Source organism: Hypanus sabinus, chromosome 28, assembly GCF_030144855.1.
Source record: "Hypanus sabinus isolate sHypSab1 chromosome 28, sHypSab1.hap1, whole genome shotgun sequence".
Lineage (NCBI taxonomy): Eukaryota > Metazoa > Chordata > Chondrichthyes > Myliobatiformes > Dasyatidae > Hypanus > Hypanus sabinus.
In genome coordinates, this window is record NC_082733.1 from 10542812 (window position 1) to 10614900 (window position 72089).

Genomic DNA, 72089 nt, shown 5'->3' on the forward strand with positions numbered 1-72089 from the left:
CACACAAGCTGCTTTGGAGGTGGCCATCAATGGGCATTCCCTGTACAATTGGTGATTAATACCCCTAAAAGATCTCTTAAGACCCAACCCTTTGATTCAGTCTGAGCCAAATTCTGACAAATGGCTGTGACCCTGAGATACCAAGGGAGGGTAAAACTCCTAAGAGTACTACACCATCTTGGCCATGATCCTTCCTGGAGACCTTCTCGCCAGCAACAACTGTGTTTGCAGTTTCCCCTTACTTCCCTGCCTCCAAGCTTGCTTGCTGATCTGACCCCCAGCACTTATCCCCGTGTCCAGGGCCTCTCCATCCTGCTGAAGACTGGGACAGAACACTTTCAGCAGTCTGCTGGTGCACCGCCCCTTGAGGGCGGATGTTCGGGTGCACAGAGATTTCTACCTGTATTGTCTTCTTACTTGCAGTGAAACTGACAATGGCCTGAAGAAGCTTGGAAAGTCCTTACCCAAACAACTGGAAGTGAGGGAGGTGGGGCAACATCATCATTGTCATTCTAAAGGACTAGAGCGGATTCGTGCTCCACAGGTCCATTCTCTCCGTAACCTTTGACAGGCTGCTATCCAAATGACGATAGTGGAAATCAGGTTTTTCACAGTAGACGTCTGAGTCTCTGTGTCAGCCCTCGGATGTTGTAACGCTATTGCCTGCCCGCTCTGAGGAGAGCTGTGCCACGGACTGTTACACAATGTACAAAGGACCCTGTTTATAACAGCAAGTAAAACATGATTAGTTACAGAAAAGAACAGTATGTTGGTTATTGTCTGGTGAGAGGTTCTGAAGTGTTCAGCAAAACAGGTGGCTCCTCCACATGAGGAATGTGTCAGTTACCATAGCTTCAAGAGATTGTCATCAGCTTGATGGCACCTTCTGACTCACATAGACATGGAACAGTGCATTCCATGAGGTTGTGTGAACGAGTAAGACTCAAATTTAAGTGTCTAAACGAATCCCTTCTGTCCATGCAATGTCCATTTCCCCCCATTCTCTGCATATTCATGTGCTTATCTGGGAGCCACATCAATGCCTCTATCACATTTGTCACTGTAAGTGCACTATTCTCTGCACGCTTATCTCCTTTGAACCTGGCTTCTCTCATCACAAATGCATTCTCTCTAGCATTTGAGATTTTGACTCTGAGGAAAGTAGATACTGGCTATCTACTCCACCCATACCTCTCATCATCTGCAAACTTCTGACAGGGGTCTGCCATTGGGAGACTCAACTAATCACAGGGAAGCCCCTTGCTGTTATCGTCCTCTCTGATATGTGTCATGTCTTGTCTCACTAACACAACTGTGTCCTTGGCCCTGATGCCTTGACTGAGAAATATAATCCACCTAGCTGCAGCCAGTAGAGAATTCATTTTAAATTACTGGCTATTTCCATTAGTTTCCCACCCCTTGTTAACCGTGTTGGTTGTAGCTTTGATGTGGAGCAGCCCAAGGAGAAGATGGATGAGGAACTTCTGTCTCAGTGTAATATTCTGTAGATTTTTTTCAGAGTGTTTCCTATACCCTGCTCCAATTCAGTCCTATATATTGCAGAGTTGATAGTTAAAAATTCACTAATCCAAGGAAATTTCTATTGTGTCTTTGTAGACACAGGTCAAGGCTTGGAGTCAGCTGCATAAAGACATCTATTCCAACCCTTTATAAAACACTATTTTAAATCTACTGTCTTCTTACTCACCTTGTACTGAGAGATAGGGTTGGGGAAGGTGCAAGGGCAAGGTTGCATTAAAAAAAAACACAAGTCCCATATACACCCTAGCTGAATTCTCTGCATTCAACCAAGTAATTACCTCTTGTTTAGTGCCATTCAAGACAGATGTCTGGAATGGTGCAGTGAAAAATTCACAGGGGAAATACCAGAGTATTAAAATGTTATTCATTACTTTTCCATTTTCCTAGAATATTGCATTAACCAAAATAATATTGGAGAGGAGTAGGGGCTATTTGATTAAGTTGGACACAAATGAGGTCTCCATAATTCCATCTAATTCAAATGACAGAGAGTGCTGTGACACAGTCTCACCTCTGTTCTATGGGTCTGTTCCAGACCATGCTGGCCGGTGGCCCTGTACTGAGACCTCAGCGTTACACAAGGAGGGCACCAGCTTAGTAATGATGCACTGTCACCATTTGAAATGGATTTAATTATGGAAACATCCAGGAGAGCAGAGGGAGTCGTAAACACAAGAGACTCTGCAGATGCTGAAAATCCCGAGTAACACACATAAAATACCAGAGGAACTCAGTATGTCAGGCAGCATATATGGCGAGACTTGCTGAAGGATTTTGGCCTGAACTGTCGACTGTTTATTTCCTTTTCCATATATGCTGCCTGATCTGCTAAGTAGAGGGGGTTCTGCATGGTGTTCACTGATCTGCTGAAGAGTCCAAACCCTAGGAAAGAAAAAGCACTGGTTCTGCTTCTCTGGGGGCTCGATATTCCTAATTTATATCCCCACCATTCCATGACCTGCCAATGTCCCAGTGCAATGAGTAAAGTCACTAGCTGAATCCATTAGATGGGTGTCCCAGGATCATCCCAGGGAGTATCCTAGGTATGGCTAGAGGCTGTCACATCCAGCCAGTAAAGTTCCCATTCCTTACACCACACTCACTCCAGCCCATTCCCATTGGCATGCTGAATTCCCATCCCAGCAATGGAAGGAATTACAAGTGAGCATTCTTTCTGTTTATGGTACTGGGCAGTGTGGGGATTATGAATCTTGATTTAGGATGCTAAGCTGAGATGTTTCCCCCTGCGCCTGTGGGGCTGCAGGGTAACCTCGTGGGGTTATTCCCTGAGCCAGGGTTTGAGGGAACCACTAGTTCAAGGGATTGTCCCTGATGTGCAGACGTCGCAGGTTTGTAGAACGGACCATTTGCTCCGCACATTTGATTGAATCTTCAGGGCTGTTGAATGCTTATTCATTCAATGAGGGCACGTGGTACAGTCATCGGGAAGCAATGGACCTCACTTTGATCTCAGCTGAGGGACAGTCGGCTCTGCAGTGTGCAACTTCACCTGAGCGACACCCCTCCACAGCTCAGGTTTATCTGGCCCTTACATCCTTATCCAAACCATTCCTAGCCATGCTTTTTTGTTCTAAAGTGTTTTCTCAAGTCAGTGTAGAGCTTGAATTGGAATGTAACTTCAATACCTCAGCATATTTTCATCTGGGCTTTCCTGCAGCAAAGGACTGGTGATGGACTTTGCTTCAAGTTTGTGTGACAGATTAATTTCCTCCTATTATCAATTTGTCACCTATTATTCCGATGACTTACACAGATAACATACCATTTCAGAGTAGCTGTTGGAATAATTCTGAATAATTTTATACACTCTAATGCTCAAAGTGGTGTTACATTCATTTCTGTTTATTTTCTGATTACATACAAAATTATTCATTTCAGTTGTAATAGTTCACAGTTTTCACGCGGGATTGCGGGACTGAACACACTTTATAGTTCACAGCTAATGATCGATAATTATGGTGAAATGCATGTATTCCATATTAGCACATATTAAAGGGGCAATTCCACAAGCCCTGCACTGACAATGTGAGGTCCTCTTCTCCACGTCACGCTGATCTAATCATAAACGAGATCAGACTCAGCACCGACATGTTTAAGATGGGATGTCCAGACGATGAAGAATGACTTTAGTCCTTGGGTCAAAAGGTTACTGAATCTCTCCTGTCAAGTTTAGTTGAGTTGCAAACTGGTGAGTAAAGGGAGATTCCCAGCTTTAGGCAGCTTACCTATTATCACCAGGAGAGTGCAAGGCTAACCAAATGGACATTTCTTCAGATTTGTTTCTGTTGCCTGGGTTCCATGTTTCCATGGTCCTTCTGCTTTTATACTTCCTGTAGCAGCTTCTAGAAGTTCTAACACCCTCCACTACAATTTTACAAACAAATGGCAGTTGTCGTCTGGATCTGTCAGTGCAAGTTTGAGTGCTGGCATGGGCAACATGTGGGGAAGTTACAATACCCATCAGACTCTGCTGCTGTTTTTATCTTTAATGGCAGGAAGAGTGGATATATTCGGTTATAGCTACCTGGCCAGTTTCCCTCTGGAGCCAGGGACACAGAGTCATAGGGTCAAGTGGGTCATAGAGAAGTTAGGCAGATACACAGGCCATTCAGCCAACTGTATCTGTGATGACCATAAACCACCAATTTACACTAATCAACGCACCCCAGGTTTTGGTGGTCCCCAACACACTGGAAGTATCTTACAGTGGGCGACTCAACTCCTAACTTGCACGCCCTTGAGATAAAACCCACACAGTTGCAGGGAGAACGTGCAAACTCCATCCAGGCAGTGCCCGAGGTCAGGATTGAACCTGATTTGCTGAGGTTGCAAGGCAGCAGCTCTTCAAGCCCTGCTCCAGTCACCTCGGACCTAATTTCAACTGAAGATAGAAGCTGAGGCTGCTCAGACTGCCAGCCATCGATGGACCTGGTGTGGGAGTGGAGACACTAACCAGCTTAATTCAGGATCCCCAACGGGTAAAAGATGAGTTACTTATTTTGACATGCTTGTTTTTTAAGCTATTCATTAGGGTTTTAATACATTCTATTTCACAATTATTGACAGCAATTTTTGAGTCGTAAAGTTGTACAGTATGGAACCAGGCTCTGCAGCCCAACTCATCCATATTGATCAAGACACTCATTTAAGCTGCTCCCATTTGCCCACATTTTGGCCCATATCCCTCTAAGCCATACTATTTTTTTAAACATTTCTATCAATTGGTTTCAAAACTGTTACAAAGACCCTTACATGTTTGCAGGAGACAAGTATTTGTTCCAGCATCCTGCCTGAGGCTCTCGGGCCCTCTGGGAGGCTGAGAGTGAGAGTAGCTTTGCCAAAGAGACCCCACCCTCAGGTGTGGATGCCAGCTTGTTTGGTTCACTGCATCAAAACCGTACACACATGGGTAGGCATGGTACTGCAGGCGAGCAATAAACCCTCTGACTTCAGCCTGTGACATTTCCTAATGTAGTTTCCTTTCCCCCCTAATTCTCTTACTTCAGCCTTTTTCTCCATGTATTTGTTGATATCTATTGTCCTTAATTTATTGGTTTTTATTCCTTGCTATTTTCACTTCACCATTGCTTAAGTTTCATTGGACCCACCAGCTCTCAGGTTTGCTTCTCAGCCAGCCAGTTCTCAGTTTACACACTTAGTTATCTCAAATGCCATTACAGTGTGAAAAAACAGGTAACAAATCCACAAGAACATAAGACACAGGAGCAGATTTAGGCCATTCGGCCCATCAAGTCTGCTCCGCCATTTGATCATGGCTGATTATTTTCCCTCTCCACTCACTCGATCGCTTTCTGCCCGTAACCTTTGACACCCTTGCTAATCAAGAGCCCATTGATTTCAGGTTTAAGCATCACCAGCGACTTGACCTCCAGAGCTGTCTGCGACAATGAAATCCCACAGATTCACCAGCCTCTGGCTACAGGAGCTCTACCTCAGTGAGTTCAGGGTGCTGAATTTTAGGACCCTATAACAAACAATTCTGCTCCTTGGCAACCAGAGGAATTTACTGGTCAGGCAAACAGAAACACAATTTAATGGCTTTATTGCTGCATTTATTTCTATCTGTGTGACAGATCCACCATTCACCTTGTGCATGAACTGGCCCCATGAAACCTAACTCTATCTATTATAGCATAGGTGTGCCCATGATTGATGCACAGTTCTGGGAACTAAGTAAGCACAAGCTTCATGCCCCATCATCTTCCAAAGTGAGCTGCAGACTGACGGTACTTTGTTTCCCTCCAGGATGAGCCTGTGGAGGTCGATAGTTGGTCCACACTGAGCTTTGCAGGGCTGGTCCCACAAAAAGAGAAGGTAACTATGAAATATTGAGAATCTGCTTCAATTCCTGGCATTTCCCGAACAAGCAAAGTCAGCCATTTGTATTCTGCTTCAAATTCTGGTGTCAAAACATAACTGGCCTCAAACAGTGCTCTTCACTTCATTGCTGTTTTCCAGGAACCTGATTCACTTTCAGCATTTTCCTTTTAACATCGCAGGACATTTTGACACCCAGCCTGCAGACTGGGTAACTCCTCCTAGCATTGTGCCGCACACATTGTTTGATGGAGTCACCCGTTGAGATTTTTTTTCAGTAATTGAAGTAAAACACTGCACAGAGGAAGATTATGCAAACATTTTGACTTGTTGCTCACTGTGGTGAAGTTAAAACCTTAGAGTCTGATCCTGTGAGCCCATTTATAGGGCACGCCAGAGGATAAAACAGTGAACAATATCAGTCCCAAATGCACATACTGATCTGAGACTTCTGACATTTATTCAGACTCTTTGATACATGTATTATAAAAGCATTAGGATTTCATAGTGCAAATTGGGACGACAATGACCAAGACCACTGTGCAGACTGCTGCTGCGATTAAGGCAGCAATCTTACAAATCCTAGCCCTCCTGAATTCTGCCTCTTTTCGTTTCAGCAAGGAGTCATATCCTGGAGTGTAAATATCCTCCATCCAGTATTCTAAATTATTAGGATTCAAAGATTCTTGATTCTGTAAGGAGACAGAAAGTCTTCTTAATGTCATTTCCAGCTGACTGTATAAAACAGAGAAGATTGTCTTAAACAATGGTAACTTAGTCCCACTAAAATCCAAAAGAGGGTAAAACTTAACTGACTTAGTGGTCAGTTCAATTCTTTCTCTGGCCAGCAAATCAGCAACACATGAAACAGGGGTAGAAGGTAGCCCACTCTCATATTCAATAGGATCCCAGTCTTCTCCCTCACTCACTCTCCCTCTCCCAGACCTCTCTGACTTCATTAACATAAACAGATCAGTCCCTTCCTTCACTGAGGCGACATCACCAAGGATTTACAACCCTCAGCGTAAAGCAATATCTAAAAGCCAAAAATAACAAAGGCTGGAATATAAATGTGAAATTATAAGGACCGAGAGAAAGAGGAGGAGGCTACTGAACCCACTCAGCCTGATCAGCAACCCTCCACCCTCGGTCCTTCTCCAGCACGATCCCCATATCCCTCTATTCCCCGATGTCTATAGACTCCTGTTTCGAGTGAACTTTGTGACTGAGCATCCAAGGGTTGAAAATTCCAAAGGCTTGCCACCTTCTGAGTGGAAAAATACCCTTTCATCTTGGTCCCAGATTGCCTTTGTTCTGAGACTGTGATACCCGGTCCTGGTCTCACCACCCTCCCTGTATCCAACCTGTCAAACCCTGTGGTTAGATCATGTTGCATTCTGGATGAAATGGGCTTTTGTTGCTCAATATCTCTGCCGTCACTGGTCAAGCTTTTCTGGACTCTGTCTGCGGTAATGGGACAAAAATAGAATAAGCATCTGGCTGTGGTCTCACTGAGGCCCAGTGCAGCTGCTGTAAGAACTATAATCTGAAACAAAACAGAAAATGTTGGAACTCCTCCGCAGATCAGGGAGCATCTGTGGAGAGAGAGAAAGCGTTAATGTTCTAGGTCCATGGACAGTTCTGATTCTCTCCCTCCTCAACAGTTGATCTCTTCTTGGGAAACTAGGCCCCCCCACTTTAGCCTGAGGAAACTGTTCCTCAACATCATTCAGGTAATCCTCTCGGAGTCTTGCTCGCCTCAATGAGACCCCCTCATTCAGACTTGGTAAAGAGGTAGATGGCAAAATGCTGGTAATATCTGGAGTGCCCTCTTTGGAAAATGCGGTGGGATTAGATTACACAGCGTCGTCTAAAAGGAGACCGGCTTGAACAGGATTTTGCAGTAAATACAGGTGACCCCTGAATTACATCTGTTTAGGTAATGGGAACTCACCCTTCCAGAATTCACAAACCACTGCCTAATAACCACTCTCACAGAATTTATGTGAAAGAATAATTAGATTTTTTTTCAATATGCATTTCTGGGCACATGTGGAGATGATGTGGCGTTGCATTTCAGAAAATTGTGACGTGGCCTGCTTGTTAAAGAATGCAAGCCTCTCAACCCAGGCGTTGTCTGTACTGGAGAGAGAGATTACATGCAAACTGGGGCAAACAAAATGGACCAAAATGTCTTCCACATTCCATTTGATTTAGTGATTTGATTCAATAAGTTCCACTAATAGTGAGTTTCATTGTATCATTCATTTGGAGATCTAGTCAGCTGGAAATAATAAGTATGATTTTCATAAGGAAGATTTGTCAAGGAAGAGATAGCTAAAAAATAAGGAAGAGGTCAGGATGAACACATTCCTCAAATTCACCAGCAATTCTTCCTCTGGACACAGGGTTTGTGCTGAGATAGTTGGATCATGAATTCCATTTGGAATATAGAGTTGACATTCTCAATTCTTTTGAAAGTTGAGGCAGTGAGGGTGCAGAAGGGTTGGGGGGGGGGTTGTTGTATAAACTCATGCTTACTCCCAGAAAAAAGGAACAGCAACACTTGCCAGCAGGAACATGCTGTAATCATGGGAGAGGTGAATTGGTAACACACTCAATGCCATTGAACTCATGCCTCAGCGTGTAGGGCCATCAATCAGTGGCATATTTTCCACTTCTACTCCACCCATTGAGGACATCTAAAGCAGAAGTTGATAGGTCCAAGGGCATCAAAAGTTATGGGGAGAAGGCAGGAAAATGGGGTTGAGCGATCATAAATCAGTCATGATTGAATAGCAGAGTGACCTCGATGGGCCAAATGGCCTAATTCTACTCCTGTGTCTTATAGACTTATTGTTTTATTCCTGGTCCATACACCTGACATGGGTTGAGTATTGTTAGTCCTGGGAGTGGAACACTTTAAGACCAGTGTGTGTGACAAACTGTTTTCTGCTTTATGTATGTAATTGTTTCAGTGTGGAGGATTCCAAAAAAATGTGGGTATCTACATAGAAACTATCAGAAATAGCCTGCCTCTGTAGGAAAGGTCCACGTTATAATGCTCATGCTTCAGTCCTGATGAAGGGTCTGGGCCCGCAACGTTCATTTCCATAGATGCTGGCTGACCTGCTGAGTTCATCCAGCATTTTGTATGTGCTGCTCTGGATTTCCAGCACCTGCAGACTTTGTTGTGTCCATGTTATAATTGCTGCTTTGTATGAAGTACAGTGTTTTTTTAAATAATAAAGCATCTTTGATTTGTTAGCTTAAATTACCAGCTATTATGATGATGAAGAAGAAGAAGGAGAAGGAGGAGGAGGAGGAGGAGGAGGAGGGAGGGAGGGAGAGAGAGAGAGGGAGGGAGAGGGAGGGAGAGGGAGGGAGAGGGAGGGAGAGGGAGGGAGAGGGAGAGAGAGGGAGAGAGAGGGAGAGAGAGGGAGAGAGAGGGAGAGAGAGGGAGAGAGAGGGAGAGAGAGGGAGAGAGAGGGAGAGAGAGGGAGAGAGAGGGAGAGAGAGGGAGAGAGAGGGAGAGAGAGGGAGAGAGAGACTGAGACAAGGAGACGAAATGAAGTCAAAGAAATTGGGAGTTTAATTGCACTGTCCAATCTACAACCAGCTGGGATCCCTCCTAAATATGTGAACACACTGAGAGACTGAGAGACAGTGAGCTGTGTAATTCAATTGAACAAATAAGCCTGCCTGAGCTACTGGACTTCCAATTTGTCTACAGACTGGAGACAGTGAGGGCAAGTTTATGCTGTCTACACGGAGCTGACTACAGCCAATTAATCAGGACAGATGAAAGTTAATATGTATCTCATTTGTGTCAAGGGAAGAGAATTGTACAATAAAGCCCTCAAAAGAGACCCTGGAGAAGGCATCAGATCCATTCCGTATACACTGCAGCTGCTAGAACTGAAAGAGTTGATCATTACTTGTTCTTAACAAACAATGAGGAGCAGTAGAAATCCTTTGACATTTTCTGGTAGCTGACTGTTAGCAGATAATAGTTGGAAGCCAGCGCAGAGTACCCCTGTGGCCATTCCCCTCAATAATAAGTACAGTTGAGGGTGGGGGCTGACCTACCAAGGGTCTCTGGCATGGAATCTGGCTCTGTGGCTCAGAGGGGAAGGGGGAAGAAGAGAAGTGCCGTAGTGATAGGGGGAGAGGAACAGACAAGAGGTTCTGTGGACATGAAAGAAATACCCAGATGGTACTTTGCCTCCCAGGTGCCAGGGTCAGAAATGTCTTAGATTGGCTCCACGGCATTCTAAATGGGGAGGGTGAGCAGTCATAAGTCATGGTATATTCTGGTACCAATGACATAGGCAGGAAAAGGGAGAAGGTCCTGAAGAGAGAATATAGGGCGTTACATAGAAAGCTGAAAAGCAGGACCTCCTGGGCAGTAATCTCTGGATTGTTCCCTGTGCCACATGCCAGTGATGGTAAGAATAGGATGATTTGGCAGATAAATGCACGGCCAAGGAATTAGTGCAAGGGCTGGGTTTCAGAGTTCTGGATTATTGGGATCTTGTCTGGGGAAGGTACAACCCGTACAAAATGGCAGATTACACCTGAACTCGAAGGGGACCAATATTCTTATGGGCAGGTTTGCTAGAGTAGTTGGGGGGATTTAAAGTAATTTAGCAGGGGGTTGGGAACTGGAGTGATAGGGCTGAGGATGTGGCAGTTGGTGTACAAGTAGATGCAGTGCGTAGTGAGACTGTGAGAAGGGACTTTCAGACAACAGAGCAAAATTGCAGTCAGTGGGATGAAGAGTACCATTGGGGCAAGACCATAAAGGGCAATGAAGGGGTTAAATTTCACTGCACAGGGTATACAGAATAGGCCGATGATCTTGTGGTGCAGTTAGAGGTTGGCAGGTATGACGTTGTAGGCATCACTGAGTCGTGGCTGGGAACATAACATCCAAGGATACACATTGGATCAAGATGTGTATTGATTTTGATCAATACACATTACAGGTAGGCTGATGGAGTGGGGTGGCTCTTCTGGTAAAAAAAAAATGTAATTAAATCCTTAGAAAGAGGTGACATAGGACCGGAAGATGTAGAATCCTTGTGGGTAGAGTTAAAAATTTGCAAGGGTAAAAAGATCCTGTTTGGAATTATATACAGGCCTCCGAACAGTAGCCTGGATGTGGGCTGCAACTTACAATAGGAAATAGTAAAGGCACGAAAAAAAGGAAATCTTCTGATAGTAATGAGGGATTTCAGTATGCAGGTCAATTGGGTTGGTGCTGGATCCCAAGAGAGAATTTGTAGAACGCCTATAGATGGCTTTTTAGAACAGCTTCTGGATGAGCTCACTAGGGAAAAGACAATTTTTATTGGGTATAGTGTAATGAACCAGATTTGATTAGGGAGATTAAGGTAAAGGAACCCTCAGGAGTCAGATATCATAACGTGATAGAATTCATCCTGCAGTTTCAGAAGGAGAGGATAAAGTCAGCATTACAGTGGAGTAAAGGAAAATACTGAGAGACATACTGAGGAGCTGCTTGGCAGGGGATACTCACAGGATGATGGGAGAACAGCAGTGGCTGGAGTTTCACCAGGCAATTTGAAAAGGGTAGGATAGAAACCTCCCAACGATGAGTAAATGTTCTAAAGGGAGGATGAGGCAACCATAGTTGACAAGGGAAGGCAATGACAGCACAAAACAACAGAGACAGCATATAATATAGCAAAAATTAGTGGGAAGTTATAGAATTGAGAAACCTTGAAAAACCAACTAAAGGCAATAAAAAAGCCATAAGGAGAGAAAAGATGAAATAGGAAGGTAAGCTAGCCAATAATTTAGAAGAGGATACCACAAGTTCTCTCAAAAATATAAAAAAAGTATAAGAGAGACAAAATTGGATATTGGTCAGCTGGAGAATGACGCTGGAGAGGTAATAAAGGGCACAAAGAAAAGGATGAGGTACTTAATACATATTTTGTGTCAGTCCTCACTGTGGAAGACACTAGCACTGTACCAGAAATTTAAGAGCTTCAAGGGCAGAATGAGTGATACTGCTATTACTAAGGAGAAGGTGCTTGGGAAGCTGAAAGGTCTGAAGATAGTTTGAGCACCTGGACCAGATGGACTTCACCCCAGCATAACTAAAGAGACTGTGGAGACTTTAATAATGATCTTTCAAGAATCAGTAAATTCTGGAATGGTTCTGGGCTGGGTCAGATTGGTAGAGAACCCTGACCACTGGGTCTACAATAGATGTTGAATGTAATGTCAACTACTTCTATGCTTCAGCAAACATGGAGCTCAGCCTCTGTGTATGCAAGAACCATCTGTTCATTTTAGTTCTGTTACTATGCTTAATGTGGCCCTTGCTCTGCTGTGGCGGTGATGTTGTGGGTATTTTGAACAGAACAAATGTTGGTGCAGAGAAGAGCAAGCAAGAATGTAGCATTGCCCCAACACATGTCTTACTGCAATGCTGCACCTCACCTCTGACAAGCTTCCAAGGGGAGTTGTGTTGTAGTTGACAAACAGCAGTTTGATGTCCGTTTTACTGTTGTTGAGATGCTCCAAAGCAGAGCAGACAGCCAGTTGGAATGAATCCTCTTTAGACCTGTTGAAGGCAGTAACATATGCCTTTCTGTAATTTCACCAATGTGTTGGGTCCAGGATAGATTCTCAGAGATGTTGACACACATTAACTTGATAATGCTTGTTTTTTCCACTATGGTATCCTCAACTTCCCCTTTCTGAAGTCCACCATCAGTTCCATGGTCTTACTGACGGTGAGTGCAAGGTTGTTGCTGAAACACCACGCAACCGACTGATTTATCTCACCATCTGAAATTCTGCTAACAATACTGGCACTGTTGGCAAATTTCTAGACACACATTCGTGGGTGTAGAAAGAGCAGAGCAGTGTGCTAAGCGTGTATCCTTGAGGTGCACAAGTGTTGACTGTCAACGAGAGGGGGATGTTATTTCTAATCCTCCCAGACTTTGGTCTCCTGTTGAGGAAGTCAAGGATCCAGTTGCAGAGGGAGGTACAGAGGCCCAGGTTTTCGGAGTTATTCATTCGAACTGAGGGTATGGTTGTGTAGAACACTGAACTGTAGTCAATAAACAACAGCCTAGTGTCCAGCTGATCCAAAGCTGAGTACAGAGCCGGTGAGATTGCATCTGCTGTAGACCTATTGTGGCAACAGGCAAATTGCAGTGGGTCCAGGACCTTGCTTTGGCAGGAGTCGATTCTAATGATGGCCAACCTCTCAAAGCACTTCATCACAATAGAAGTGAATGTCACTGGCCGATAGTCGTTGAGGAGGGCCACCTTGCTTTTCCTGGGCTCTTCAAATTGTTGCCATTTTGAAGCAGAATGGGAACTTCTGACTGCAGCAGTGAGAGATTGAAAACATCCTTGATGTTGTAACGTGAGTATTATTAAAAGTAATTTAATACCAATCGGGAAGCTGTGGTAGCAAGAGGCGGGATCCGGGGTTGGCGGGGTCTTTACTCCCGCTCTTTTTACTCCCAGTGTGCATTGTATATAGATCCTCCACCCAGGCCGCACGAGGTACCTGGAAGCCTCTGTATTGTAAATATCATTTGCTGTCTCAGATAAAGATGCTCTTTTGGCCATAAAATTGTCGAGTGGTCTTTTTGTAAAGTAGAAGTTACCACATATTTTTGGCGACGAGGTAAACTGGTTTCGTGGACGGTCGGCCCCGTTTTCGATCAGGAGCTGTGAGCGGGTGAGGAGCCCTGTGTTCGGATGGCTGCATTCGGAACGGTCGATGTGTTCGACGAGCAAATCGAGGAGTGGCCGGAGTATGAGGAAAGGTTGGGCCACTTTTTCTGTGCTAATGGAATTACTGAGGAGGCTAAGAAGCGCTCTATTCTCCTGAGTGTGTGTGGGGCAAAGACGTACAAGTTGATAAGGAACTTAGCTACACCGCAGAAACCGGGAGAAATTCCATACGACGAGCTGGTCAAGTTCGTGGGGAACCACCACAATCCCGAAGCCTTCAGTGATAGTTCAACGGTTCAAGTTTCACAGCCGTGTCCGGAAGCCAGGTCAGTCAGGTGGTTTTGTGGCCGAGCCTCGGCAGTTATCGGAACATTGCAATTTTGAAGCCGTGTTGGATGACATGCTCCATGATAAATTAGTATGCAGCATTAATAATGACGCTGTACAACACCGCTTGTTGGGGGGAAACCCCACCGTTGACTTTCCAGACAGCCCTTGAGGTTGCCCAAGGCATGGAAATGGCTGCTTATAATGCCAAGGATACACAGAAAGGACATGGGGGGGGGGGGGTCACAGTTGATGGCAGTGCTCCAAGTCAGGAGGGAGACTGGTAGACAGGAAAAGCGGGTGTAATGTTTTCGGTTTGGAGGGACGCACTATGCAAATTCAAAGATACCGTCTGCCATGCTTGTAGCAAGAAGGGACATTTGGTTAAAAAGTGCAGGAGCGTAAAGGGTGAGGTTAAGCCTGGGCAGGGGAAAGCTCAACAGGCTCAGGCAGCCACACACCACCGAGGAGAAGCAGACGGAGAGACCGCGTGTGCCTACAACATGTTTGGGGTGGAAACGGATGAGGGACCACCTGAACCATATTATGCCACAGTCACTGTCAGGGGAAAGGACATTAAGGGTGAGATTGATTCAGGGGCTTCTGCATTGGTCATTAGTGAAGAGACCTACAACCTGCCTCCCATCAGACCGTCTAAGCTCCAACTCAGGACCTATACGGGGCAGCCCATACCTCATTTAGGGCTGTTATATGTGGTTATTTCAGCCGGGGGGCCAGAAGGCTGAAGCCAGGCTGGTGATAGCTAAGGGTAGTGTGCCCAGTCTTTTGGGCCACGATTAGCTTCGCAAAATCTGGCTCAACTGGCATGAATTTAAGTATGCACGCACGACGGAGGACATTCTGCAGCGTTATAGTGACGTTTTCAGGGACGAGCTGGGCACACTGAAGGGTGTAACCGTGAAACTCTATGTCGACCCTGAGGCCACACCATGTTTTTTTAAGCCCAGGTTGGTGCCCTATGTCATGAAAGGCAAAGTCGAGGCGGAGCTGGCACGATTACAGGGGCTGGGCATCATTGAGCATGTCCAGTTTTCAAGGTGGGTGGCTCCCATTGTTCCAGTTTTGAAGGTGGATGAAACAGTGAGGATATGTGGGGACTACAAGCTTACGGTGAATCGGGTCTCTAAGCTGGAGGAGTACCCATTGCCACGGGTGGATGACCTGTTTGCAACCCTGTCAGGGGGTAAACTGTTCACAAAGCTGGACATGAGCCACGCCTACCAACAGCTGCTGCTCGATGAGGATTCAAAGGAGTATGTCACAAATGCACAAGGGATTATTCAGATGCAATCGCCTGGTGTTTGGTGTGGCGCTTAGCTCCGCCATTTTCCAAAGGACAATGGACTCCTTGCTGCAGGGGATTCTGCATGTAGTAATGTATCTTGATGATATTTTGATCACAGGAGCCACGGAGGGGGAGCATCTGGCTAACTTAGAACAGGTGCTGAAGAGACTCTTAGATGCAGGGCTGTGGTTGAAATGCAGAAAATGTGTGTTCCTGGCTCCGAGTGTGACCTACCTGGGACACAAGATTACGGCTGAGGGGCTTTGCCCAGTGGAGGAAAAAGTGAGAGCTATTAAGGAGGCCGCAAGCCCCAGGAGTGTCACTGAACTCAGATCAGTTTTGGGCATGGTGAATTATTGTGGCAAGTTTCTTCCGGTCCTCTCAAAGGTTTTGGCCCCACTGTACAAGCTGCTTCACAATGACACTAAGTGGCAGTGGGGTGAAGAGCAGGAAGAAGCTTTTAAGGAAGTGAAAGAATTCCTGCACTCAGCGAAGCTGCTCGTTCACTGTGACCCAGACAAGGAGATCACCCTTTCGTGTGACGCTTCGCCCTATGGAGTCGGGGCAGTTCTCTCACATGTCATGGAGGACTGTTCAGAGAAGCCTATTGGTTTTGCTTCACGTACGCTGACGGCTGCTGAGAAGGGATATTCACAGCTAGACAAAGAAGGTCTGGCCATTGTTTTTGTGGTCAAACTTTTTCATCAGTACCTGTATGGATGTGCATTCATAATTTATACAGACCATAAACCACTGATGAGCCTTTTTAGGGAGATCAGATGCATCCCACCACTAGCATCAGCTAGGATACAGCGTTGGGCTCTCACATTGTCAGCCTACCAGTATACTATCGTTTACAGAGCAGGTGGGGATAATGCAAACACCAATGCGCTGAGTCGACTCCCTTTACCCGAGTCCTCTGTTACTACATATGTGCCTCCAGAGACTGTTTTCATTGGAGAGGTTGTCAGAGACACCTGTAAAGGCGACCCAGATTGAGCAATGGACAGAGGGGGTCCCAGTCCTATCTCAAGTCAAGACTTTTCTTATACAAGGTTGGCTCTGATGCACCAACAATAACTCGCTGAGACATGAGGCGAGGTATAGGCTTTTATTGACTGGAAGAAAGAACAAGCAGCAATTGACCACCATACTACATCCTGGAGACTGAGGCCGGGCTCAGGCCCCAATCGCCTTTATACCGGGGTCTGTGGGAGGAGCCATGGTCAGTGGGAGGAGCCACAGGAGCAGTCAGCAGTGGGGGGGGGGGGCATGTCCAGACAGCAGGTATATGTAGATCACTACAGGGAGACAGTGTGGGAGGAGCCGCAGGAGCAGTCAGCGGGGGGGGGGGGCATGTCCAGACAGGTATATGTAGTTCACCACAGGCACAGAGTTGTGGAAGGAGAGGAACTGAGACCTTATGCCAAATGCAAGACTGAACTGAGTCTGCAGGATGGCTGCATTTTCTGGGGGGCGAGGGTCATCGTGTCTCCCCCTGGCCGTTCACAGATTGTGGAGGAAATTCATGAGTCTCACCCAGGGGTGTCTCGAATGAAAAGCTTTGCAAGATCCTACGTCTGGTGACCAAGAATGGATCAGGAGCTGGAGAACAAGGTAAAATCATGCACGCAGTGTCAGACCAATCAGAACACGCCACCACCAGCTCCTTTGCACCCCTGGGAGTGGCCAGTCTACCCCTGGTCTAGGCTACATTTGAACTTTGCTGACCCCTTTATGGGGCAGATGTTTCTTGTAATGGTAGGTGCACATTCCAAATGGATCGAAGCTCACATCATGAGCAACACCACAGCCTCCTCAACCATAGACAAAGTCAGGCAAGTGTTTGCAGTCCACGGGTTGCCTGACACTCTGGTCACTGATAATGGCCCGACTTTCACCAGTGAGCTGTTTGGTGAGTTCATGCAGCAGAATGGCATTCGTCACATTCGGACGGCCCCTTTCCACCCAGCCTCAAACGGTTTGGCTGAGTGGGCTGTTCAGACAGTGAAGGAAGGCCTGAAGCGGATGACAGGGGACTCTCTTAGTACCCGGCTTTCACGTTTCCTGTTTAAATACCGCCTTACTCCACAGACTACGACCGCACGTACTCCAGCAGAGAGGCCTAAGTCGAGGTTGGACCTGCTGCGCCCGGACATGAAGGCAAAAATGGAGAGAAAGCAGGAAAAGCAGAAGGAGGGACATGATCAGCATGCGCGAGACAGACCATTAGAACCGGATGACAATGTCTATGTGAGAAATAATCAGCAATGGTTACCTGGTGTTATTCTTAAGCAGAGTGATCCAGTCTCCTATGTTGTTAAGCTGACTGATGGGCGTGTTTTCCGCAGACATCAGGACCATGTGCGCCTGCGTCATGATTCCGGCTCAGAGGTAGACAGTTCCATGGAGTTTCCAATGGGGAGACAGACTACTGGGGAAGCACGTCCACCAGTGACTTTGCCAGAGGGAGAGACACTGACAGAGGGGGCAGAGGATGAAGAGGATGGACATTCTCACGCGGACACACAGACCCCTCTCGTGTCCCCAACACCAGACCCACCCAAAACATCCTCACCAGTGGTGCCTGCTGGGTCACCGGGGGTAGTGTGTAGATCACAGCGCCCTCGCAAACCTCCTGACAGACTGAATCTTCGATTGGATAGTTCCTTTTGTTGTTAGATTGAATGTTGAATTTGCCATGTTTTTTAGATGTTTTGTATTGGTAACCTATTGCTAATGATACCACTGTTTTTATTTCCCAGTTCTTCTATATTAAGGGATTGTTGGATTTTAAAGGGGGAGAAGTGTTGTAACATGAGTATTATTAAAAGTTAGTTAATACTAATCGGGAAGCTGTGGTAGCCAGAGGCGGGGTCTTACTCCCGGTATGCATTGTATATAGTTCCTCCACCCATGCCGCACGAGGTACCTGGAAGCCTCTGTATTGTAAATATCATTTGCCGTCCCAGATAAAGATGCTCTTTTGGCCGTCACGCTGTCGAGTGGTCTTTCTGTAAAGTAGAAGTTACCACACTTGACAGTTGGTTGGCACAGATTTTCAGAGCCCCAGCAGGTATCCTGTCAGTGCCCGAACCTTGCAAGGGTTCATCCTCTTGAAAGATGTTCTGCTGTTGTCCTCCGAAGCAGAGATCACACGGTCACCTGATGATGCACCGGTGTAGTTTTATTCTCTCTCTCAAAGCATGCATAAAAGGTGTTGAGCTCATCTGGGAGTGAAGCATCACACTCATTCTGGGCAAAGCCTTCCTTACCATCAATGCCTCATGAAGGTGGTACCCATTACTCAGGACCCTTACCATTCAGTCCTCTTCTCACTAGGGAGGATGTACAGGAGCCCGAGAACCCATAACCAATGATTCAGGAACAGCTTCTTCCCCTCTGCCATCAGATTTCTGAACAGTCCAGGAACACTGCCTTGTTATTCCTATCTGTTAGCATTATTGGGTTATTTTGAAATCCAAGGTAACTTTTACATCTTTGTTCTGCTACTGCAAAACAATACATTTCACATGATCCAAGTTAGTGATAATAACTCTGATTTTGATTATTCCAATGTCAATAGAATATTTAATACCTTGGTGTGAAAAGCAGATCATTGCACCTCACCTCTGTAAGACTAAGGAATTTAGGGTGCACTATACCTCAGGAAAGGGGAGTCATGGAACACAAACTAATCCTGAGGGGTCAGTAGTGGAAAAGGTGAGCTTCAAGTTCCTGGCCATCAACTCCTCAGAGGCTCTATATTGATGCAATCATACAGGTTTTAGGAGATCTGGCACATCGCCAAAGACTCCAGCAATGTTTTACAGACGGAGAACATTCTGACTGGTTGCATCTCTGCCTGGTATGGGTGCTCCGCTGCACAGGATTGAGAGGGCTACAGAGAACTGTAGACTCAGCCAGTTACAACTACCCCCAATATCAAGGACTTCTTCAAAAGGTGATGCCTCAGAAGGTAGCACCCACCCTTTAGGATCCTCACCATCCAGGACATTACTACTATCAGGGTGAAGCCACATGAGCTTGAAGATGCACACTCAATGATTTAGGAACAGTGTCTTCCCTCCTGCCATCAGCTTTCTGAACAGTCCATCAACCCATGAGCAGCACCTCGCTAGTTTGCTCTCATTTTGCACTATTGTTTTATATTTCGGAGTGTCATTATGATAATGATTTCATGTACAGCATTGCACTGCTGCTGTAAAACGAGTTCCATGACAAACATCAGTGGTAATAAATCTGATTCTGGATTTCAGGGCCTTCGTCCGTGTTGGAACGAAAACTGAGTCGAGGTCTGGAGCCAAGTGATTCTGGCACAAAACCAAATTGAGAAGCAGGTGAGGAGGTTATTGGTGAGTCAGCGGTTCTAGAAACAGCTCCCATATTGCACACAGTCACAGCCAAGCACATCTACACACACACCATTATCTGCCAGTGTGGCCCTGGCAGTGGTGGAAAGGGGGTTTGGTTTGCTGATCCCAGTTCTCTCGACCTAAGGTGTTCAGTAACTATCATTATCTACCCGAGACTGTCCTGATTCCTTCTTAGATCAGCTGTTTTACAGAAGGGTTTGGAAAGCCTGAACTCTGTGGTATGTAGTGACCATTTAACACCTGCTGCTGATGTCTGTTGCCTGTTCTCTCCCCGTAATGAACTTCTCAACCAAGACCCACCAGGTAAGTGTTACCTAAGATGTGTCGAAATGTTTGGCCAGGGTAGCACCAGACGAGACTCAAAGCCACTGTAGTTGACTCCAATCTGAAATTTCCTGTGAGATAGATATGCAGGAAAAAGTTCCCTTATTCTAATTAGACTGAAATGGGTGGGAATTAGCTGAGGTCTTCAGGCAGTTTTCACCTGCATGTGTTAATATAATAAATTCTTAGAACATCAATCAACACTTTACTTTGAAATATAATGTACCACCTTTGAATATAAAATAGATTTCAATCTCCCCCCTCATTCTTCTAAATTCCAGTGAATACAGGCCCAGAACGATCCAATCACTCCTCATACATTAACCCTTTTATTCTTGGGATCATTCCCGTGGACCTCCTCTGGCCCCTTTCCAGTGCCAGAATATCTTTTCTGAGATAAGGGGCCTAAAACTGCTCACAATTTTTGTTAGGGAATGTTTTTAAAGTCACAGACGCAATGCCGATGGAAGGAGACACAGATCATTCATTGCATAAGGGTGCTCAGGGTCAACAGCCTCCTCCGAGTCTGATATTCCTAGACCTGATGGATCTCTTTCAACCCAATCCGACTCAGGTTCGGCAGGCTGACTTCTCTGAGCCTGAATTCAGGAGAATTTAAAAGAGGCTTAAGGGGCAGTAGCAGAAAGAAGGCACAAACACTGGAGCTCACCTAGATTTCCAGAGCTATTAACTTTACCTTTTCACTGGCGTTCCTATTGTACTCCTCAATGGCCCATGATGGCTGAGGCTGCTTCTGCTCCAGGACCTCGGTCAGCCGGAGATCTGTGTACAGCGGATTGTTCTTCATGTGGGATTTCATGGAGTTGGGATACACATGAGGGCTGAAGACTTGTTCAATTAAAAGGGAATCTTTCCCGGGCTTTGGTGGCCGATGCGATTGTGAAGTGACGCAGCGCCGATCTGCCTAGAAAAGAATTTAAAGGGTTGAAGTGTAATGTGAAGAAGAAAGTAACATCTCATTAAAAGTTGCAGTGACTCAGATAAAAACAAAACATAGCCACAAGTGAGATATCTGACAGCTCGAACGAGCTGAAGTGCATTCCATGGGGTCTGTGTTCCTCAACAGTGGGGTGAAAGCCCGGAAGAAAATTTGAACTAACTTCAGTTTCCCTGGCTGAAGGGTGAATGATTCTAAATCTATTACAGAAGTCTTAAAAGGATGTGTGGGGGTACAGACTGCAAAATTCATTCCGGACTACTTTACAAATTATCATTGACTCAAATCAGTCAATGGACAATCAATTTGAGTTCATCATTCACCCTACTGATGTAAAGCCGGTTGCAAGTTCAGGGCATGAAGGTGAGTAGTTGGTGATCAAATAACATCAGTGCGCTATTTGTACTGGAATGATGGGCAAAGACTATGTCCAAGAAGGAAGGGGATAGCCACCCATCCTTGACATTCCATGGCATTACTGTCTCTAAGTCCCCCATCTTTAGCATGATTGATGAGCAGCTCAGCTGAATTTGCCTCACTAACAGCATGGCTACAAGAATAGGTCAGAAGCTAGGTAGTAGCTCACCTGACACACTGAAGGGCTTTCAAGATAATCAACGTGGTACAAAGGATAATGGAATGGTTCCCACAAGCCTGGAGGTGTGCAGTTCCAACAATACTCAGGAAGCCTGACACTCTTCAGGATAAAACAGCCTACTTGACTGACATCCCTAAATATTCATCACCTCCACAAACTGGAGATAGAGGCAGCATTGTATAGCTTCCACGAAATGTGATACAGTTCATTCCTTTGACTGTTGCTAAACCCATGACCTCCACCACCAAGAAGGACAAGGACAACAGGAGTATGAATTCATCACCTGCAGGCTCCATTATGACCTGGAGATATAACATCATTCCTTCATCATCACTGGTTCTAAATATTGGAACTCCCAATCCCACAGCTTTGTGGGAGGTTCTTCACTAGGAGGACTGCAGAGGTTCATGAAGGTGACTTGGCACCACATCCTCAAGGATAGTTGGGGAAGGCCAATAAATGTTGGCCATTGCCCACCATGTTGAATGAAGACTTGTCCTTGACTTTGCCACTAATTTTAAAAATTGGCTGGATTATCAGATTAAGTACCAATTAAAATCGCAAGAGGTAATTAGTACTGATAAATTGCAACATTTTGACCACTCCATTGAGAATGCGATAATTGTTAACTCAAGTCAAGTCACTTTTATTGTCATTTCGACCATAACTGCTGGTACAGTACACAGTAAAAATGAGACAATGTTTTTCAGGACCATGGTGCTACATGAACAATACAAAAACTACACTGAACTACGTAAACCAACACAACAACTACACTAGACTACAGACCTACCCAGGACTACATAAAGTACACAGAACAGTGCAGGCATTACAGTAAATAATAAACAAGACCATAGGCACAGCAGAGGTCAGTAGGTTGGTAGTCTGATGGCTTGGGGGAAAATCTGTTACATAAATAAATAACTGAATGGCGGTGTCTGGGATTCCGTCCGTTTCTGTACTCCCGCCGAGTATTTCGTTGCCACGCATGTAGTCCAATTTAATGTCCATTGGAGAGCAGAATGGATGGGAGAGCCGGCCGGCTAGGACTTGCTTTTTTCCTGGCACGGACTCCTGTTTGCTCACTTCACTTCTGCTTCCTCGCACACCGCTTACGGTGCCTCCAACTCCAGCCACTGGCATCAGGCGACTCCGAGGACTGCAGGCCCGATTCCCTCAGCAAGCCGGGGTTGTGCAATCTAACCAGCAGACTTTCATGGAGGTTTGTTTTTGGGCGATCTCTGTATTGTAGCAGTATCTGGCGATGGTAGATAGTCGCTCTGTTATCCATTGCCCTAAACCCTAATTGTGCCTTAAAGTTAAATTAAGAAACTAAATTAAAGTAGCACCAGATTCGAAAGGCCGCTGCTGCCATTTGCCACGCTGCCTACAGGACGTACGCTATGTTAATCAAGCATTCTTGCTAAGGGAACAATTTACACTTGCATGCAAAGTTATTCTTACAAATTTTAAGCGTTTCTATTTTTAACATGTTCTTTTCTTACTTCTCCTCCCCTCTCAACCCATTTTTCCTCTTTTCTCTATTTCTTTCTTTGTCTGATTTGACTCCCATTTGCCATTGTACTTCATTGCATTGAATTTCTTTTCCACTGGAGGATGAGATAGGCTGCTGACACTGAGCTTCAGGGCTCTCTTGCTTGCAAACAGATCAACTCTGCGTCACCCTGCATCACTGCTCAGTTCGAGTGGTAATCCCTTTCATAAACACTGTTCCGGATGGAATCAGGAATGCTCAGCTCCCAGTCCAGTCCGAGGAGTGATACTATTGGTCTGCAGGTATGAATAATACTCTTGTGAACACCGTGATGATATGAAGAACAATCATTGCATCCACCAGTGTGCAGAAATTGGAGTGTAGGAGACTGCAGTCTTGTATGACCACAAGATATAGGAACGGAATTAGGCTATTTCGCCATTGAGCCTAACCTACCTTTCAATCAGGATGGATTTATTCTCAATCTCATTCTCCCCTTTTTCCCTGTAACCCTTGACTTCTTTACCTATCAAAAATTTACCAATCTGTGCCTTAAATAGATCCAATGATTTGACCTCTACAGCCCAATGAATTCCCCAGAATCGCTGCTCCCTACTTATTTTTATCTTTTTGCACTATTTATTTAATTTAACATATAAGATTTATAATTTATAAGAATTATATTGCTGCCACATAACAAATTTCATGACATATGCCAATCATATTAAACCTGATTCTGATTCTCTCCGAAGAATTTCCTCTTCATCTCAGTTTTAAAGGAACAGCCCTTTATTTTGAGATTGTATCATCTCACCTTAGACTCTTCTACTAATGGCAACATCCTCTCCATATCTATATCCAGGCTTTCAGTATCTAGTAGGCTTCAATTAGATTGGTTCATCTTCCTGAACTCCATCTCATATAGGCCGAGAGACATCATACATTCCTCATAAATTAAACTTTTCATTTCTGGGATTATTCTTGTGAGCCTCCTGTGGACTCTCTCCAGGACCATCATATCCTTCCTTAGATATCCCAATATAGTTTGAGCAATACCTTGTAAAGCCTCAGCAGTATACCTTTGATTTTATCTTCATGTTCTCTCAAAATGAATGCTATCCCTCTGTATCCCTTTTGCCAATCACCTTTCTGGCTCTCAGCTTCACCCCACCCCCTCTGGTCTTCTCTTATCATTTCGCATTTCCCCCTCCCATTCCTACTTTTAAATCTCTTACTATCTTTCCTTTCAGTTAGTCCTGACGAAGGGTCTCGGCCCGAAACGTCGACTGCGCTTCTCCCTATAGATGCTGACTGGCCTGTTGCGATCCACCAGCATTTTGTGTGAGTTGCTTGAATTTCCAGCATCTGCAGATTTCCTCGTGTTTGCTAACATTGTCTTCTTTATTGCTGACTCAATCTGCAAGTTGAACTAAGACCCCAAACCCCTTTGTACTTCCGGATTTCTAAGTTGTCTCCCACGTTACCACGTCTTTAACTTTCTAGCAAAGTGCATAAGTACACATGTCCCTACGCTGTATTCCATCTGCCACTTCTTTTCCTATCCCCAAGATCTACTGCAGGCTCCCTGCCTCCGAGACACAACCTGTTCTTCCACCTATCCTTCTATCATCCACAAACTTGGCCACAATGCCACCCGTCTTCATCCTAGATCATTAACATATAAAGTAAAAATTTGCAGTTCTAACGCTTACCCCTGCAGAAGTTCACAGCGATCAGGAGCCACCTAAGAAAGATCCCTTTATCTGTCACTCTGACTTTGACCAATCAGCCAATGGTACCTTGTGTCTAATACCACAGCTCTTACCTTGTTCAACAACTTTGTGTGTGGCTCCCTGTCAATGTACTTCTGAGTACATACTCTAAAATTTCATCCTTAGCAATGGACTTCAAATTCTGACCAACACTCAGGTCAAGTTAACTGTCCTGCCTTTTACCTTTCCTCTTAAACAGGAGAGTCACATTGGCAATTTTCAGATTGTCCAGAACCTTCCCTAATTCTGGTGATTCTTTAAAGACCACCATGAATGCCTTCACTGTATCTTTAGGTACTCCTGGAAGTCTGGGCTGTAGTCCATCCGGTCCAGGTGATTTATCCATCTTCAGGCCTTTCAGCTTCCCCAGCACCTTCATCTTAGTAATGGCCGCCACACCCACCTCTGCCCCCCTGACACTCTTCAATTTCTGGCATGTTGCTTGCATCTTCCACAGTGAAGACTGCCCCAAAGTACTTAAGTAGCTCCTTACAATTACAAATCTTTTAAAAAAAATTGGAATCATCAGTGCAGGGTAGCATAGTAGTTAGCACAATGCTTTACAGTACGGGTGACCCGGGTTCAATTCCCCTCACTGCCTGGAAGGAGTTTGTATGTTCTCCCTGTATTCACGTGGATTTCCTCCAGGTGCTCCGGTTTCCTCCCACAGTCCAAAGGTGTAACGGATCGTAGTTTAACTGGTCATTACAGATTGTCCGGTGTTTAGGCTAGGATTAAATGGGGCATTGCTGGGCAGCGCGGTTCAAAGTACAGGAAGGGCCTGTTTCACACGATATTTCTAAATAAAGCATAAATGATACAGCAGTGTGTTAGTTTGTGCTCTGCACCAACTGCATTACCATCTGTGTATGAATGTGGGAAGGCTCAGTTTCCCCACAGGAGGCTAACGACAAATGCCTGCAATACACCAGCCTTTCAGGAAGAGACTACTTAAACAAAAATATAAAACGCAGGGATGAGTCAGCAAGTCAAGCAGCATCTGTAGAGGGAGAAAGGCAATTAATGCTCTGGGTCAAAGGTCACAGAGTGAAGGTCGGCATGGTTTCAGAAAGCTCTGGTTTTTTTCCCGGATTTCCAGTTTGCAGATTTTCATTTGCAGGTTATTTCTGAACTTTGCATCCTTGAATGTTATGATCTAAGTTCCGAATCTGGGCTTTTATTTCCATGGCTGAAATTGTTTGGCGATGAAGAATAAACATGACTGTGGTGAGTTCAGTTATCTCAAAGGTTTCTCCTCCCATCTCCACGCACATGGAACAAAAACATCCAATGACTGGCTTGGTTACACGATCTGCTGCATTTCCATTGGCCAGCTACCGATTTCAGTGTACATCTGTTTAGGTAATAAGTAATAGACTGGTAATGGGAGTTTCTCTGAGTCCAGCATAGTCTTGATGGGCCAAATAGCCTCTTTCTATGTCAGAAGGAAATAGCAAATATGGGTGAAATCAATCCACTAAGGTTTAGTATTTTCTTTTATACAGTCTATTAAACTCACAGCATGAGCTCTACAAACAGGCTTTGTTAAGCATCTCAGGGAGATAGGAAATTACAATTAGCACATGATGCCACTTAAAATAAGGCAATACCAATCAATAAGAATAATTCTCATGAATGGAGCTCTCAGTTTGAAATTATATGCCACTGGTCTGAGGAGCAGTTCTTTAGAACTTGTGTAATACCATGGATTTCCACAGATGGCTTTGCCTACTCCCAAGCTGCACAACAGCCCATTACACGGTATGCTAATGAGCCAGTCCGCAGGCAGCTGGTCACAGCTTTGATGTTCAGCTACACAAAAAAGATTATTTCCAACGTAATTCTATTAGCCTTTAGGCTGATTTTTGTTTCCTGATTCGAACCAGTACCTAAAGGATTATGAATGAGTAAAGATCACACTTGAATAGTAATGTCTTAATCACAAACTATTTTGCCAGCTTATGTCACTTCAATAAATATTCTCAGTCTAAGAGAAAAAAGTGAGAATCATTTTGCAGTGACCATGGCAAACTAAATGATACAATAAAGGCAGTTACATTTCACAGAGTTTTCAGCCAATCAGCAGCTTTTTACCAGGACTAAGGAGATGAACTGGGTAATGATTAGAAAATGAAAGGAAAGGCTCTACACACGAACGAGGGGACAGCTTTGTGGGTACAGGGATGGGTCTACTGGTGAGAGATAGTGATAGGCTCCATCATGGGCACTAGTCTCTGTTGTATCCATGACATCTTCTAGGATTGATGCCTCAAAATGGTGGCATCCATCACTAAGGACCCTTATCTCCCACTTCTCATTGCTCCCATCAGGAAGGAGGTACAGGAGCCTAAAGGCACACACTCAATGATTCAGGAACAGCTTCTTCCCCTCTGCCATCTGATTTCTGAATGAATCCATGCACACTACTTCACTACTTTTTAAATTTCTAATTTTACATATACATATATATAAAAAGTGACCCTGATTCTGAGGAATGGATGAGGGGATATGGATGTACAGTTGAGCAATGAGGGAGCTCACTAGTGTAGAAATGAGTCTACCAATAATACGCATGGGTATCATTCTTAGTTATGGTCTGGACAGCAGAACTGAGGTTTCCAACACTAATCTGTTCTTCTGCGATGTGGTCAGGGACGTTGACAGGTGCTGGCTTTGTCCAGTGTGTCTCCCATATTCTGGACGAGTTTGTATAATTTCTCTCTTGCTGCCATGTGCAGCCATTACACAGCTCTGAACAACACAAGGAGCACAGGGCAAGCAGATGAACTTATTTGCACGATTCGTTAAGCCAGCTGGTGAATGGAGATCTCTTTGTCAAGAAAAGCCTCAGGATTTAACATCTCACTGGTCAACTGGAAGCACTGCAATCACAATTAGACAAAATGTAACCAGTGATTTATTAAGGAATCCTAATAATTAATTGTTTTCTCACTGCATGCCTCTAAATTAAATCACTCTCCTTCTTAAGCTTCATCAACTTTCACCACTTTTGAAGTTTTGATTATGTACACCTTCAGGGGATTCTGCGCCTCTAGATTTGTAAAAATGTAACAATTTCCTTTCTACTCCAATTCTTTCTTCTGATATGCAAACTTCTTAAACCAATATTTATTTATTGAAATACAGTACGGAATAAGCCCTTCCTGCCCTTTGAGCTGAGCCACCCAGCAACCCCCCCAATTTAATCTGAGCCTAATCACAGTACAATTTACAATGCCAAATTAACCCACCACCCACTACATCTCTGGACCGTGGGAGGAAACCGGAGCACCTAGAGGAAACTCAAGCGGTTACGGGGAGAACGTACAAACTCCTTACAGGCAGCGGTGGGAATTGAAAGTTACTATTTAGTACAATCTGATGCAGTAAGGGGGCAGTGGTTGGAAACACATCTTTTTGACTCAGGCAAGGAGTGTTGCAGATCCAAGCTAGTATCTGTTTTGGCAATTGTCCTTGAAGGTCATAATGGCTCTGAGAAGAAGAGTTCCAGGAATTCTGCTGGCCAGCTGTTGTAATAGCCTCATATTAAAAGGAAGATTAATATTCCACAAAGAGGTAAAGGTGTGTTTGAAGAAGGAATTTGGAATTATAAACTACAATTTTACAATCAAAGGCTTGGAAGATGGTGGAGTCTGATGAAGCATTTTAAAAACAGAGTCATCTTCAGTCAGTGACTTTACTTAGAGGCATACAAGGAGAAAACAAAGAATTTACTTGATTCCTTAATAAACCACTCATTACATTTTGTTCAATTCAAGTCATGGTACTTTAGGAAGATTTCCAAAGCAGAGGAGATTTTCTAGAACATTACTAGGATGAGGATGTTGACCTTATGGAGACACCAGATGAAGTGAGGCTATTTTTTTCTCAAAGCAAAGGTTAATGGAACATTTGGTGCAGAACTGTTTTCATTTGTTGGGGGCTCAATAAGTTCTGAGACAATATCAGCCAAGGAGTGAAAAAGATATTGTATTGCAGCGCAGATTGTTATTATCTGGAATGTGTTGACTAAGAGTGGAAGCTGCAGAATAGAGCAACTTTTGATATGTACAAGTAAAAGAAAGGATTGCCAGAGCAGTGAGACAATAGCTGGGCAGTGAGACAAGTTGGACAGTTCTTACACCAAGTCAGTGCAGGCACTTTGAAAATATATCACTTCACAATTTTTTGTATTCAATTTCATCTGCCACTTGTCATCATTCCAACAGTGTATTTTTGTCGTCTTCAGACCTACACTTGACTTTCTTACTGCTTTATGCATAATTAGTTTAGTTCCTTCAAGCTTTTAATGTTGATCGTGGGCCCTACCATTAATATTAATGAGAAAACAAAGATGTGAACAGCAGTCCCAGAAATATCTCCCTGCTGCCAGAAACCAGAACTGTTTACCACTCCTCTGCCTTCTGCAACACCTCATTCACACGGTCTCTTTCAATTCCCAGACTTCAGTTTTGCTGACTTCATGAAATGTCCGATTGAAGTTCATGCCCACAAAACCTCACTAACTTCATCAACCCTGTCCATTGATTCATCAAGTAACTCACTCAAGTTTGTCTGATGCAATTTTTGTTCAAAAAATCTCAGCTTCTTGTCAGTTATTAATCCACATTACTCCAAGTCACAATGAATTTACTTCCAGATGATGAGTGCCAAAGCTTTACCCATTGTTACTTAAAAATTAACTTTACCCTATTCATCTATTTTTGGACATAAGTGTAATATTTGCAAGATTACTCTAAAGAAGAGTGAAACTCTGCAGTTAGAAACTTTGCTGTTTACCTTTTCCTTCATTAATCCAACCCATGCTAACTTTGCTTTTTGAAGGGTTGCCCACCTTTTAAATTTTCTCTATTTATTGTTACCTTCCCAAAATTTCTTCTTTACTCTGACACACAGATAAAAAAATTATAAACAGATGTGGGCCATCTGCTCCTCAAGCCTGCCAGACATCCAATAGGATTGGGTCCGCTCCATTACAGTTACATTAACCAGTGGTGTGGAAAATGTGGAATACTGTTTCACAAAAAGCAGAATAAATCCAATAAAAGAGACACAGTAGATTGTGTTTGCTGGAATGTGGAACAGCAGACAATCCGCTAGAGGAATTCAGCGGATCGAGCGGCATCTGTGAGAGGAAAGGAATTGTTGATAGTTTAGGTTGAAACCCTGCATCAGGACTCAGTCCAATTTGGCTAGCTGCCAGCCAATCAGCCCACTCTCAGTTATCAATGTAATGGAAGGAAGCACCAGCAATGACACTTACTCAGCAATTGTCTGCTTACTGATGCACAGGCTGGGTTTCTCTAGGGTCACAGAACATCAGGCCTCACCACAGTCTTGCTCCCAAAAGAGATTAATTTCAGACATAAGGTGAGAAAACCTGCCCCTGACCTCAAGGTAACATCTGACTTCATGTGCATCAAAACATCTCGATGACTGGGGAAAATATTCTAATGGTTGGAGTCATCCCTCACACAAAGGAAGGCAGTTCAGCATGCTGGAGATCAATCATCCCACCCCAGGACATCTCTGTAAGAGATCCACACTAGCCCGATGCCAATCAGAGGTTTTGCAAATGCTCTTCCTTCCATCACCAGGCCAGAGGCGGGATGTTCATTGATGCTCAGTCCCATTCACAATTGTGCAGTGAGTGAAGCAGCCCGTGTCAGCGTGCAGCATGACCTAGAAACTCTCAGGCATGGTCCGAAAGTTTAAAGTAATTAATCAAAGTACACATACGTCACCTGGGATTCACCTTCTTGTGGCATTCATAGTAAATACAAGAAACACAAAAGAATCAGTGAAAGACTGCAAAAAATATAGAGAAAAATTAATAATAATAAATAAATAAGCAATAAATATTGAAAACATGAGATGAAGAGTCCTTGAAAATGATTCCATTGATTGTGGGAACAGTTTAGTGATGGGGTGAGTGAAGTTATCCCATCTTGTTCAAGAGCCTGACGGTTGAGGGTTAGTAACTGTTCCTGAGCCTGGTGATGTGGGTCCTGTGGCTCTTGTACCTTCTTCCTGTTGGCAACAGCAACAAGAAAGCATGGCCTGGGTGGTGGGGGTCCTTGATGATGAAAGCTGCTTTCCTGCAACAATGCTCCATGTAGATGTGCTCAATGATGGGGAGGGCTTTACTGGTGATGGACTGGGATGTATCCATTACTTTTTGTAGGCTTTTCCATACAAGGGCATTGGTGTTTCCATACCAGGCCATGATGCAACCAGTCAATGTACTCTCCACCACATGTCTATACAGATTAATCAAAGTTTTAGATGACATGGTGAAACTTCACAAACTTCTGAAAAGTTGAGGCACTGCCTTGCTTCATTGTAATGGCATTTACCTGCTGGAACCAGGACAGATCCTCTGAAATAATAACACCAAGGAACTTAAAGTTGCTGACCCTCTCCACCTCTGAATCCCACCCGCCCCCACACCCCCAGTGAAGACTGGCTCATGAACCTTCAGTTTCCTCCTCCTAAGGTCAATAATAATCTCCCTGGTCATCATCCTGACATTGACTGAGAAGCTGTTGTGGCACCACTCAGCCAGATTGCCAATCTCCCTCCTATATGCTGATTCCCTTTAGAATATGGATGAGCAAGAATTTCTTTAGCCAGAGGGTGGTGAATCTATGGAATTCATTGACACAGATGGATGTGGAGACCAAGTCATTTGTAATACTTAAAGTGGAGTTTGATAGGTTCTTGATTAGTAATGGTGGCAAATGTAATGGGGAGACGGTAGAAGAATGGGGTTGAGAGGGATAATAAATCAGCCATGATGGAATGACAGGGCAGAGTTGATGGGCCAAATACCTTAATGTCTTATTATGAGAGTAGGTGGAGCAGATAGTCACATATCTGAAACATAACTCTGTTTCTTTCTCTTCAGAGCTCCGAAAACATCCAACATTTTTTGTTTTGTTTCACAAGCCTCCATTCGCTGCTTTAAGTCTCATGTAACAAAGAACAACTTGAGCATCTCTCTCCGCTTGAGTGGGTTGACTTTGGAGACTTTTCTGTCCATTTTGAGAGCGCACAATGAAAATTGGTTCAGCTAAATGAACTAAAGTGGAGTGACATCACGTTCAGTGGGTGCATTCAAACTCATGAAGCAGTGCTTCAAAGGTGATAACTTAATTTAGTTTTAACTCTCATACAACATTATTTATTATTCATGTAAAGCTGCATGGTTATTTCAAGCTTCCCGTCGGCTAATCTACAGCCATCACCTAATTTGAATCTTGAGTATGGTTATGCACCGATGCCACCCACAGCAGGGACTTAATTGAGATTAACCTTGTACAACCAATGCAGCGTTGCGATTAACACACTCTAGAAACTGACACAAAGAATTTCAGAAAGATTACAGAGTAGGAGCAGATATTCAATAAAACCAGTCTGGATTGCAGTTAATTCTCATATTCCCATCCTTCTCTGAAGGAACATCATCCTATCCTTCTATGTAATCTATATTCAGTTGTTGACATGTCCTCTGCTTTGACACTGACTTTCATTATGCAGGTCTGTACAAAAGAGGCTCGAAGCTTAATTGCATTATGCTCTTTGCTTCTGCAAAGGATTTCTGCATTGAAACACATTCATTAAAGTTTCTAGCTCATTGCACCAGAAATCCAGCTGGACACTTCCAGCTCTGATATTGTTTCTGCACAGGTCCACATAATTCCCTGCTCAGTGGTTCTTCAGGAACTAGGTCTGAGTTGTCCTGTGAGCACACGTTGTTGATCACTCTGGGGACAATTACATCTTCCTATTGCAACAATAGAGGCAAATCCTGTTGGCTAAGTCTTCAGGTCATGGCTTGCCAACATCTCGTTCCATCAGCCCGCCACTGTATACCATACCGTGAGCTTCACCACCTGCTGTGAGCTTCCATATCTATACTGTTGCCTGACCCTACAATTGCTGCCCCTTCACCCAATAATACCTTCCAGTTCAGGCACCAATCTTTCAATTTGCTGCCTTTCTCCAAAAGTCATCAGAGTACCTCATGTCTGAAACACTCCCTGATCCCACTGTCGGCAAATAGAAAATCTGCAGATGAAGGAAATCTGAAATAAAACCAAACATGACAGAGACATGCAGTATGACAGCTGCAGACAGGAACCAAGTTACCATTTCAGATCAATGAGGGCAACATTGATCTGAAAATCTAATCTCTTTCTCGACAGATGCTGCTTGACCTGCTAAACTGAAATGATAGCGCTGTTCCTTTCTGTAAAGATGCTGTCTGACCTGAGTATTTCTGACATTTGCTATTTTTTTTGTAATTCAAATTTTTATTATTACCGTAAATTCCGGACTACAGAATGCACCTGATTAAAAGCCGCACGCTCTAATTTTAGAAAGGAAATCAATTTTGTACTTGTACAGGCCGCACCGGATTTTAAGCGGCAGATGTCCCACGTTGTAATATGAGATATTTACACAGAAAGATATTACACGTGAGGATTTTTTAACTTATAATTAAATCTGTATGGTAACATAAACAAATACATATTGCAAATGCTTTTTTTCGGACAGTGCCTGTAACACAGCTACTTTTAAATATACATACGTATCGGTAACACACAAATTACGTTGCGTATACTTTTTTACTGAACAGTGCACGAACAACATTCCAATATCTCCTAACGACTGGTTAAAAAAAAATACATATACTGCAGCCTACCAGGAAAAGTTATTGATCGCCTTCTTCATCTTCCTCCTGCGCACTAAAACCATCAAAGTCCTCTTCTTCAGTGTCCAAATTGGACAACCTCAGGATCTCGTCACTCACTTCAGTCTCTTCGTTGTCACTCTCACTTGAGCGCACACGGTCCTCTTCATCACGCAGCAGTCTAGCCTTTCAAAACCTGTTGGTGATGGTGGATGTTGTGACACGGCTCCACGCATTTAGGATCCACTGGCAGACTTGAGTTAAAGATGCTCTTCGCGTGCGGCCTGTTTTGGTAAAAGATTTCTCGCCGCTCGTCATCCAAGCCTCCCACTCAATGCGCAGCGCCACTTTAAATGCCCGGTTCACGCTGATGTCCAGTGACTGCAAATACTTCGTGGTGCCCCCAGGAATCACAGCTGGAATTGAGTTTGTACTCTTGATGGCAGCTTTCACTGAATCTGTTATATGGGCCCTCATGCTGTCCATGGCGAGCAATGCTTTTTTCCTGTGAAAAAATCCCCCTGGTCGCTTGGCGTAGCACTCTCTCAGCCAATCCTTCATTAGACTCTCCATCATCCAACCTTTTTTATTGACTTTCACCATGATTTCTTTTGGGAATTTTTCCTTTGGCATTGTCAGCCGCTTAAAAATCACCATCGGTGGAAGCTTTAGTTTGGATGCTGTGCAGCTCAGAACACAAGTAAAATGTGTTCTCTCATGGCCAATTGTTTTCAGTGTGATGGATGAGTCACCTTTTTTATTAACAGTCCGAGTGAGAGGCAGGTTAAACGTCAAAGGTACTTCATCCATATTTATGATATCATCTGGCCCGATGGAATTCTCCGCTATCTTTGTTTGAGTGAATGTGCGGAAGTTAGCAAGTTTTTCCTCGTGGTCGGGAGGGAGCTGCTGACACAGAGTCGTGCGTACCCTGACGGACAGGCCTTTTTGTCTCATAAATCTAAAACACCACGATGGCCCACCTCTAAAATCTTCAATTTTCAATTTGGTGGCGATTGCTTTAGCCTTCAGTCTGATCTGCACGGTGGAAACACCGCGGCCGCCTGCTCTCTATGTGTTAACCCAGTCTTCAAGAAAGTTTTCAAGTTCGGGCCATCTGCTATGATTACCTCCGAAAGCTTTTGTCGTCTTTTTGCATTGACTCAGTTCTTCACGCTGGCGTCTCCACCGTCTCACCATCGATTCATTTATGCCAAGATTACGTGCAGCAGCTCGATTTCCTTCTTCAACCGCCAGATTGATCGTCTTTAACTTAAAAGCTGCATCATATGCTTTTCTTCGAGTGTTTTCCATGTTGATGAGGGTGAGTACAAATGACTGATTTACAATAATTTAATTGTGAAAGTGCGCTTGATTTATCGTACAATTTCATTGGACCTCTGTGAACTACTCATCAATTTTATTGGTCTACTGTTACGAGGCAAAATGTTTTTGGCGGCATGAAAAAAAAACATGCATTAGCCGCACCGTAGTATAGGCCGCAGTGTTCAAAGCGTGGGAAAAAAGTAGCGGCTTATAGTCCGGAATTTACGGTATTTATTCTTATTTTACAAAACAGCACAGCATATCATAGAGCAGATACAGTACAGCATATTTGCACAGCCATCCCATGACAGGAAAACATGTAAAACTAAGAAACAGAAAAAAACTTCTAATTTAAGTTTAAATTAACATACCAAATTGATCCCAGGTGTCTTGCACTTTTCCCTCACTGTTAATTCTTCCCAACATGTGTTCATATGATGAAATCTCAACCATTTCCTCAGTCCATTCCCTCACAGTGGGATATCTGGGTTTTTACAAAATGTTCAAGCACTCTGTGGGTGAACCATGTAACAATCTCAAAGCAGTATGGCAGAAGGATCTTGGAAGCGATATTGAAGATAATGACTGGTTAAATATTTTATCAAATGTGGGTAGATATATTAGGGAAGCGAGAGGGAAATTTATTCAGTATAAGATAGCACACAGATATTATTGGACACCAACTAGACTCTACAAAATGGGGATTGTTGATAATAATTTATGCTGGAAGTGTAAAAATGAGGTGGGCACATACTTTCACATGATTTGGGAGTGTTCCATGGTTCGTACATTTTGGTGTAAAGTTCTTGATTTGTTGAGGAATTGGTCGGGTTCTACACTGTCCTTGTGCCCATGGCTCTGTCTCCTGGGTGATAGGACAATGATACCTAATGTAAACAATGACAGATTTACTATTTTCAAGGTGGGTCTCATCACATTTGCTGTTTTGATTATTAGCTCAACACAGCATTGTGGGCCAAAGGGCCCGTTTCTTTGCTGAACTGTTCTATGTTGTATAATCCACCTGCAGGTGCTGAGCTCCCTCCACCACCATCCCATTCTGTAACACTGGATTCATCACTCCCCCCACCGTGACCATCCATCCATGCTGGCGACTGGGCCTGTGACTCAGGCTTACTCTGGTACCCCTTCAGGAATAACTGAAGTTTGCAGTTAGGTCAGTGAGGTGCCGTTAACACAACAAACATGCACTCTGTGTGTGTGCCGGGTCCCTGGGCCCCTGTATCTTGTGCTGTTTCATATAAGGTATAGGAGCAGAATTAGACCATTTGGCCCATCGAGTCTGCTGCACCTTTTCATCAAATTCACCACTCTCTGGCTAAACAATTCCTCCTCATTTCTAAATGGACATCCCTCTATTCTGAGGCTGTGTCCATAGGAAACATCCTCTCTACATCCTCTATCGAGGTCTTTTAACATTCGATAGGTTTCAGTGAGATCACCCCTCATTCTTCCAAATTCCAGTGAGTACAGGCCCAGAGCCGTCAAATGCTCCTCATATGACGAGCCTTTCAATCCGGGAATCATTTTTGTGAACCTCCTTTGAACACTCTGCAATGCCAGCACATACCTTCTTAGATAAGGGGTCCAAAACTGCTCACAATATTCCAAGTGAGACATAAAGCCTCAACATTACAGCCTTGCTTTTATATTCTAATCCTCTTGAAATTTGTCTTCCTCACCACTGACTCAACCTGCAAGTTAACCAGTAGGGAATCCCCCACGGTGACTCCCAGGTCTCTTTGCTCTTCAGATTTTTTAAATTTTCTCTTAATTTAGAAAATAGTCTATGCTATTATTTTTCCACCAAAGTGCATGACCACACAGTTCCAAAGACTGTATTCCATCTGCCTGTTCTTTACCCATTGTCCTTATCTGCCTGTCCTTCTGCAGCCTCTCCGCTTCCTCAAAACTACCTGGTCCTCCACCTATCTTCGTATCATAGAAACATAGAAGACCTACAGCACAATACAGGCCTTTCGGCCCACAAAGCCGTGCCGAACATGTCCTTACCTTAGAAATTACCTAGGGTTACCCATAGCCCTCTGTTTCTGAGCACCATGTACCTGTCCAGGAGTCTCTTAAAAGACCCTATCGTATCCTCCTCCACCACCATCGCCGGCAGCCCATTCCACGAACTCACCACTTTCTGCGTAAAAAATTTACCCCTGACATCTCCTCTGTACCTACATCCAAGCACCTTAAAACTGTACCCTCTTGTGCTGGCCATTTCATTCCTGGGAAAAAAGCCTCTGACTATCCACATGATGAATGCCCCTCATCATCTTGTACACCTCTATCAGGTCACCTCTCAACCTCAGTCACTCCAAGGAATAAAGGCTGAGTTCACTCAACCTATTCTCATAAGGCATGCTCCCAAATCCAGGCAACATGCTTGTAAATCTCCTCTGCACCCTTTCTATAGTTTTCACATCCTTCCTGTAGTGAGGCGACCAGAACTGAGCACAGTACTCCAAGTGGGGTCTGACCAGGGTCCTATATAGCTGCAACATTACCTCTCGGCTCTAAACTCAGTCCCACGATTGATGAAGGCCAATGCACCTTATCATCCACAAACATGGCCACGAAGCCATTAATTCTGTCATCCAAATCATATATCTCTACCCCCATCTTCTAGATCCATCAGACATTGAAACCAGTTTATTTTAACCTGCTTGTTCTACCCTTCATAATCCTAATCTCCCTGTACCAAGCTGTGCCACGCTGACCCCCGTCCTACCAAAGAGACCTTTAGAAATTGCAGAACAATGCGTGCAGTACCGAGCACATTTGCATTCATCACTGCAGTACTGTGCTTCCAGCTGCCTGCACAAGAGGTTTAGTGTTAAGCCGAGAATCTGTTGTTTTCACTTAAACTGGGATGAGACTGATAAAATTAAAGTGACAACACTTGTAATAGTAATTTTGTATTAGAGCACATTTAGTTTATGTTCCACTTTGTGTGCACAGCCAAGGCCACTCAGAATCACTAGGCCTGTTGGTGTTTGGGATCAGCACAAGGCTCGTCCCACCCTGTCCTACATCTCATTAATTCTTTCTCCCTTTAATGTTGGTAAATGTATAAACGAACGTTGCAACCACATTAGTCTCTCTGCCTCAGACCGGGCTTGAAGTCCCAGCTACGTCTGCATGACAGTGAAATCCAGAGGGGTGTGTCTGGTCTGAGTTAATTCACAGCCGACCTCGACTCCATTAATTCATCATTTAACACGGCATAATTTCAACTCTGTGACAAGATATTTGGAATAAATTACCATGTAGCGTTCGCTGTTGAGTATCACATTGTTGAGGGCGATTGTCATGCTGAGACGAGCTTCAGCGTCTCAGGGGAAATGTTCCCGGAGATTTACGCGCTTTCAGGCACAAACTTTGAACACATCAGTCTCAGCAGTCTACAGTGCCACTCTTCTCCAAGCAGATCTTTACCAGTAACAACTTCACATTTATCCTTCACAACACATCCCATTTGAATCAGACTGGAGCCAAGTCACTGCAGGTCCTAAGGGCTGGAAAACTTCTGCAGCCAACCTACTCTCGGTAAGGACTCCTCACCATCTGCGTTCCGCTCACTTCAGTAAGTAGGCAGAGTATAGATGGTGAGGCAGCGTGGTTTGTGTTTTGCTTTCCGGTAAAATGGTGGTGCACTCGGATGCTGCGGCCTCTCCGGGTCCAACCAAAGCCGTTACTGTCTTGTTTAAACGTCTCTTTTAGGATCACAAGACACCGCTGACTATTAAGAACTTCAAGCGCTGCAGGTCGACCCCATCAGCGAATTGCTCAATAGCGGAGGAGCTGAATGTGTTGCTGCCTGCTGCAGAAAAGTGTTGGAGTTGGCGGTGTCCCAGCTAACAGCGAGTGGTTGCCTTGGATGTGTTTCGTGTGATCGCAAGACCCTGTTGATTATCGGTAACAGAATGCTACAAGCCCCGTTCAATGGGGAGCTGTGTGGCCTCAGTTACAGCGTGGACTAGACCTCGTGCTGGAGGGTCACCTGCTGTGGCTGCTCCAGAAGAGGAGATGCCAGAGGTTTGTGGTGCATCATCTATGCTGGGCTGGGGGCTTGCCCTTCCCGTCAGTGTTTGCTCGGTGGAAAACAAGTTGAACTGCATTTGCCTGCAGATCGCCACCATCATGTTTGTCAAAAACATCCATGAACCATCAGTCTACAGGATGTGACACACAGGGACTTATTTTGTCCTTGTGACTGTGTGTTTACTGCTATCTTATACACGCTCTATGTGACTGTTGGTACTCTGTTTTACACCCGAGCCCTGGGGAATACAGTTTTGTTTGGCTGTATTCATGTGTGGTTGGAAGACAATTAAACTTGAACTTGAACTGAAATCCAGAGTCCATTGCCAGACGAACAAACACCGAGTTAACATCCAACCACAATAACAAAGAATATTGTCCTTACAGACCTCTGATGTCTCTCACTCCTCGTCCAACATCCTGAGTTCAACTAGTCACATCCCTTATCCTTTCCTGTGCCCAAACCTCAAACTTAACCTGACACCCACTCCAAGTTCACTTCATTCAGAAACCAACAGGCAGGAAACCTGGCTGGAAGCAGCACCTTTATCCATGGTAAGTGGAGAGGACTGAGGGTGGTTAATAGCTAAATGGTGGCAACAAGGTTCAGAACACCCTACCCTCTTTGCATCTCTGCTCCAGAGAGAGTTTGTCAGTTGTACAGAAAGAAAGTCCATATTGATATCTTTAACCCATCTACCATAATCTTGTCAGGCTTGAATCCGTTTAGGCCTTGCCTATCCAAGTGTCTGTTCTAAATGCCTCTTAAATGTTGAAATAATATCTAATTCCACCACTTCCACTGGCAGTGGGTTCCAGATACCAAGCACATTCTATTAACATATCTTTCCCCTCATATTCCCTCTAAACCTCCTTCCCTCATCTAAAATTTATGCCCTCCTCTTTTGATAACCTGTTCAGAAGAAAAGGATTCTGACAATCTACCCTAGCTGTGACTCTTATTACTTTATGGACCTCTAACAGGTTACCACTTGGGCTCTTGGTTAGTCACACACACACATGCATTCACACACTTATATGCACACTCACACCCACACATGCGCTCACACAATTACATGCACACTCACACCCGCACATGCATTCACACACTTACATGCACACTCACACCCACACATGCACTCAAACCTGTACACACAGCTACACACACTTACACCCACACTCACATTCACATTTAGATTCAAGCCCAGGTTCACACTCACACACACATTTACATCCATACACACACTACCACTCACAACCAGATTCACACATCCTCACATCCTCCCACATTCATACTCACACTCACAACCAAACTCACATCCACACCCACTCACACACATTCAACCACACTCACTCTCACCTATACTCACACTTACATCCACAGTCACATACACTGTATTCACACCCACACCACATACTTATACAGTTGCACACACTTTCACACCAGAACACATACCTACACTCACATTCATACCAACATCCACACTCCCACTCACACCCAGAAAGAAACACACCCCTACCATCACACCCACACATATTGATAACCACAATCATACTCACACCTGCACCTATTGACACAATCCACTTACATGCACTCACACAACTATCCTCACACTCTCACCCACATCCACACGACACACACATTCACACCTACAAACACCCACCCACACACATTCACATCCACAAACATACCCACACACAGTTACACACAACCATACACATTCATACCGACAAACAAACCCATGCCCACACTCACAGTCCCACTGTCAGACCCACTCACACCCACATTCATGCACATTCTCACATTTCCACCCACACTTACATAAAGGCACACATTTACACTCACATGTACACCCACACTCATGCTCAATTCAACACTCACACCCACACACACACATGCACATCCCACTCGTAAAAACACTTGCACCCAAACTTCCATCTACACCCATAATAACACCCACACTCAGACTCATATCCAGACTCATGGCAACACACCAAATCACACTCACTCACAACAATGCTCACACACATTCCACACTCATACTCCAGCTTAAACCCACCCTCACTCTCACTTCCACACTCACATTCGCATCTACATCTACACCCACACACCACACCCAAATTCACACTCACTCGTACACACATCACACTCACACTTGCCACCACGCTCATATTCACCCTCACACTACACGTACACACCACTCTCACACCCACACAATCATTCACATATACACTCTCACATACCTACACACGCATTCATATTCACACTAACAATCAAACTCATGCACCAATACAAACACCCTCATACCTATACCCCAACTTAAAACCACACTCACGCACACCACAACCACATTCATTCTGGCACTCACACACCCACGCTCACATTCACACACACACTTAAAAACAGTACACCCACATTCATATTCACTCACACACTACACTCACATTCACACTCAAACTCGCACACATCACACCCACACATCACACTCACACACCACACACACATTCACCCTCACACTCACAGACATCACACTCACAAACTCATGCACAAACCCAACACCCTCACACCCAGACTCACACCCATACCCCAATTTAGAACCATGCTCACATACACAATGCTCACACACACCCACTCACATACATCATAACCACCCCCCTACACAAACATTCACACGCACATGCACACACCCACTCACATACATCATAACCACCCCCTACACAAACATTCACACGCACACGCACACACACACTCACATACATCATAACCACCCCCTACACAAACATTCACACGCACACGCACACACACACTCACATACATCATAACCACCCCCTACACAAACATTCACACGCACATGCACACACCCACTCACATACATCATAACCACCCCCTACACAAACATTCACACGCACACGCACACACACACTCACATACATCATAACCACCCCCTACACAAACATTCACACGCACACGCACACACACACTCACATACATCATAACCACCCCCTACACAAACATTCACACGCACACGCACACACCCACTCATATACATCATAACCACCCCTCTACACAAACATTCACACGCACACGCACACACCCACTCACATACATCATAACCACCCCCCTACACAAACATTCACATGCACACGCACACACCCACTCACATACATCATAACCACCCCCCTACACAAACATTCACACGCACACGCACGCACACACTCACATACCTACATGCACATTCACACTCACATTCACAACCAAACTCATGCACAGACACAAACACCCTCACATCCATACCAACACACACCCACACTTACACCCATACCCCAATTTAGAACCACACTCACCCTCACCCACAGTCAGGCCCACATTCTCATCTCCAATCATTCATACTCACAGTCAGACCCACACCCAACCCACTCGGACCTTCACTCACACTCACATCCCCATTCATGGACCCATACCTACAGTCTAACCCACACCCAGCCCACTCGGACCCTCACTCACACCCACACTCATGCTCACAAACACACACGTTCACACCCACTCTAACACACACCCTTCCCCACTCACACCCAACCATACCTCCACTCACACCTACTAAAAGAAAATTGTATTGACGAATAGGTGCAGAGAAATGAATGAAATCGGAAGTGGATAAATGCCCATGCCCTGAGAACTTGCACCCCGAGGGTTTGAGAGAGGTGGTGATGGAGATAATGGATGTACTGGCTGTCATCTTTCAAAACTCCATAGATACTTGACCAGGCTCCATAAACTGGAAATAAATATGACTGTTTTATTAAGAAAGGGTTGTGTGGGTAGGGGTATGGAGGTGGTGGATAGACAGAAATCAGGACAGTGCACTGCATGAGTAAAAGGGAAATATTGGAACCTATTATAAGGAATTGTCAGGCAGGTATTTAAACAAAAACAGTGGGATTTGGCAGAGTCTACATGGATTTGTGAAAAGTATATCATGCATGAGTAATCTTCTATAGCTTTTTGAAAGTATAACTAATAGGGCAGGTAGAAAACTCAATGGATGCGATGCTCTAGTACTTGCAAAAACCCTTTGATAAGCTGCCATTACAGCTGAAGGTAATTTAAATTTCTTGCCAGCATGGTTGAATTGACAACATTATTGAATAACTTTGCTTAAATTGGTGGATGTTGTGTACTTGGATTTTCAGAAGTCCTTTGACGAGATGCCAGATATGAAGCTGCTTAACAAGTTAGGAGCCCATGGTATTACATGAAAGATACTAGCATGGATAGAGCATTGGCTGATTGGCAGGAGGCAAAGAGTGGGAATAAAGGGAGCCTTTTCTGGTTGGTTACGGGTGACTAGTGTTCCACAGCGGTTTGGGTTGGGACTGCTTCTTTTTACATTATATGTCAATGATTTGCATGGTGGAATTGATGCCAATTGTGGCCAAATTTGCTGACGATACAAAGATAGTTGCAGGAGAAGGTGGTGTTGAGGAAACAAGAGAGGCTAGAGAAGAATTTAGACAGATCAAACAGTGGCAGATGGAATACAATGGGGGAAGTGTATGGTCATGCAATTTTGTAGAAAAAGTAAAAGTATAAAATATTTTTAAATGGATGAAAATTCAAACATCTGAGTTGCCAGGGTACTTGGGCGTCCTTGTGCAGGATTCCCTAAAAGTTAATATTCAGGTTGAGTCTGGTGAGGAAGGAAAATGCAATGTTAGCATTCATTTCAAGAGGACTAGAATATGAAAGTAAGGAAGTAATGTTGAAACTTTATAAAGCAATGGTCAGGCTTCACTTGGACTATTGTGAGCAGTTTTGGGTCCATTATTTAAGAAAGGATATGTTGACATTGGTAAGGGTTCAAAAGAGGTACACAAAAATGATTCTAGGAGTAGAAGGCTTATCATATGAGCAGTGTTTGATGCCTCTGGCCCTATACTCACTGGAATTTAGAAGAATAAGGGAGGATCTCATCAAAACATATCAAATGATGAAAGGTCTCAATAGAGTGGATGTGGAGAGGGTATTTCCTATGATCGGGGTGTCTAGGACCAGAGGACTCAGAATAGAGAGGACATCCATTTAAAATAGAGATGAGGAGGAATTTCTTTAGCCAGGGAGTGATGAACCTGTGGAATTTGTTACCTCAGGCAACTGTGGAGGCCAAGTCACTGGGAATATTTAAGGCAGAGATTGATAGATTCTTGATTAGTCAGGGCATGACGGGATATGGAGAGAAGGCAGGAGACTGGGGCTGAGAGGAAAAATGGATCAGCCATTATGAAACAGCCCAAATGGCCTAATTCTGCTCTTATATCGTATGGTCCTATTCATATGACATGCTGACAACTCATCCCTGATTGCAACTCAAAAGTTCTTGTAATACAATTAAGATTTGATGTAATGGTGTGGACTAAAGGCTAATTATTTGTCAACAAGTCTTGAATAGGAATAAATAGTTCAGTTTAGGATGCTATGATTAGTGGAATGCATGGATCAATCCTGAAACAATGAATTGGATGAAGGGATCGAGTATAATTTATCCAAATCTTATTTTAATTATTCAAATTCAGATGGAAATGTAGGTTGCAGGAAGATTACAGCAGGGATGTGACAGGTAAAATGAATTGGCAAGGGCATATCAGGTGAGATATGATGTGGAAACTGTGAGATATCACACTTTGGTAAAAAAAGAGAGTTATTTTTAAATGGTGAGAAATTTAAAAAGTTATTGGTGTTCAGAGAACCTGGGTGTCCTGTCCATGCACCAATGAATATTAGTGTCCATTTTGCCCCCTTGGTTCAGTCCTCTCCTATATGCATCCACCAAACTTCACACGTTCTTGATCTTTTCAACAACTTTTAATTCCCTAGCTCTGATAGCTTCACTTTCACCAGGAATGACCAATCCCCATACAGTTCTCTCCCTTATCAAGAAGGCTTTAAAGCTCTTCTCTTCTTTTAGACAACAGACCTAAGCAGTTCCCCTCCACCATCTGGCAACAATTTCTCTTTCAGCTCCTCCAACTTTCTCCAAACCCAAGGAGTAGCTACAGGAACCCACATGGACCCCAGTTATGCCTGCCTTTTTGTGGGCTAGGTGGAACAGTCCATGTTCCAAGCTTTCACTAGTTATGCTCCCCTACTCTTTCTGCACTGTACTACATTGGTGCTGCTACCCGCGCCCATGCGGAGTCCTCCGGTTTCCCTTTCCTCACTTCCTCTGACTCTGTCCCCATGAAGAGGCTTTCATTTTCAGAGATATCCTCCTTCCTCAAAGAATAGAATTTCCCTTCCTACACCATTGATGCTGCCCTCGCCCACATCTCCTGCTTTTCCTGGACATCACCCTCTTCCGATCTCCCTTTTGCCTGAATGGGGATAGAATTCTTCTTGTCTTTGCCTATCACATCCAGCATATCACTTTCCACAACATCTGCCGTCTGCAACAGGACCCTACCACTAAGCAGGTCACAAAACCACCACCCCTTTCCCCCAAACTCACCGCTTTCCACAGGGATTTCTCTGTCTCTGATTCCCCTGTCCATTCATCCCTCCCCTCCGATCTCTCTCGGCACTTAATGCTGCAGGTGGAAGAAGTGCTAACAGTTGCTTAGCCTCACCCTAACCTCCATTCAAAGCCCCAAACAGTCCTTCCAGGAGAGGCAACATCTGACCTGTGAGTCTGTCGGGATCACCTACTGTATGCAATCCATGCAGGGCAGCCTCCTCTACATTAGTGAAACACGCCACAGATTGAGGAATCACGTTGTCAAGCACCTTTGCTCCATCTGCAAAAATCAGGATACCTCAGTGGCCAACCATTTTAATTACAATCCCCATTTCTGTTTCAACACATCAGTCCACGGCCTTCTCTACAGCCACAATAAGGCCATAGTCACTTTGGGGCAGCAACGTCCCATATTCCATCTAGATAGCTCTTATCTGATGCTATAAACATTAATTTCTCTAATTTGCAGTAATTTCTCCCCACCAACTCCCCCTGCTCTCTTCTTCCATTCCCCTTTCTGCCCCCCTCTCATCTCCTCACCCACCTATCACCTCCCTCTAGTGCCCCTCCACCTCCTTTTCTCCCATGGTCCTTTCTGCTCTCCTGTCAGATTCCTTCTTCTTCTTCTTCATCACCTATTTTCCCTTTTCCATCTATCATCTTCCAGTTTCTGACTTCATCCCCCCAATCAACCTACTTCCTTGGCTTCACCAATCACCTTTTAGCTTCCCCTCCCCCACCTTCTTATTCTTGTTTCTTCCCTCCTTCCTTTCCAGTCCCTCGGCCCATAACCTCGACTCTTTATTCCTTTCTATGGATGTTGGCTGATCTGCTGAGTTTTTCCTACATTTTGTGTGTTGTCCTAATTTTAAGCTTCGAGGCAAATAATCTAATCCCAGACAATGCTGAGAAAGCATTCCCATTGGAGTACAACATGACAGAGCAGATGGGTAGACAGCACACACTTGTTTCTGGTAAAGAGAGAAGGAAGAAGGATCTCTCAGTAGGAGATTAGAAATATGCAATCCTACGTGGTTAATGCGGAGTCCCAAAGTAAAGTGCAGAGTGAAGAAACACACCACCCATTGAATGAGTGAAACTATTACCCAGTTGAGCTGGAGTGCTTGCTGCTGAACTGAAGTTAAACAAAGGTGTTGGGGCAGGGTTGAAATAGAGTAAGAGAGACAAAGAAATTGAGAGGAAGATGCTCAACCCATTGGAATTGATAATGAGTTGAAGGAAGGTAGGACAGGAGGATGAGGGTTGAGTGCAGGGAGATCATCATCTTTGGAGGTTCATGTCCTGTTCTGTTCTTGGCTCTCATTTCTGAAACTATCATCCAAATATTGTAAACATCATCAGTTCCATGAGGGTAAGGTGATGAGCAGCTATGACTATCCCATTGTAGTCAGCTATCACTGCCTATTGAACCACTTTGTCCTGTAAGAGAGTGGAAGGGGTGCCACTGACTGCCATGCAATGTTTGGGTGGCCTGTCCATCATGGTTAATGAGCTAGCATCATGTGCAAGCTCTGAAACGTGGGTGTGAGCCTGACTGAAGTATAAAGATCATCATGTTGTAGTGGAATATGGCAAGGGTCACGACTGATGTAGGTAATTGATTTATGGATGGCAAGGGTGCAGAGAAAGAGAAATTGATTCTTTTCAGCCAGGATAATATCTTATCTTTAGGCATGCAACTTATCTTTAACATTGAAGTTCTGAGTTGAGGTCAGTGGCAGGCTGTATTCTTATAGTAAAGCACTAAGGTTATCACTCCACACCCATTCATAGGCTACTGCTTTAAAGGAGCCTAAATGAATATTGCCAATTTAAAACTAATGCATTGACTTTCTCACTGACTGTATCATTCATGTTCCTTGCATAAAGCCAACAAGACCTGAGACTTGCCAGCCCACAGCTCCAGTTGTTGTTTGGGTGCCACATTCCTAGAGATTGCAAGTTCACTGTGTTCAATCCCTCATTCCTTTCAATTCCCAGCTTTCCATAATTCACCTCCAAATACACATTGCCATCTGAAGCAGGGACAGGGCAGGTCCAGTGTATGTTTATTTCCAAGCCGGGAGAAAATAATTGATTTTATATGAGCAAGTTGTTATTCTCTGCTTTCCAGAAGCAATTACTGTTTTGTCAGCCTTTGTTTCTCTAATTACAGAGTGGCCATTGCTTACCTTCATCCCCAAGTCCCAACCCTAATAAATTTCAGCACTCAGTCTAGCCACTTCACTCTGCTTGATATTAAGTAGCAACATTCGTAGACTAAGACAGGCTCACATATCTCAGGAATGTGTTTATTTTTAAGATCAAAATTCCAGCAGTCAGCATGGCCAATTACTAGCATTGTCTGGTCACTATCCAGCAAGGACCATCTCCCAAAGGAAAAAACTGTGACTTTCAACATTTAATTATAGGGACAATAATTCCTAACTCCACATTTTCAACTCTTTTGATTTCCATTAGTTCATAAATTACCTGCACTTTAAATCCATCTTTGCTCTTTCACTGCTGCCACCTAGCCTCACACTGAAAATATTTATTTGACTGAGGTTCATGAAGAAAGCACTCTACACTTGAACTACCTCAGTATGAAAGCACCTTAGCAGTCTGGCCCTGTCATTATGTCTCCTGCTTCAGAATATCACCACTAGTAGAAGCAGTTTCTCTGTATTTACCCTGTCAACTTCCTTAATCATAAAAACATCCAATTAAGTCACACCTCTACCTTCTGTCTTGAGTGCAACTTGGCCTTATAGTTTGTCCCTTTAATGCCACTGTGACATGGTAAGCACCTCCAGGAACATTATTTTCTTAGGGCCACAGTGCCATATAACATGGCTATAGTACCTTCAGTCTATCTTCTCCATGCCATCCAGGATTCTAGGATGCCTGTCAGATCTAATCCTCCACTCACTCCACAATAATTTATAAATTTGAGAAGCAGCACTGCTTGGAAAGAATTTTAGCCACAATATTTACATCAGTATTGGCACATACAAAATTCTATAGAAGGCGTGTATTCTGCAACAAAAGAACTCCCATTTTCTGAACCCTGAACTCCACTACACTATCAGAACTGCTGGTCTGGAGTCTGAGGGAATCCTTGCTGCTTCTTAGGAGTGAAACTACAATACTCGGAGATCTCAGGAACCATTCAGAACTGAGCTGTGAACTGGCTTTGAATGCAACATCCACCCCTTCTATTATTGTCACAATGTGGCTGCCTACAGTAGTAACCCATGTGTCATTGTAAGCGATAGCATTCTATTTACCTTGTCAATAGAGAAAAATAACTGCAAAACTATCACTTTATTTCTCCCTCCGAGGTTCCTATCATCCTGAATTGGACGGGTGTCCATTTTCCTTTATTGCTGTTGGTTCAGGTGCAGGGGACAAAATGGCCAACTCCTTCTTTGGTTCCTTATGTTTTTATGTTTGAGTTTATGGTCACATAATTTCAAGCATTTATTGAAAAGATTTGCAATGTCCTTATTGGTGACCAATGTGACAGTATCCTGGATTAACACTGATTCTGTCCCACACCAACTGTCATACAACCACATCTCCTTCCATGACCCACTGTTCAAATTGAGAACTAAAGTCAAGGTATGATTTGGTGGATATTGGGATGCAGGGGTCAGGCAAGGGAAAACTGCCATTGATTCATTTCTAACTATAAACATTCCAGTCATGAGTATTATATTTGGACAGTGATTTACTTGGTACTAATTTGAAACAATACCTTAACTGTCAACTTGAAAAGATTGAATGTAACGTTCCACCCCTCGGACCTATTTCTCTTGGTTTCAGCCAGAGTTTAGATTTTAATTCTGACAAAGAATTTATCACTAAGATTCACTCTGAGCAAGAGGCAGATGAGCCTACACCCATCTTGGATCCAGTGGAACCCAGATTTCTGACGCTAGGAACACTTAGCTGCCCAACAAGTGACGCCAGTCTTGGTACAGCCCATGTGAACGGGTGGCGTGTGGCGCAGTTATCGAGATGTCTTAACGTGCGCTCCCGGCCCCCAATCCCGGTTCAACGGTAGTTACGTTGTAATTAGAATACATTCTACATGCACTGACCGTAAATATCCCATGTCTCCCTGTTGACTACAATTCTATTGTTGATATTTGATCACCGACCATTTCTACAAAACTTTGCAGTGATTGGTCATTGACTTAGATGGATTACTAAGGAATTTAAGTGCCCATTGACCAAACGAAGGTTTTGATTGGCAGGTTAGGACGTTTTACACGTACCAACCATTCCCAGTAGCCTGGAGCTCGCCACAGACAATTCCCAACCCATCTGCCGACTTGCAGCTCTGGGGGGATACGGTGGGATCGGATAAAGAACACGGCGGCAGAAAGAGATGCAAATACCTCTCTGTGTTTACGTTGCCAGTCCTTACTGTCTGCTGTGCCTTGGCGCTTGCTCTGGCCCATCTCGCCTCCGCAGCCCATCGCCCGACAGTCTCGGGGCGAGTTGGAAATGCTGGCGATCTTGGATTCGGTCGCGCTGTTCTCCTCTGTCAGGGACTTGGAGGATCTCCGGACAAACAAGCTTTTTCTCAGGGCTTTGACGCGGAGGCTGTCGGTGTTGCTGTCGGGAGATGCTTTCTCTGCCGCCGGCTCCTGAATCTTCTGGTCCAGGTGGTTGAGTTTGGCCAGGACCTGGGAAATCTCGTCCCGGACCCCGGAAAGGGTCTCCAGCTTCTTCTCGATCTCGCCTACCCTCAGCACTAGCTTGCACACGCTGGTCTTCAGCTCCTCGTCGGCTGACTGGCAGGGACGATGCCCCTGGGTGGTGTCACTTTGTGGACCTCCTCCCTTGGCCGGAGTCTTCTCGGGACTGCCCCCGTCTGCCTTGGGGAGACGGGACAGAGACCCGTTGCTGTTGTAACAAGACTGTAGGAGACCCGTCGAGCCGCTGACACTCATGTCGTCCAGAAATCTGAAAATATCGCTGATGTCGTCGCTCAGAGCCTCTGAGTCCTCGTCCGACTGCCGGACACCCGCCTTCTCCCCGGGCTTAGGACGGGCACACCGTCCGATCGCCTGCCCCCTGGCCCGGCTCACTTGCTCCGTCTGAGTTCCCACACTAGTCGTTTGCTCCAAGCTCGGTGTCTTGCAACCCTTCTCCTTCAGCTTCCGAGGGTTGGAGGAGCCGGCGGGCTCGGCGGCGGCCGGTGGGAAATGGACGCTGTCGTCTGCCTGCTGGAAATACGACTGAGCCCTGTCCATGGTGCTGATGGCTTCGGCCGCCGCCGCCGCCTGCCGCTGGCGCGCCTCGGCTATCAGTTCCTCCTTGGTACTGGCCTGGTACTGGTGACCCATGCCAGGGCGCTTCTCGCTACCAAAATACTTCTGCCCGTCCTCCGCCTGCTCGGCGTTGAGGCTCCAACTCTTCAGGAGCCAGGAAGACGGCTTGATCGGTTTGGTCAGGTTCTGGGGCTCCTGTGATATGGTGCTTGGGCCGAAGTAAGTGCTCCCCTGTAAGTCGTCCAGACTCTCATGTTTGACGTATCTTTTCTCGTGATTACTGGTAGGGATGGTGTCACAGTACGGATTACTGTATGGCACCTCAAAGCTGTTGCTGAAAAAGGTTGAGAACCTCGAAAAGGTGTTTGGGATGTGCGGATCCTGGTCTTCGTCTTCCGACTCTTTATCCATCGAGACCAACTTGCCCACACAAGGAAGCATGTCCTGAAGTTCGTTGTTGAATACTGACGTGGCCTCGGCACAGGGGCTGATGGTGAATGCTTCGTCGCTGGAATCAAAAGTCCCATTCCTGTCGGCCTTTCTGCTGGGGGAGTCTTGGTCAGAGTTAGATTCCTGACCCGGATCCATGGGGAAATATGTGGACTGCATGACGCAGTCCGAGGGATCGATCCCATTAAAAGTCGGAGAAGCTTGCAACCTGTCCAGGGACGTGGTCCTGCCGTTATTTTCCAGTGTTCCCTCATTCCTCACCCCGAGGAAAAAATTGGGGTCGGAAGTGCAGATGAAGCGCTGGCAATCCTTGCAGTCGGACGCCGGGGAGCTGCTGGGGCGCCTGGAAGCGGCGTGTTCTCTGCTGGCCGGGTCGTGGTTGCAAGTGTAGACAGGGGAGCGGATCCGACTGATCTCCGTGTCCGATCGGCACGACTCGAAGGATTCGTTCTTCCTCACCTTCTGCTGGTGCCGGTGAGGGAGCCTTTCCTTCGCCACCCCGCCGTTCATCTGAATCAGGTTAAACATGGTCACGATGTCGGCGGCGATCATGATCTTCTTGGACTGAGTGTTGTCCACACTGCAACGCAGTTTCTCTTTGAAGAGAGTGGCTGGGAAATTGGGGTCCAGGCAAGCGGTGTAGAACAGGAGGCTCCTCAGCTTCGCCAGGTGGGTTAAATCGAAGCGGGCACACAGCAGTTTGCAGAGGTCCTGGTAGGACACCGTGCCGCGGTTCGCGTCCAGTTCTTCCAGTATCCGCACCAGAAACAGAGAGTATTCCGGGGCACCTTCCATTTTCCTCGTCCGCGATCTACAGAGAGAAAAGAAATTGATTTCCACCCTTTCTCCAATGAATTACACATCGTGTTACTTCTGATTATAACTGGCTCAGTTGCTTTTACTAATGCACACATTGTGAAACAATAAATGCTCCCTTCTCTTGGTGACTCGGTGTCTAAACGGTCTCTCCCCTCGCGAATTAAAGAGCTCGAAATTGTGCTCACCTTACTGATTCACTATACAAGCACTATTTTAGACCCGATTGATATACTGCACAAATTCTGTGTATTAGCACTTGCTCTGTGAAGATCCTGTACATCCTCTGTCCATATCATGCAGTTACCCCGAACGCACCCTGCACACATCCGGACACACCATGCACACAGCGTATATTTACCCCGGCGCACTGTGCCCGAAGCCGGCAAATGCCCAGCTCTTGCCCTGTACATACCGTGTGCAGTCTCCGTAGCTGCCTGCAACCCTGCTTCACAATTCATTCGCAACCAATAATGATCAATAACTCCCAGGAAAAGAGCCAGCCAGTCTACACTCCTCGTCTCGCCCCCTTCATATCCAGACGCTGAAACACAACGCGATGCTCTTCGATTAAAACGCCGAGCAGCGCCGAATGCCCGCGACCGGTCAGTTGCATGTTTGGCGGAGGGGGCGGTCACAGACAGGGGGAGTGGATGGTGCCGAAAGAATCGGAATCACATTGTTTCTCTCCGGCATTACGTCATTGACATTCAATCCAATGGATTGGCTTCGGGGAGCGAGAGAGGAGCAGGGCTCAGCACGGGGCTGCGGGGAACAGGACACTTCCAACCTACTCCTCGCAAGCCCAGCCGGTGGAACTACAACGGAATCAACGAAACATTCCGTCAAAGAGAGACGGGCTGGTGCCTACACCGCGCGGGATACCACGGATTTCAGATTATCCACCGTTCTTGTGTGGGGAATGGACCGGACAGTATGCACAGGGGGACCTTCCTCAGGGAGTAAAGCCTCAGCGGGACGGGTGGATGGTGACATTGGTTAGGGCACCGGGAGAACGACCTGGTGTGAAGGTTGAACTGGGATGGGGAGACGTTCTGCTTTTCAGTTCCACCTCTGGTCTGCAAAATCCCCAGCACTTAAGTCGGCCCCAGAATCCACACTTCCTTTCGTTGACCAAACAATAATTTGGAAATTATTACCTGAAGTCCACCTTGCTGGCGGGAGGTTCTATTTCGTCTCATCTGGGAAGAAACGCTTTCAGTCACAAGACCGTAAGACCATAGGATATAGGAGCGGAATTAGGCCATTTGGCCCATCGACTCTGCTCCCCCACTTCGTCATGGCTGATCCAATTTTCCTCTCAGTCCCTTCTCCACATACCCTTGATGCCCTGACCAAGCAAAAATCTATTAACCTCTGCCTTAAATATACATAAAGACTTGCCCTACACTGCTGCCTATGGCAAAGAATTCCACAGACTCTCCACTCTCTGGCTAAAGAATTTCCTCTTTGACACCATTATAAAATGATGCCCCTCAATTCTGGTCTTAGTCCTCTGGTGGATGGTGCCGAAAGAATCGGAATCACATTGTTTCTCTCCGGCATTACGTCATTGACATTCAATCCAATGGATTGGCTTCGGGGAGCGAGAGAGGAGCGGGGCTCAGCACGGGGCTGCGGGGAACAGGACACTTCCTCTGTGTCCTCTGGTCTTAGATTCTCCCACCATAGGAAACATCCTCTCCACATCCACTCCATCAAGGCCTTTCACCATTCCATAGGTTTCAGTGAGGCCAGCTCTCATTCTTTTGAACTCTAGAGAATACGGTCTCAGAGCCATCAAATGCTCTTGTCAGTACCTCCAGTTGAACTCTGTCTTTTTGTGTGTTTCCCCCAGCCATCAGTCTGTGGTTTTGTATTGCCAAGTTCTCCTGTTCTCCTGTTCTCCTCCAGCCCCTGTATCACAGAGTACTCCGTCTCTCAGCTGTTTCTCATTATTACCTGTATTGCTGCCACCTGTCTCATTGTGCTCCACCTATCATCTGCCTCCCTGTTTATTGCTCAGTGTATTTCAGTCCTGTGTTTTCACCTGTTTTTGGCCAGACTGTGCTAGTGAATTTTCCTGGGACTTCCCAGTATTTGTCTTTGAATATCTGTTTTGAATGCCTGTTTCCGATTTTTTGATTTTTTGATCTCTGCCTGAGCTTTGATGCCAACTTCGTTCGCACCTTGGGATTTGTTACTCAATTAATATCATTGTGCACACAGTACTGGGTCTGTGACTGAATCCCAGCTCCAGTGCCCTGACAGCTCTTCATGTGACAAGCTGTTCAATCCTGGAATTATTTTTGTGAACCTCCTTTGAATTCTCTCCAGTTTCAGCAAATCCTTTCGAAGATAGGCCCAAAACTGCACAGAATACTCTGTGAGGCTTCACCACTGCTTAATAAAGTCTCAACATGACATCTTTGTTTTTATATTCTAATCCTCTTGAAATGAATGCTAACATTGCATTTGCCTTCCTCACCACAGACTCGGCGTACAAATTAACCTTTAGGGAATCTTGCACAAGGACTTCTAAGTCCCCTTGTGCCTCAATTTTATCTCCATTTAGAAAATAGTCTACACTTTCATTTCTTTTACCAAATTGTGTGACCATACACTTCCCAACACTTCTTTGCCCATTCTCTTTGTCTGTCCTTTCTTTGCCTCACTACTTTCTCAAATCATCTGTCCCTCAACCTATTTTCATATCATCTGCAAACTTTGCCACAAAACCATCAATTCCATCATCCAAATCATTGACATATAATGTAAAAAGAATTGATCCCACAACAGACCCCTGTGGAATACCACTAGTCATTGGAAGCCAACCGGAACAGGTTCCTTTAATTCCCATTCTTTCCTGCCTGCTAATCAGCCACTGCTTTATCCATGCTAGAACTTTTCCTGTAATTCCATGGGCTTATTGCTTGTTAAGCAGTCTCATGTGCAGCATCTTGTCAAAGGCTTCTGAATATCTAAATACAGAACATCAATTGATTCTCCTTTGTCTATTGTGGTTGCTATTTCTTCAAAGAATCCTATCAGATTTGTCAGGTAAGATTTTCCTTTGAGGAAACCATGCTGACTACGGCCTATTTTATCATGTGCGGCCAAGTACCGTGAGACCACATCCTTAACAATCGACTCCAAAATCTACCCAACCACCGAGGTCAGTAGTTTCCTTTCTTCTACCTTTCCTCCTTCTTGAAGAGTGGAGTGACATTTGCAATTCTCCTATCTTCCAGAACCATTCCAGTATCTAGTGATTCTTGAAAGATCATTACTAATACATCACAATCTCTTCAGACACCTCCTTCAGGGCTCTTGGTGTACACCATCTGGTCCAGGTGACACATCTACTTCAGACAGTTCAGTTCCCAAGAACCTTCTCTATAGAAATGGTAACTTCGTGCACTTTATGGCCACTGATACCTGGAACTTCCACCACACTGCTAGTGTCTTTCGTTGTGAAGACTGATGTAAAGTACTTATTCAGTTCACCTACCATTTCCTTATCCCCCATTACTACCTCTCCAGCATCATTGGATAGTATCTGGGGGAAAAAAACTTTTGGTATCCTCTTTAATGTTATTGGCTAGCTTACCATCTTGATTACTTATTTATTTGTCTTCTGTTGGTTTTTAAAAGCTTCCCAATCCTCTAACTTCCCACTAATTTTTGCTCTATTACTTGCTCTTTCTGTTGGCTTTGACTTCTTGTTAGCACCAGTTGTGTCACCTTTCCTTTAGAATATTTCTAGCTCTTCGGCATGTAAATATCCTGTACCTTCCAAATTACTTCCGGAAATTCCAGCCATTGTTGCTCTGCTATCATCCCCGCCAGTGTTCTTTCCCAAGTGCCTGGCCAACTCCTTTCTCATGCCTCTGTAAATCCCTTTGTTGCTCCTTTTGCATGCCTCGTGGAGCATTGGATGGCATTTGACTGTTTTATTTAGGAGGCTGAGTTGCTAGCTTGACGCACAACCCAGCACGGATGCAAGGAGCTAGCTGGATTTGAGCACAAGACCATTTGCCTTGAAGCCTGGTGCTGATGCCACTACACCACTGGCTGGCTAAAGTGATTCCCAGTACTCCACCATAATACTGATACATTTCCCTTCTCAGATTTCAGGGTGAATTCAATCATATTATGATCACTCTCCCCTGTGAGTTCTTTTACCTTAACTCTCTACTTCCTGAGGAGACTGAGGTCCTTTAACATCTGCTGGACGATGCTGAGGATGTTCTATGAGTCTGTGGTGGCCAGTGCTATCATGTCTGCTGTTGTGTGCTGGGGCAGCAGGCTGAGGGTAGCAGACACCAACAGAATCAACAAACTCATTTGTAAGGCCAGTGATGTTGTGGGGGTGGAACTGGACTCCCTGATGGTGGTGTCCGAAAAGAAGATGCTGTTCAAGTTGCATGCCATCTTGGACAATGTTTCCCATCCCCTCCATAATGTACTGGTTAGGCACAGGAGTACATTCAGCCAGAGACTCATTCCACCGAGATGCAACACTGAGAATAGGAAGTCATTCATGCCTGTGGCCATCAAACTTTACAACTCCTCCCTCAGAGTGGCAGACACCCTGAGCCAATAGGCTGGTCCTGGACTTATTTCCACTTGGCATAATTAACTTATTATTATTTAATTATTTATGGTTTTAGATTGCTGTATTTCTTCACTATTCTTGGTTGGTGCGACTGTAACGAAACTCAGTTTCCCTCAGGATCAATAAAGTATGTCTGTCTGTCTAATCAATTCTGGTTCGTTGCACAACACCCAATCCGAAAAAACTGATCCCCTAGTGGGCTCATCCATAAGCTGTTCTATAAAGCCATCCTGTAGGCATTCTGGAAATTCCCCCTCTTGGAATCTAGCACCAACCTAATCTTCCCAATCTACCTGCATATTGAAATCCCCCATGACAATCGTAACATTACCCTTTTGACATGCATTTTCTATCTCTTATTCTAATTTGTAGGCCACATCTTTATTACTGTTTGGGGGTCTGTATACAACCCCTCCCCCAGGGTCTTTTTATACTTGCAGTTCCTTAGCTCTATCTAGAATGATTCAACACATTCTGGTCCTGTCACCTGTTTCTAAAGATTTGATTTCAGTTTTTACCAAGAGAACCACGCCGCCTCTTTGCCTTCCTGCCTGTCCTTTCAATACAATGTGCATCCTTGGACATTAAGCTCCCATCTATAATGTTATTTCAGCCATGATTCAATGATGTCTACAACATCATACATGCCAATCTGCAACTGTGCTACACGTTAATCTACCTTATTCTGTATACTGCGCACATTTAAATATAACACCTCCAGTCATGTATTCACCCTTTTTGACTTGTCCACCTTTTACATTGCAGCTCCTCATCACCTGTTGCAGCCCTGTGTACCTCTGTTAAAGTTGCTTCCTTGCTCAGGCTTCCTATGGAGGTTCAGTTTCCACATCTGATGCACCTCAGTTAAGTCACTCCCATGCTCAAGGCAACAACAGTCTATGGGATGTGACCGCTCCCAGCACTAATGCTCTCAGCTCCGTCTGAAGGATCTGCACCCACTAGGTCCAAGGACAGCTAAGATTCATTACTTCCACCACCCAGGATTGATTGCTATATCCTTAAAGTCTCATCAGGACTTGCACTTACTGTGAGAGCTGGGCTGGGGCAAGGGTGGACCCAAAGCAAGAGGCCAAGAGGAGATATTCAGGGGTCGATGGTATTGAGGGTGAGAGGCGTCAAACAGAGAGTTAATAAGAGGTAGATTAAGAGAGATTAATAAGAAGTAGATTGTGTGTGTGTGTGTGTGTGTATGTGTACAAAGTCTGTCTTTGTGCACATATGTGTGTTTGTGTTTGGGTAGGATGTGTGTACATCGGTTCTGACATATGTTTGCCATACTTCAGTTCATCTTCATGACTCTTTGTGCCAGTGTGGAGCAAGCCCACAGTATTATTGGGAATCTGTTTAACCTATGTTCTCTCTACTCCAGAACCAAGGGAACCGAGATTCAGTGTATAAGCAGTGGCATACAGATAACACCATCATTGACAACTCTTTCACTGAAGAGAAGACCTTTCTGCTTAACACTGATCCTGCCATCCTGCTCCAGTTGTAAACTCTGTTCTGCAACATGAAGGTCCATGATAAAATTCTGCAAAATCGTATCACATCCCTTACGTCGGGAGCCACCTGTCAGTGACGGAAGATACGGATGATGACATTTGTCATCTCCTTCACTGGGTGTGTACTGAAGAAAAAAATGCTTAAAGATTGGTCTACCTGCAGCAGTGATATTTGTCCTCCAATGTGTTTCTGTAAATTGGACTCCCTATAGTAGACAACTTAAGGAAGTGAAGAAATTCATTCAGAGCTGTAGTACACTGACAGGACAAGTGCCATCGGAGATAAGGTCTCCAGAACTGAGGACCCAATCACACCATAAGGCTCTGCCAGGCAGATCACATCACTTACATGCTTAGAATATGAGCCCGAACCATGCTCTGTAACAGCAAGTGATTACCATGGTGAAGATAGGAAACGATTTAAGGATGTGCTCAAAACCTCCCCAAGAAAGTGCAGCGTCTTCACTACTCCTTGGAGAATGTGCCATGTGAATGCTTGAGGCTTGAAGATTAGCTTTGAATCCCTAGAGCTCCTGCATCAGAGCACATAGAAACCCAATATCAACAGAGGAAGGTCCATACCACCTACCAAGCTTCTCCCTCTCCATCTGTGGTAGAACCTGCAAGGCCCATGCCGGACTATCAGAGACCTCAAAGGCCACAGAACTGGGATTGGAGTTCAAAGTAATTTTATTATCAAAGTGCATATATGACAGCCCAGAGCCTTATTTCCTTGCAAGCACACCACAGTAACTACAAGAAACGGAATAGAATCAATGAAAGACCACGCCCAACAGGATGGACAACAACCATTGTGCAAACAAAACCAACATCTGTGCAAATACAAAAAGAAAGACTACACAGAGATGGGACAAGTGAAGTTATCCCCTCTGGTTCAAGACCTTGATGGTCGAAGAGTAATAACCCTTCCTAAACCTGGTTGTGCGGGTTCTATAACTCCTGCCTGATGAAAGCAGCAAGAAGAGAGCACAGCCTGGGTGGTGAACCTCCTTGATAATGGATCCTGCTTTCCTGCGACATCACTCCATGTAGATTTGCTCAATAGTGGTGAGGGTTTTACCTATGATGGACTGGGCCGTGTCCATTACATTTTGTAGGTGCTTTTGTACAAAAGGCATTGGTGCCTCCATACCAAGTAAGTTATCCTTAATCCTGAGAGGTTACATAAAAATATATAATTGTGACATAATCACAAAAGATCTTTAACATCCTGGCTTCTCTGAAATTTCATGCTGCATTAAAGTGCCAATCTATATTATTATTGTAATTTGGTGCAATGTGCATTGTCTGAATTAGGGGTCTGTGCTTAACCTCTAATTGTTACTTAGAATGAACAACTTCAAGGGTAGAGCTACATCTGATGCTGGGGTATCTTGAAGAGAGAGTTGGCTGTGGCTGAAAAGGTATGCAAGTGTACTTGGTAAATACCATTTTGCTATAATCAATACAGTGAGAGTATTACCGCATGGGTAGTTTTATGGGAAATGAGGCTGACATGACTGCGAAGCAAACCTATATTGTGACAGAATTGAAAATCACTGTTTCAGTTCCGCAACAGAAATGTATAAATAGTAGCAAACAATCTGTTTGAGAAATTCAGCAGGTACAGTAGCATTTATAGGGACAAAGGAGTTGTCAACATTTTGGGTCGAAGCCCTGCATCAGATACTGTTTGATGCTCTGAGTTCCCCAAGCAGACAATTGCAACAAGTTCCACCATTTTGCATCCCCAGGTATAAACGGCAATTGGAAATCAAAACTTCTGAAGCGAAAAAGGAACTGCACTGCTGCATTAATAGTAAATGCTGGGCTCCTGACCAAGACGACGAGGACACGTGGAGGCAGCAACTTCCCGTCACAATTGCCTTGTTAATCTTTGTGGAACTAGTTTTTTACAATCTGCATTGAATATTGGACTGAGGAATCAAAATTCTCTAATATTAAAATGAGAAGGAAGTTTGATAAATGTAATTATAAGAAATAAGAATGAGCATATAATTAGCTACGAATTTTAATGTAGATAAATGCAAGATTGGAGAATTGAGGAGGCGGTATGTACCTCAGAAAATAAAAGTCTAATAGGGTATTTAAAATAAAATATGTGGTTAAACAAACAACATTAACAGTGCATGATTAAGCACACAGAACTTCTGTCTACCATTAAAATATAGCACTAATAGTGAACAATTAACTACATAGTTGGACAAATCAAACACTGTCAGTTTCAGCAAACACCAAGCTCTGTGTGTCAGCTAGCATCTGAGGTAGGAAATGGACTGTAGACATTTTGGGTCTAGAAATGTCCTCTGTCTATCTCCCTCCACAGATGCTGCCTGACCTACTGAGTTCCTCCAGCAGCTTATTTTTTTAGTTCCAGATTGTAGCTTCAGCAGTCTCTTGTGTCTCCATTTAACTGTCAATTGAAGTTTTAACAGACTATTCAAAATAATCAGTGAAGTACAGAAATACTCACCGGAAGTACTATGAAGAGGCACTTACTTACTAATAACCTGTTTATAGATGCTCATTTTGGCATTTCTCAGAATCATGTGGCTCTATAATGCACTCATCACTGTCTTAAACCGAATACGGACAAAGGAGTTGAATTCCACTGATGAGGTCAGAGTGATGGCTCATGATCAGCTTCTGACCAAACAGGTCATCATTGAGACAAAGATCACTGGAAACCAGGGGTATCATGTCTTGCAGTTAGATCGTTCCCTATGCAAAGGAAGAAGTTATTTGTTGTTGGGAGCCAAACATTAGTTATGGGAGGTTGCTGAATCCCAACCATCATCAGCTCTTTTATCAATGATGCCATCATAAGGTCAGAGGTGAGCCTTCTTACCACTTATTTCATTAGATAATGGAATATTGTTGGCTGTGTCTGAAGACCTTGAATGATTTCCCTTGTGAATGTTGTCTGAAGCAGTGTACAGGATCCATGGGTGATACTACATGCAGAAACTATTTCATAAAAAGAAACAAAAGGACTTGTTAGCAAAAGTTAAGTTTTGTTAATTATCCAAGATGGAAACTGGCTGAAAACTGGAGGCATAACTAGAACAGTGGGGACAATTGATATTGTGCTGACTGCATTACCTTAAACAACTGTGATGTTTCTCCTGCTGGACCGTCGAGACATCAGCCGGGTCCATCTGTCTCCAGATGTTTCATCCCCTAACCCGGAATGTCCTCGGGGTTGTGGGACAGCAGAAGGTGATCAGTCTTCTACCCCCGACGGTCAGACTTCCAGCTACTATCGTCCCTTCGCAGCCAAAGCTAACTGGACATGCTCTTTGCTGCTTGAGCCATGGTGTTAACGGCTCTCTTCCTGGTTCTCCCTCAGCTGTCATCATCTTCCAGCATGACATGGTGGGAAATCCTCTTGCCCCACTTCGACAGGGAAGTTCCATGTCTGCCAGCCCTGCCGTCTGCAGTCCACCACCAGGTCTTCATACCTCGCAAGCTTCCTCTCGTGGGCCTCTTGGCATTGGGTCTCCCATGGTATTGTTAGCTTCTTTGCACTCTCTGACAATAGTAGAACGTCTGGTCGAAGTGGGGTCTCTGCTATTGGTGGGAACACCAGCTTCTTTTCAAGATTGACCTTCATCTCCCAGTCCTTTGCCATGCTCAGGATACTGTCTCTGTGCTTGTTTGTTGCTGCATGTTCCCCGGTCTGGATGAAGTTGATGAAGTTTGGTTGGCTGTCCTTTGTGTTGTCCTTTTTCCTCTGTCTAAAGTGTGGGCGAGTGCTCTCAAAACCTGGTCGTGTCTCCATCTGTACCGTCCCTGGGAAAGGGCAACCTGGCATGAGGAAAGAATTTGCCCCAGGTTGGCTGGTTTCTGGCACAGATGGCACGTTGGGTCTTTTGTTATTCCCCAGTTCTGTAGGTTTGTTGGAGTTGGTAGTACATCGTACACAGCCCTCAGTAAGAACTGGAAAGATGTATATTTCCATATGTCATCCCATGTCAACACTCTCTGTTCTGTTTCTCACTGTCCAGGTCCCTTGACTCCCCATCTCCACTGCTCGCACATATCTAGCCTCCTCCTCTTTCTTCCTTATCTCCTGCTGGACCAAGTGCCACCTGTCCTTGGGGTTGGCCTCCCTCCACCTGGTTGTTGACTCACATCCCAGGCCTGGTCTGCCCTTACACACTCTTCTGATAATGTCTCTGTGGCAAAGTCGGGGCTCTGCCACCTTCCATTTGCTCCCTGTCTGTATCTTGACTCCTGCTTCACTGACCTTGTCATCCTTGGAGTCTTTGAGGGTCATGATGAGGTGTGCTTTCCCTGCAACCGAGTAGAGGGGCAACTGGATCCTGGCTGACTTGCTGTAGAGCCCTGTTGAAGAGAAGAATTGTGGTCCTCCTAACCACCTTCTCAGATACTGGTTAATCTCCCTCTCCATGCCCTCCATCGTTGACAGGGTGATGCCACACAGCATCATTGGCCACATTAGACTGGCTAAGAGCCATGTTACCAGCCTTTCTGTTGGTTGTTGATCCAGGCGCTTGCTGTTGTTGACATCCGTCAGGCTGTCATCATACCAAGACGTACTGCCTCCTCATCATGGCAGTAGAGGAGGCCATGCATGGACATATCCAAATGGGAATGTGAAGGAGAGTTGAAATGGGTGGCAATCTCTGCTTGGCGGCTGTCTGATATTGGTGCTTGTCTTTGGCCCTCTGGTCTCTCTTTTCCCAGCATCTACAAGTAGATTCATGGCCATGATGAAGAGGACTAGGGATATAGTGCAGCCAGTCACATTGCCCTTCTCTACTCGCTGCCATGATGTTGCGTAGTCCTGCACGCCGAACAGTGGGGACAATTGATATTGTGCCAAGCACAATGCAGGAAGCATCATTGTTCACTGCATTTAAAAACAACTTAAACGAGGGGAGAAAAAGCACTGTATCCTAATTAGCTAATGACTCTATCATAAGCAGTGCAGATGTAAACTTAAATTATATGGAGATACAGAGGTACTGGCAATTGCAGTAATTTGCCAACAGTTCCCATACAGAGCTTCCATAATTTAAACACAATGATGGATCCAAGATCAGAATCCCAGCATGAATAAATAAACTCCCAGCCTGCTGGGCATTCTTCACTGGTAATTTCCTGTTTGTACTAAAATATTTTTGGTGTGTTAACTCTGTTTTAATTCTTAATAATACTTAAATGTTCAGGTTGCTTCATTCATTTACAATAGTTTTTTTTCAATCTTTTTGACCAATTCTGAAATCAGAGATATTGAAAGCATGAATCTGTTTGACAGCTGGCTAAGCTAATTTGTGTGAGTTTCCCAGCTGTAATTTTTTTAATTTAGCTGTTTGATGGCCAGAGATATCCCAACACATCCCCTCTCCAATAGAATGGCGCTTACATACACTTCACCACTGATGACTGGGCTTGTGCTTAGCAGCAAATTGTCAAAGGAGGATACACAAAAGGCAAATTTGGACCCTTTTCCTCAATTAGTGGTATATATAAGAAGATAATTTTGGCCCAATAGGCTAAACAATTGTGAAACAGAGGAAGATTAATATTAACACAGGTGAATGCATGGATATAAAAAAGGAAAGCAGCAGCTTCCTAAACAGTGGAGATCTGAAAGTGTTGGTCCAATGAGATATGTGGGTCTCCACACATGGAATGCTGAAAAGATCTGGAAAGGTATATAAACATTAACAGATGCTGGAGTGCTGGACTGATACTGATCTACATCAGGATAGCCAATATTGTTGTTGGTTTATTCCTTCTTTGTTCTCAGTTACTCAGGATCATTTCCAACAAGTCTGATATCACCATGATCTTCACCATTGTATCTCCAATATGAGTCTTAAGGGAGAAGATGAGCAAACGGAGGTCGTGGTCTTCCAGGAAGAGTGTTGAGGTCCTGCAAAGGGAGTTCAGGGTGCTGGGTGCTAAGTTAAAGGACAGGAAATCCAGGGTTGTGATCTCAGGTTTGCTACCCATGCCACGTACTAGTGAGACTAGAAATAGGAAGATAGTATAGTTTAACATATGTCTTAGGAGATGGTGCAGAAGGGACGACATTGCAACTTTGGATCATTGGGTTCTCTTCCAGGGAAGGTGGGACCTGTACAGGAGGGACAGTTTGCACCTGAAATTGTGGGTGACCAGTCATTGCAGGATGGTTTGCTGATGGCAAAACAGATAGTGGAATGGTGTTGGAGACAGATGCTGTTAAGTCTACATACAATGAAATGTATCAGAAGGCTGAGAATGGTGGGACTAATGTTCTGAGTTGCATCTACTTCAATGCAAGGAGTATCGTAGGTAAAGCAGATGACCATCATGGAGCAGCGTGTGTAAATATGCCATTGTAGCTGTTAGAGAGACTTTCTTCCAGAAGCAATAGAACTGCCAGCTAAATGTTTGGTGAGTCTGTTGTTTTAGACATGGTAGAGAGGGAGGGTTTAAAGGGGATGGGGTGGAATCACTAGTCAGGGAAAACGTCATGGACAGACTGGAGTGCTCTGTCAGGACAGACTGGAGGGCTAACCTACTGAGGCTACTATATTAGTTGAAATTAGGAATAAAAAAGGAATGGCCACGTTAATGGGATTATATTACAGAACACTCAATTGTTAGCAGGATTTAGAGGAGCAAATTTGTAGGGACACAGCAAAATAAAGTTGAGATTGACAGTGATTTTAACTTTCAGAATGAGAATCAGGTTTAATATCACTAGAATATGTCGTGAAATTAGTTGAATTTTAGGCAGCAGTACAATGTGGTACATAATAATACAAAAAATGAGAATTACAGTAAATATATATATTAAATAGTTAAATTAAGTAAGTAGTGCAAAAATAGAAATAAAAAAGTAGTGAGGTAGCATTCATGGGTTCTATATCCATTCAGAAATCAGATTGTAGAGGGGCAGAAGCTGTTCCTGAATTGTTGAGTGTGTACCTTCCGGCTTCTGTACCTCCTCCCTGATGGTAGCAATGAGAACAAGGCATGTTCTGGGTGATGGGGGTCACTAATGATGGATGCCACCTTTTTGAGGCATCGCTCCTTGAAGATGTCCTGGAAGCTATGGAGGCCAGTGCCCATGATGGAGCTGACCAAGTTTACAACTCTCTGCAGCTCATTCTGATCCTGTGTAGTAGTACCCCTTCCCCTCGCCCATACCAGTCGGTGATGCAGCCAGCTAGAATGCTCTCCATGGTGCATCTGTAGAGATTTGCAAGAGATACCAAATGTCAACTCCTATTGAAATACAGCCTCTGTTGTGCCTCTTTGTAGCTGCATTGATATGGTGGGTCCAGGTTAGGTCCTCAGAGATACTGTCACCCGGAACCTGAAACTGTTCACTCTTTCCACTTCTGATCCCTCGATGAGGACTGGTGAGTGTTCCCTCATCTTACCCTTTCCACATACTGACTGTGACTCTCATACTGTCGAAGTACTGGATGAGATAGAATTTGTCAAATGTGATGGGGAAAGTTTCCTTAATCTATATATAGAGTCCCAGCTAGAGAGAGGCTGATACTGGATCTCCTATCTGAGAATGGGACGAGGCAGGTGATTAAAGCATGTGTAGCAGAATACTTTGGACCTAGTGGTAATAATTCTATTAGTTTCAAGATAATCACGCAGAAGCATAGGACTGGTCCTCAGGTTGAAATTCTAAATTAGAGAAAAACTAATTTTTATGGCCTCAGAAATGATCCAGCAAGAGTGGATAGGTTATTTTCTAGCAAATTGAGGCTTAGTAAGCAGAGGCCTTCAACAGTGAAATTTTAAGGGTACAGAGATTATATGTGCCCATTAGAATAAAAGGCAAGGCTCACAGATTTAGAGAAGCTTGGTTTTTGACAGGTATTAAAGCCCTGGTTATGAAGATGAAGAACTTGCATAGCAGGAGGAGACAGGAAGCAACAAATGAGGTGTTTGAGGAGTATAAAAATGGAAGAGAACATTTAAGAGGGAAATCGGGAGAGCCACAAGATGCTGTGAGGTTGCTCTGGCAGATGAGGCGAAGACCATAAAACCATAGGAACAGAAAATAGGCCATTCAGCCTATCAAGTATGCTCTGCCATTCCATCATGGCTGATTTATTATCCCTTTCAACCCCGTTCTACTGTCTTCTCCCCGTAGCCTTTGACGCCCTGACTAATCATGAACCTGTCAATCTCCACTTTAAATATACTTAATGATTTGGCCTGCAGAGCCATCTGTGGAAATGAATTCCACAGTTTCAGTACACTCTGGCTAAAGCAATTCCTCCTCATCTCTGTTCTAAATGGATGTTCCTCTATTCTGAGGTTGTGCCCTCTGATCCTAGACTTGCTCACTTTAGGAAACATCCTCTCCATATCCACTCTATCTAGGCCTTTCAATATTCGATAGGTTTCAATGAGATTCCCCCTCATTCTTCTAAACTTCAGTGAGTACAGACCCAGAGCCATCAAATGTTCCTCATACATTAACTCTTTCATTCTTGGAATCACTTTCATGAACCACCTCTGCACCTTCTCCAGTGACAGCGCATCATTTCTTAGATAAGGGGCCCAAAACTGCTCACAGTACTCCGAATACGGTCTGACCAATGCTTTATAAAGCCTCAGCATTTCATCATTGCTCTTATATTCTGGTCCTCTCAAAATGAATGCTAATATTGCATTTGCCTTCTTTACCGTTGACTCAACCTGCAGGCTAACCTTGAGCGAATTCTGCACAAGGACTCCCAAGTCTCTTTTGATTTTTGAATTTTCTCCCCATTTAGAAAATAGTCTACACCTTTATTCCTTCTACCAAAGTGCGTGGTCACACACTTTCCTACATGATATTCCATTTGCCATGTCTTTGCCCATTCTTCCAACCTAAGTCCTTTGGAGACTCCCAGCTTCCTCAACACTACCTGCCCCTCGTCTATCTTTGTATCATCTGCAAACCTGGCCACAAAGCCATCAATCCATTATTGAAGTCATTGATATATAACTTGAAAAGAAGAGGTCCCAAGACAGACCCCTGTGGAGCAGCATTATTCACTCTTTATTTCTATCTTTGTCTCCTGCAATGGTAGCATCTTTCTTGTAACACAATCGGCTCTTATCCTGTGCTGCATCTTGTCAAAGGCCCTCTGAAAATTCAGGTAAGCAACATCCTCCTTTATCTACCCTGTGTGTTGTTTCCTCAAAGAATGTCAGGGAAGGTTTTCCTTTAAGGAAACCATGGTTATTTTGTCCTATTTTATCCAAGTACCCCAAAACCTCATCCTTAATAATAGTCCTTAACATCTTCCCAACCACTAAGGACAGGCTAACTGGCTTATAATTTCCTTTTGTCTCTGCCTCCCTCCCTTCTTAAAGAGTGGAGTGATAGTTGCTATTCTCCAGCCCCTCCAGAGCCATTCAAGAATCAAGTGATTCTCAAAAAATCATTACTTTACTAATAGAATAGTGTAGCACATGAACAGGTCTTTTGGCCCACAATGTTGTACCAAACCAGATAGAAAGTAAATCAACCCCCCCCACACACACACTCCAAACTACACAATGTCCATCTCCCTCCATTTTCCTCACATTCAGGTGCCTATCCAAACATTTCTTAAAAGCCCCTAATGTATTTGCCTCTACCACTATACCAGGCAGTACATTCCAGTTATTCACCACTCTCATCCCTCTTGATACTACCCCCCTCACCTTCAATGCAAGCCCTCTGGTATTAGATATTTCAACCCCGTCCACTCTATCTATCCCACTCAAAATTCTATAAACCACTATCAGATCTCCCCTCAGCAGCTGCAAAAAAACCCAGCTCAAGATTGTCCAGCCTCTCATGATAGCCCTTGCCCTTGAAACCAGGCGGCATCCTGGTAAACCTCTTCAGCGCCCCCCTGCAAAGTCTGTATATCCTTCTTGTATGGGGTAACAGAACTGTATGCAATACTCCAATTGTGGCCTAACCAGTGTTTTATAAAGTTGCAACAAAACCTCTTGACTTTTTAACTCAATAAAAGCAAGCATCTACATGGAGAATTACTGCAGGAAAAATAAACAGGAAGCTCAACACCACCAGGTTCAGGAATAGTTGTTAACCCCCAACCCTCAGGCACTTGAACAAGGTGGGATAACTCCACTTGCCCCATCACTGAACTGTTCCCACAACCCATGGACTCACTTTCAAGGACTCTACATCTCACGTTCTCGATGTTTATTGCCTATTCATTTATTATTATTGTTCTTTCTTTTTGTATTCACACCACCAGCCAGATGTACAATCTCCCTCCTGCATCCTGATTCATCGCCATCTTTGATTCGGCTCACAACAGTGGTGTCGTCTGCAATCTTGAATATGGCATTGGAGCTGTGCTTAGCCTCACAGTCGCAAGCATAAAGCGAGCACAGCAGGGGCCAAGCGCACAGTCTTGTGGTCCACCTGCGCTGATGGAGGTTGTGGAGGAGATGCTGTTGCCAATCCAAACTGACTGGGATCTGCAAATGAGGAATTCGAGGTTCCACTTGCACAAGGAGGCACTGAGGCCAAGGCCTTGAAGCTTATTGATTAGTGCTGAGGGAATGATAGTATTGTATGCTGAGCTGTAGCCGATAGGGAGCATCCTGAGTATGCATCCTTGCTGTCCAGATGTGCCCGGGTTGAGTGAAGAGCCAATGAAATGACATCTACTGTGGATCTGCTGTGCCAGTAGCAATTTGGAGAGGATTCATGTCACTTCTCAGGCAGGAGTTAATATGTTTTATCGCCATCCTCTCAGAACACTTCATCACTGTGGATGTGGATGTAAGTGTTACTGGATGATAGTCACTGAGGCATTGAGGTATTAATCCAAATATTTGTATATCTGGGGTCCCATAAAATACCTTCCAAACACTTACCCACTATTGATCTTAGGCTCATTGGTCTGTAATATCCCAGCTCCACCCAATGCCATATTAAAGTTTGCTGATGACACCACTGTTGTGGGCCAAATCAAAGGTGGTGACCAATCGGCATACAAGAGGGAGATTGGAAATCTGACTGAGTGGTGCCACAACAACAACCTCTCACTCAACGTCAGCAATCCAAGGAGCTGATGATTGACTTCAGCATGAGAACACCAGAGGCCAATGAGCCAGCCCTCATTGCAGGATCAGAAGTGGACAGGGTCAGCAACTTTAAATTCCTCTGTGATATGGTTTCACAGCAACTTCCTTAGAAGTTTGTGAAGATTCGGCATGACATCTAAACCTTGGACAAAATTCTACAGATGTGTAGTTGGGAGAATATTGACTGAGTGCGTCACAGCCTGGTATGGAACTACCAATGCCCTTGGTTGGAAATACCTACAAAAAGTAACGGATGTGGCCCAGTCCATCATGGGTGAAGACCTTCCCACTGTTGAGTACACCTACACGGAGCATTGTTGCAGGAAAGCAGCATCCATCATCAGGGACCCCCACCACCCAGGACATGCTCTCTTCTCACTGCAGCCATCAGGAAGAATAAACAGGGTCCTCAAGACTCATACTACCAGGTTCAGGAACAGTTATTACCCCTCAATCATACAGGCTCTTGAAGAAGGGGGAATAACTTCATTCAACTTCACTTGCCCCATCACTAAACTGTTCCCACAACCCATGGACTCACTTTCAAGCACTCTATATCTCATGTTCTCAATGTTTATTGCTTATTTATCTATCTATCTATCTATCTATCTATCTATCTATCTATCTATCTATCTATCTATCTATTTATTTATTTATTTATTTATTTATTTATTGTTATTATTATTAATTTTTTTCTTTCATTTTGTATTTACACAGTTGGTTATCTTGTGGTCTTTCGTTGATTCTATTATGGTTATTGGATTTATTGAGTATGCCCAGAAGAAAATGAATCCCAGGGTTGTATATGGTATCATATATGTACTTGAATAATAAATTTACTTTGAACGTTGAAAGACAGGACCAGATTAGGAACAGTCAACATGGCTTTGTGCATGGTATATCGTGTCTAACCAACTTCATCAAGTTTTTTGAGGAGGTCATCAGGAACATTGATGAAGAGAAAGCAGTGGATGTTGCTTACGTGGACTTTAGCAAGGCCTTTGATAGTGTTCCCCATGGGAGGCTGCTCAAAAACGTTTGGCATTCAGGATGAGGTAGTAAAATGGATTTGACATTTACTTTGAAGGAAAAGACAGAGGGTGGTAGTAAATGGTCACCTCTCTGATTGGAGGCCTGTGACTAGTGGTGTACCCCAGGGATCGGAGCTGGGCCTGTTGCTGTTTTTCGTCAATGTATATCAATGGTCTGGATGATAATGTGGTAAACTGAATCAGCAAACTTGCGGGTGACCCCAAGATTAGGGTCTTAGAGAACAGCGAGTCAAGTTATCAAAACCTAACACAAAATGCTGGTGGAATGCAGCAGGCCAGGCAGCATCTCGGCCCGAAACATTGACAGTGCTTCTCCCTATAGATGCTGCCTGGCCTGCTGTGTTCCACCAGCATTTTGTGTGTGTTGTTGTTTGAATTTCCAGCATCTGCAGTTTTCTTCGTGTTTATCAAAACCTAAAGCGGGATGCAGAGCAGCTACAAAAATGTGCGGAAAAACTGGCACATGGAATTTAATGCAGAAAAATTTAAGATATAAAACTTTGGAAGGACAAAGCAGGGTAGGACTTACTACGTGAATGGTTGGGCTTTGAGGAGTGTGGAAGAACAGAGGGATTTGGAAATACAGATTCATAATTCCTTGAACGTGACATCATGGGTAAAGAGGGTCATAAAGAAAGCTTTTGGAACATTGTCAAAAATCAAATTATTGAGTAGAGGGGTTGTGATGTTATGCTGATTTTGTACAATGCAAGACACTGGTGAAGCCAAATTTGGAGTATTGAATGCAGTTCTGGTCACCTACCTGCAGGAAAGATATCAGTAAGGTTGAAAGAGTATGGAGAAAATTTACAAGAATGTTGCTAGGACTTGAGGACCTGAGTTATAAGGAAAAGCTGGCTAGGTTACGACTTAATTCCCTGGAGAGTAGGAGAATGAGGAAAGCTGGAAATCGTCACTCAGAGGGTGCTTTGTGCATGGAACAATCTGCCAGTGGAAGTAGTCATTTCAGGCTCTTTTGCAGCATTTAAGTTAAGTAAGTGGATGGGTGGGGTATGGTGGACTATAGTCCAACTGTTGGTTGAAGAAACTAGACAGAATAACTGTTCATCATGGACTGGATGGGCTGAAGGGCCTGTTTCTGTGTTTCAGATTCTGTGAATCTAAGTCAGGGCTAATTTATTGTCATGTGTACAAGTATAATGAGGTACTGGTGAAGTGAAAACCTTGCTTGCAGCCCCCTGCAGCCACGTAGGTACAGGCAACATGTAGAGCATAAATTATAGGTAAGTTACACAGACAGTGAAGAGCAAAAATGACTGCAGGACAAATCATTCATGCAAAATCAGAGGCATGTCCATGGTAATGCAAAAGGTGGTCTGTAATATTTCTTTGTGTACACCACTTCTTGGGTATTCCCCTTGTATCTTCTGTTAGCAGATCCAGTAGCAAACCCACCTTTCCCAGCTCTTTTGGATTAGAAAGGTTTCCTGAACAGAATCTGCTGGAGGAACTCAGTGGGATGAGCAGCATCTCAACCTGCTGAGTTCCTCCATCAGGTTGTCTGTTGTCCAGATTCCTTTGTACACACATGCAAACACATCACAGACTGGAACGGCAACCGTTCTGCCCGAGACGGCGGAGAGTTGTGGACGTAGTTCAGCCCGTCACAAAAATCAGCCGCCCCTCTATCGACTCTGTCTACACCTCTTGTTGTTTTGGACAAGCAGCCAACATAATTAAAGACCCACTCACCCCGGATCTTCTCAATTCTCCCCGCTTCCATCCGGCAGAAGATGCAAAAACTTGAAAACATGCACCACGAGGCTCAAGGAGAGCTT

The 72089-nt window shown here is 44.5% G+C and overlaps 1 protein-coding gene across 1 annotated transcript; it reads right to left on the minus strand.

Annotated features, from left to right (window-relative positions):
* Positions 1–6395: 6395 nt before the first annotated feature.
* Positions 6396–51964, minus strand: minar1 (membrane integral NOTCH2 associated receptor 1). Its single transcript, XM_059952461.1, has 3 exons — positions 49841–51964; positions 20684–20911; positions 6396–6593 (listed from the first exon to the last, which is right to left on the minus strand). Exons 1-3 carry the CDS (start codon positions 51962–51964, stop codon positions 6396–6398), a joined length of 2550 nt encoding a protein of 849 aa, XP_059808444.1.
* Between the last annotated feature and the right edge of the window lie 20125 nt (positions 51965–72089).

Excerpts from the sequence above, each read along its gene's own strand:
- minar1 (XM_059952461.1), bottom strand. The coding sequence starts at position 51,964 with ATGGAAGGTGCCCCGGAATACTCTCTGTTTCTGGTGCGGATACTGGAA. Across the intron at positions 20,912-49,840 it reads GGCAACGTAAACACAGAGAG|GCAGATCGGCGCTGCGTCAC; the intron begins GTATTTGCATCT and ends ATTCTTTTCTAG. Across the intron at positions 6,594-20,683 it reads ATAGGAACGCCAGTGAAAAG|AATCAAGAATCTTTGAATCC; the intron begins GTAAAGTTAATA and ends GTCTCCTTACAG.